The sequence below is a fragment of the Botryllus schlosseri genome, chromosome 5, assembly GCF_051294905.1.
Source record: "Botryllus schlosseri isolate E-star chromosome 5, Bs_hap1, whole genome shotgun sequence".
In the NCBI taxonomy this organism is placed as follows: domain Eukaryota; kingdom Metazoa; phylum Chordata; class Ascidiacea; order Stolidobranchia; family Styelidae; genus Botryllus; species Botryllus schlosseri.
Genome location: NC_137240.1, coordinates 15,923,913 through 15,996,001, shown reverse-complemented (window position 1 = coordinate 15,996,001; position 72,089 = coordinate 15,923,913). Strand labels below are relative to the sequence as shown.

The following is a 72,089-nucleotide window of genomic DNA, read 5'->3' as shown; positions in this document are numbered from 1 at the left end:
CGATGTCCGGGTTCGTGCTTTAGATTTTCCAGAATCAATCCGTCTAAAGTTGTAATCCCCCGACTTTGTTAACTGGTTGATACACGGATTACAATCTTCGGAAAATGTAGGAATGCATGCTACCCATCGTGCTAACGATTCCAGGTTACTTGTAAATAATTTTCTTGCTCACCCTATACAGATTATACGTACACGGATATGTAGCGGTAATCGGTTTGGTCAATACATATCGCCGCATTCAGTATGGAATTACAAACCCAATACAGATCAGTTCATAACCGGATCCGGATATTCAATGCAAAGCGATAAAGCAGAACCAATGACCAAATGTAATTAAACATGTAGATTCACAACCCTTGATTTTTTTTTCGTGAAAAATGACAATACATATCGAATATATTTTACGATTGTTCAACCCTACCAAGTATTCACGTAAATGTGGTTTATGACATTACATACAATGTGTCGGTGTACAAATGTTGGGTGTTTATCAGGGATATATAGAACTCCGGGATGGTTGACTTCTTTTTGGCCTATACATGAGTAGGGCTATATATCAAGCTGCAATCTACCTCGAAATCTTCACTTTTTTCGCAAGTTAGCGATGTAGGTGTTTATACAATCAGGTTCCTTCACCTTTTGCCGCCTTCCTGGTGAATAAGCAAGACATTCTAGAAAACATGTGTCTTCGCATACCTCATTCTTTATGCTATATAGACAAATAAGCAAACTCTTACAACGTTGAATATCATTAATTTCATTCAGTAAATAAATCATGAATACAGTTTACCCAGAGGTAATACATAGAAAGGTGGATAACGAAGAAAATCAGCATTTTCTAAACGTTCAATACATTGTTTTCCAAACTATTTCAGTGCGGATGAGATTTTTGAAAAGTATTTGGGAGAAGTAATATAAGTCAATCAGGGAGGAGTAAATATACTCCACTTTTTCAGCAATAGACATTCCTAAGCTTTATCGTCATTGGGTGTGTAGTACATCCCGAATCAAGCTTCTGGTGGGTTCGATACTAATTCACAAGTATTGGAAATTATGTGTAATGGTGATGCGTCCGGCTCCTCGATCTATAGGTCGTAGGTTCGATTCCCGGTCGGGTCATACAAAAGACTCGTAAACTGGGTATCCGCGTAGGCACTCAGCATTCCCGGATAGCATGGAGGAGAAAAAGAAACGGGGGGGGGGGGGGGGGGGGGGGTGCAGACGAGGTGACCTTACGGTCGTATAGCATCTCGATGGTGTAGGCGAAACAGAATATCATCTCTATCTCTCTTGAAGATTTTCGGATGTGATGATAGCTGATTCAATGGACTGAATAGATATTAAAAGCGTCGCTGCTGAGACACAAGATACAAATTTCCAGATGGTAACGCAAGTATAGTATAGCAGGATATCCACTGATGATGTGCTGTGGGGAACGTCGCATTTCGTTTCAGGAATCTGCAACAAAAATTAATAATTTAGTGATACAAATCAACCATAAGCCCAATCATCAAGAATAGCTTGATGTGGGATTCAACCCAGTGGTTCTCAACCGCCAAATATGTTATATTTTTCCAATTATAAATGCATGAAGCTGGACACTTGTCCATTAGAGAATGGAACATCAATTTTCAGATTGAATCGGATTTTTCTGCATGGTGTTGTATTATAGAGCTCATAGTCTACTTTGGTCTTGACGTACGTCACAATGCTGCAAGTTTACGGAACGAAATATCCTACACGTCTTTTAGCAGCAGTTATATGGGAAAGCTATAAGGCTATTACAAAAATATATTTAAATTTGGACAGTACAATTTAGCAATCTTTAGTAGAGGAATAGAGGGACTAGATAAATGATAAGCTGCTGGTATTTCTTTCAAAAGCAATCAAACAGTCAAACTGAAGTTGGTGGCAGAACCCTTGCAGAAACTTCATTAGCACCACATATAATATCAAAATACATTAAATGTTGTTTCCAATATTTAGTTTTAATTTGCATACATTAGTCCTATATGCAATTCAAGTTGCAAGGTGTGCAAGATCAAATAGGTCGAGAAGTGCCAACCGTTGATTTACCTGCCATAATATTCCAGCTATTGAGTATAATGTCAACAAAATCCACAGTTGATAAAATGGCAGGATGATCTTTACTGTAGCATAATACCTCAAGCCATAAGCAGTTGATTCGCTCAACACACACACAACAATATATTTAGATGGATTTCAATCCTTCATATGATATAGCTCACCAGAATCAGACAAACTTACCCATGCATGCTGAGGAGAGGTCCTGGCTGTGTTGCAAGGATTTGACAAAACCTTTTAAACTTTGATGTAGTGTCCAGAGTTTTTCCCACATCTTTTCCCAATTGCCACATCCTGACGATGCAGTTAACTTATCCATCACGAGGGAGTGGCCGACATCAAGTCGATTGATGTGATGAATAGTCCTGTTTTGTATCTTCAAAAGTTTCAGTGGCCAGCAAACGCTATATTTTGTGTCCGTCATTCTTTACAGTTCACTGCGACGGAGGTTTCTTTCCAGTATAGTGGCATTTGATTGCCAGTCATTAACAAACATATTTATTCATTAACAAACATATTTATGTGTCACTAGTAGCCTATCGGCACCGTATCTGTAAAAACAGATTGCATTTAAATGGTGCCTGGACTTTTATACAATTATGTAAACTTCTAACTACCATGTATTGTATTCTAACACTACCATGCTCCTAGGGTTTGTATTTTACGTAAAAGTCTAATAACCATCCTGACTGTCTGACTGAAATGCAACTTGCATACTGGTACTTAGAGGCTGCAATTTTCGGTCATTTCAAGCTATACAACTATGAACAGTTGGTTTGTGGTACAGAACTTGAAGATAGCTTTCAATACAACATCCATTGTAGTAAAATATTTATTCAACTCGAAGACTTTTCGGGTGCCTCTTTTCAAGAGTTAACGGCACACTAAAGGGATTTAAACAGAATGAAAAGCAAAACCAAAAAGGCGAAGTATGACGCAACAATCAGAAATTACATACCATGAAGTCCGCAATGTAACGATGGCAACAATAACAAACTTGAAGAGTACGATACTAGTAACATAGCATTTTGAAACCAAACAATAACAAACACGAATTAGAACGCACTAATGGGAAATTTGTAAGTTATACAGAAAATCTTTTTGCCTACATAAAATAGGCTTGGTCAATTGGATGATTGTTGATTCTAGGGCTTTCAAATGAAACAAGGATCTGCCTCGCGCAATGATTGTAAACATTTGGTCATTATAGTTTTGAGCACAAGAAGGGTTCTCACTTAAATGTTGGCCAATTGCCGAAGCGTATGCTTGGTAATCGTCGTAACAGTCGGTTTTGGCGGCTGATTTGCATTGTCGTGCGAACTCCGTACGGTCATTTGCGCAAGTTTTTGAGCGAATCAATTTGGGAATGTGTTGCGTTATCCGTTCAAACAATCTTTGTGATGTACGTCCCACATACCTACTATCACAGTATATCTAATATATCTATACAACTATATAACTGTCTTATGGCAAACCATGGGTAGGTATAGAATCGTTAGGCTCGTTCGATACTCCTTCCTTTCCTTTGTTCTGCATCATGTTAACTACAAATAGGAGCGCAGCATGGACAAACTCTAATCATCGATTAACCTATTACATAAAATCCTAACAGACAAAGTCACTCTAAACTGGCGGCAGCCACTGTACTGTACACTGTACAGTACAGCCTAGGACTTCAAGGCTTATTATGCAGTTCTATAGCATCAGATCAGTCATTAATGCATAACGTAATCAATATTAGAATCATCCTGAAATGTAATTCTCAACATTCTGCTACATCCTGATATACACTAACGCTTATCAATGTAGCAAAACATACTCGATAAGCAGAGATATTCCGAATACCAGCGATATATCGTACGGTACTGACATACCGGTAGCGCCATTCATAACCTGCAGCTGAAGCTACATACCGCTAACCAATAGTGCTAAAATTATCAACTACCTGATCATCACAAGTGTCCTCTAGCTTTATAAACAATTAAAAATATTGATATCATACGCATCTACCAGCAATCACAAACCAGAAAGGTAATTCCAAGTCTCCAAGTTACGCACAGACAAAGCGCTGTCAACCAACGATTCTATCTGAAGTGAGTGCGCGAAAATGACCCTACTTGTGTATGACCGTGATGACGCAATCGACGGAGTCAGCCATCCCGGAGTTCTATATATCCCTGGTGTTTATGCACACATCGGTATGACCTATAGACAACATCATCATACCCTCCAGGACTTCGTTATTGCATCGCGAGGTCAATAAAATCAATTTTGTATATTCAATCGGTGGCATAGACGACGGAAGGCTTGGAGATCCAATGTAAAATTCAGACAAACAAACGGGTATATTTGTCCATCTTGGTTATTCACTCAACTACCATTGGTGCTCTCGATACAGCGAACGGTACAGTATGCAACGCATATCATTAGAGTGATATATTCACAGGTAAAAATGGGGCCTGGCCACAATAATTGTATCGAGATTTAACCCAGATTACTATCCGTTCACTGATTTACTCGATGGTTTTAGCAACTTGTAACAACACAAGATAGACACGACTGGAATTACTAATATTCATAATGTTTATGATAAGTGTCGTTACCGATCGTTCACTAAGTCGATATGAATATTCGAAAAATCGGATATCACTACTCTCAACACCAGTGATTCGTTTAAGTTTGAAATCGATTTGGTAATGTAATCCAAGGTGTGCTTCTGCGGGATCTGCTAACCTTTACGAGAGGGTGCTGTCTCTTTGCTACATGAAACAATTATTATCAACCACACCTTGCGTGCATCGATTTATCGGCGTCGTGAGTATGCGATTACAGAAATGTATCGGAGTCGTTTTTGGTGTATATTTTATCACTGTCTGTTGTAACAATATACAAAAATATCAAATTGGCCGGTGTGGTGGTCAGTTTTCAAAACGAAAATGGTATTGTTACCCAGGGAAAAGATAGATTTCCAAGTGAAAACGGTATTGGTACTCAGGTAAATGATAGTTTTCCAAACGAAAAAGGTTTGTTACCCAGGGAGAAAATATATTTCCAAAAGAAAATGGATAGTTACTTTAGGTAAAAGTATTTTTCCAAGTAAAAATGGGTTGTTGTTGTTGTAGGAAAAAAATAAATTTGCAAACGAAAAGGGTTTTGTTACTCTAGGAAAGGATAGAAACCCAAAGTGAAAATGTATTGTTACTCTTGGTAAACGATAGATCTCCAAAGGAAAGTAATGTTTTTACTCAGGTAAACGACGACCCGCCGAGTGAAAATGGTTTGTTGCTTAGGGAAAAAATATATTTCCAAGTGAAAATGGTTTGTTGTTCGGGGAAAAAATATATTTCCAAGTGAAAATGGTTTGTTGCTCAAGGAAAAAATATATTTCCAAGCGAAAAAAGGTTTGTTACCCGGGGGAAAAATATATTTGCAAGTGAAAAAGGTTTGTTACCCAGGGAAAAATCGATTTCCAAAGGAAAGGGGGCTTGTTACTCTTGGAAACGATAGACCCTCAAGTGAAAATGTTTTGTTACTCTGATTAAACGATAAATCTCCTAAGAATAATGGTATTTTTACTCAGGTAACGGCCGACCTCCAGGTGAAAATGGAAATTTTACTTGGGTAGGTATCGTATGTTTAGTGTCGTTGGTGCTGTTAAACGTTGTCGCCGGTAGCCGTTGGGATACTATTACGAGTGTGAAAAGGATTTACACGTCCTGTGCAGAGTATCGCGACAGTGAACATATTTTTTGCGTGATGAAACAAGATCGCTGTTTAAATTTTAATGCATTTCGATTACCGAGTTGCTGTACAATAGAGATGACTCTACATTAGGAGGTGCTGTGTACTTCGATTAAAACCACAAGACAACATGTAAATCTATTCACACAACTCGATGATGTTGATATAGTGTTACTAAAATGAATTATTACCTATTTACACAACATAAAAATAACAATTCATGTCGTAGTAAGTAGGTTTCGTGAACTCGTGCTTGATGAAAACGAATGGTGACAAGTCTGTGTTTGTGTTTGAGTGAAAAATAATTATTTAGAGTAGTGACATTTTGTGACCAACGAATGCAAATCGATCATGATATTACAATAGACGCTTTCGTCAACATACCGACTTGGCACAGGAGAAACACTTTCACGTTTTTTTCAATAACTGGATTCTCGAGACTTGTTACTTGTACCATGTACCGTTGGTGACTATAACGGCCATTTTGTATGATAGTACGTTTAGCTGTTTTGTTGCTAGGGCAATCACTTGATGACTCAGCACTTTTCGTTAGCAAAGTAGATTGATTTGTGTGTAAGATGTAAGCACCGTAACTAGAAAACATATGTACTCTGTTGTTGGAGTAGCTGATTTATTGCTATGACATGGACATATCCTGAAGCCTTGGTTGGTTTGTTGTCTTACGAAAGAAGAGGCGACCTCGGTGTCGTAAATTGTGTTAACTAAACCCGGATGGATACCACAATTGTGTTGGACTTACACATGATATTCGCATATACTGTACACATACAAACTTTTGTGTAAACAACTCTGATGTTTCTGTTGATACTAGTTCTGTGTTGAACTATTTGATTATTAAGATAAATGAACAACCATTCAGACAATAAAGGTCTTGAGGTATCGAAACAGTTTGAAAGCGTCACCAATCATTGTACAGGTTCGTAGCATGGGAATATCGAGTATTTTCGTGTAACATGAATATATTTCATATGCCTTCGGTAAGAAATGAGTTGCGTGGGGTAATCATACACAACCTACAAAAGTTAAACTTGTAGCGTTTGATTGTCTACTTTTTATCAATGTCTTTGTGATGTTAAAAGACGGCTGAGTTTACATTTACATTAAGCGGAGAAACTCAAGAAATATGAGTATCAATATGAGTGGTATATTATTTTTCGCGATATGCAACCAATCTTCTAAGCATAACTTGTCAAAAATTTATCATGTCATAGAAACGCCGGTTGTTACGAATTCTAAAGAAATGTACTTCGATTATCACGATGATGGAAATTAAGATCAACGCAGTATTTCGGAGGTGGATGTGTATCGTTTGGTATGTTCACCAATCACTAAATGACAAAAATATCAAACTGCGCATACAACTCGGTTAGGTAAACGATACAGTTACAAGTCGGATGTGATCTCGATTTACAGATGACAGCTTGATGATGTAAAGCTCAACCACTCAAATGTGTTCATTGCCAAGTATTTGACACAAACAAAATATCGAATGGAGACCAACAAATTGGTTTCATTTCCGAGTGAGTGAAAATTGTTTTCTGATGGACATATATGATTTACATTTAGTAAAACGATCTACGCCGATTAAGGACGCTGTTTCATAGCCGATGAGTGAGTGGAATTTCTTAGGGTTTGATTTAGCGAGTTAATTACCGGCGATTCAATCACATACAAGTAAGTTCTTTTAGTGACTATGATTACATCTACTTTGACGAATGACAATGGGAAGATTTCTAATTTCTCTGATCGTCTGTGTGTTTTACAAATAATTGTAGTACGCCCAACTATAGGATACATTTAGCAAACGTCATGCAAATTGTTTTTGTGATGACAACGACTTTCAGTAGTCTGGTTAGATGATGACAACTATTTTAGGCGGTTCAAATCGGTATCACTACTTTGAACGACAATACAAACAGATTTCTGTAGATTTCAGTGTAGGACATATTTCGATTTTAATACGGCTATCAGTTTTATATATTACCCAAGTGTAGTAGAATAAGAGTCACGATCTACTATTACAAAATCTCGTATGTCAAACCAGTGTGTTAATAAGGATGTTTACAACATGATAACTTTCAATGTAACACTGGTGTTCGATCGTAAGAAATGAATTCTTAACTACGTTGGTCAGACATTCAAATATTATATACTCAAAACATATGTTAATCTCAAGTTGTGCGCACCGAGTAGTATTTACTTTAGGTTACAGAATAGTAACGACTTTTACAGTTGAATAAAAAAAATAAAAAAATACGAGTTGGTGGACTATGAATACAACCGAACTTGCTATGGATTTTGGATTGTGGTGATTACTCGCGTAGTCTTGTCTACTTTTCATAAGGATAGTGTTGAGTTGGTTGGGTAAGTTACAAACGGATTGACTTGACAAGGTTTTTGTATTTTACTCTTTTGTGTATGGCAAGATGTTAAAATGTTGAGATATCATAGTGACAGTATTTCTGAAACTATCTTTGTCAAACGGAAAGTCGGATCGCGAATATAGCTGTAATATTCCATTGCTTGTTTCAAATCAATATGCGTATAATTTCGAAATGTGACTGGGCGAAACTTGGTAGTTATGTTTGTCAATCTATTTCAATTCAGACTATGTCAAAGTCGAGATATTTCATTTTGGATTATCTGAATTTACCTTTAGTACACCCCGCGAATGGATTCCGACGCCGCACTATAACATTTTTGATAATAAGGACTCAAGGATTTTCAATCAATAATAGACCTACCTGATTTTTTGGTAATGCTAGAGTTGACAAATGATAAGTTGCGTGTTTTTGTTAAGAGTTTGATTTCAAGTTGATAAAGACAATAACTGTATAATACACATACTTGTGATTCTTGATTCTTGTAGAGTTATAGTTGGTGTTGATTCTATAGGTGTGAAAACAGCGACGCGGAATGTGCGAATAATTCGATCTGGCTGAAAGTCGGCGTCAGTAATATTCAGGTTACGGTCGATTCAAAAGATCGCATTAAAAGAATTTCTAAAAGGATCAGAGTTATACCGAATTAAAACATTAACATACGAATCAACTTGAGTTGTTTAGTGAGTTTCATTTCAAGTTGACAAATTGACACATTACTTGTATATTCGCATGATTCTTATCATACAACTAAAGTCAACCACGTTCCGAAGTGTCAAAACATATAGCGACCACCAGAAAGTGTCAAATTGTTGGTTCACGAATCACCGCCTGCGACGACTCTGTGACAAACTAGTTACGGAAATATTACCTTGTGAGCGATCGGTATGTCTGTAACACCAAATCATGAGCGATCGCTATGTCTGGAGCATTACCCTGTGAGCGGTCGTAGGATTTTAAAATTATTTCACACCTTTTGAATAAGCGTTCACTTCACAAAGGATTAGGGTTAGAGAAAAAATAAGTGACAATTTGTCGCTATTCATGTTACCGACACTGACGGTCTGTCATTCGTTACTTATTAAATCTTACGAGCAGTATCAAGTTCTGTGCCAAACTGCTTACGAATATTTCACCGCGTGAGCGATCGATATGCCTGTAACACCAAGTCGCGAAAGATGGTTATGTCCGAGACATTATCTTGTCAGCGATCGCGGGGTTTTGCAAACTATTTCACACCTATTTGAAGTGTTAGTTTGTGAACGCGGCTATTGTTGATATTCGTATCGCCGTCTACGCCGGCTCTCTAGTAAACTAATTACCAAATATTACCTTGCTAGTGATTCCTAGATTCACCAAACTATTTCACACCTTTTTGCTGAAAGTACGACATGTCAACGCAGCCTATACATGAAAGTACGAATCACCGCCGCATCCATAAGACGCAATAGCCGCATGCCACCTCCGCCATAAGAATAACGATATATTGAAGTCGTAATCACCGTAAACGTTGGGATTACCTCGAATCGGACATATATAATAATTTGAGGTATACACATTAACTAAGAGTCAATCACGTGACTATTTTCCATACCTGATACTTCTTCAACACCGGTCGAGAGATGCATATACCCGAAAGGGCGATTCATGACCGCACCCATAAGAACACATAGCGAATCACCAGAGATCTGCGACCACAAGACACAATAGCCGCTTGCCACCCCCACCATAAGACGCAATAGCCGTATGCCACCTCCGCCATAAGAGCCGCTTGCGACCGATCCGTATACTGAAAAGGGTTACCGTGCGACCACAAGACACAATAGCCGCTTGCCACCCCCGCCATAAGACAAAAGAGCCGCTTGCCACCCCGGGTTTCCCAGCCGCTTGCGACCCCCGCCGTAAGAAATAAGAGCCGCTCGCCACCCCCGCCATAAGACGCAATAGCCGCTCGCCACCGCGCCCATAAGAAATAAGAGCCGCTCGCCACCCCCGGTTTTCATGCCGCTCGCCACCCCGCCCATAAGAGCCCCTGCCACCGGTTGACCGATCTATACTACTACTAACGGTTCCTCGGAATCCCTGCCGCTGGAGGGGGTATTGTAGCTACTCTACAAGGCGCGCTCATCTAATTGTAGATTGTTTGATTGCCAATTTGTGAATGCTTCCGCAGTCCATTTTCAATGCAGACATGTTTCAGCGTTTCTCTTGTAGTTACTAGCATCGCTCGCAATAAACGGAGCCCTCGCTTCAGTATGGTATTGCAGAAGGGAGGGATATGCGGGTATGGAATATGTAAATTCTCCTTTCTATACCATACCATACCATACTGTATGCCCTGCCTGCAATCAGCGAAACAACTTGTCGGCTGAATTTGTATGTGGACTCTTCATGACTATATGCGAAGTTTAATACAAAGATAAAAAGCAAAAATAGCATTAATAGTAGAGATGGTGTGAACGAGAGGTTCACGTTCGCGTTCTGTTGTGAACCTCGGGAATTTAGAGGTTCGCGTTCACAACAGAACCTTGGTAGGTTCTACACTATGAACCTTATTCATATATTACAATTTTCACTTCATAATGACATCCTTGGTTCGAATTTATTGCATTTCAACTGCGGGCCACTCTATGAATGACGCCGGCAGCAAAACGAGCATGCTCCTTGACAATCTCAAAGATTTTACTTGCTTTGTTACAAAAGTTTGCTCGAAATATCCAACTTTCTGTTTGTGAATATTTAGTGACTCTCTGCTGTGAGCTTGACCCGCAATCACACAACATCACGAACGACATACATAACATGTAGAGAGCGAATGATGCTTATTCATTATTGATGTAACAAATCTAGCTAGCGTACGGGGTCAATCTTCACTTCATATGTTTACTGTGTCATTAAAACCAAACCCGTGCGATTAAGGTGTTGGCTATACAGCTGTATAACTTTTGGGGTATATAGCCTAATATCGGTAGCAAGTGTGAAAACCTGTTTTACACTCTGCCCAATATCAATGTAGCAATACTCATACACCGAATACATTGCATGCCCGGTCTGGTCAAGACCGTTTCAGGCGTAAGCTTATATTCCCTGGCGACTCCTCGTCGAAATTATTGGCAAAGCGACGGATGATATTGATTTTATGGGAGTATTATATCATTTGATTGCCTCAGTTGATACAATTAGCGACGTTTAAAACGCCAAAATGTACTTCAGCATTGTGGAATTATGTGGCCCGAGTCGTCGCTAGGTATCGTGTACATTAATATAGGCTATCACTTCATTGAAAGATAGGGTTGGAATTAGCAATATGACGTCACGTGACGTCACGAGGTTCACGTTCGCGTTCACGCAGAGCCTTTCAAAAAGGTTCGCGTTCACACGAACCTGAACCTTTCAGAGGCTCACACCATCCCTAAAAATAGGCACAACAGGAACACAACAACAAGAGTCGACCTCTCTCTCTTCGCCGTCGCATGTGATCTGCCGGCCAATTGTACACGGCCATCCGTCTAAACTCCAATCAACACGAAAGCAATCAATCAATCAATCTTACGCAAGTTACTCAGTGGACGAGGCAACACTAAACATGAGCTACACAAAGGCACAATGACGCCATAAAATATTTTTTCTCTTATCGTTAGAAGACACTGCAAAACTGTGTGGAACTGTAAATAGACTTTCTTCCTCTCATCATTCGGAATCAGAATTCATATTTATTGTGTTTCGCAGTGTATGGTACACATAAAAAGAAGCATTATATAATTATGTTATGGAATAGATATAGGTAGGCTACGTATCAACAAAAGAAAATACTCATCAAGGCTATAGGTGGGTATGCAATTTCCAATGCTAAAAGCATAGAAATATATTTGATTTGATAATAATGGGGTTCCCAGTACCAGCCATTGTTGGGATGACTCGAGACACGTTTTCTGAATGATTTGGCGTGACCTGACTTGACTCGACGTATGGAAAATATACAATGACTCGAGTCTCCTAGTCTTCGAGACTTCAAGTTATAAAATATTCTAAATCAGAAAGGGGAGTTTTGGTTTTTGTCAATCGCAAATTTGGGTTCCCTTACGTAATGCGAATATATATAAAAACCGTATGGAGTTTCTGTTGCTGGTGGTAATTGCGAAGAAACGAGATGTTGAACCGAGTAATACCTATAACAACGTTATTGGTTTTGCTTAGCGAGCCGTATCAGGGATGCTACAATTGCATTCCACTTCAAATTGCGATTTCGTTATGGTAAATTCCATCAGCAGCGATATCGCAGACGAAACAGCTTCGGCAATCGGCATGCCCGCAACTGCCGTCATAATGACCTTCATCGGCATTACAATGTCTTTTCAACCACGCGTAAATTTATTCAATAAGTATCATTTGTTTGGAGTTAGCTAAGGCTTCGGGTGTATTTGAATAAAAAAATATATAAAAAAATGGAAAACAAAATAAAAAAATCTGAATAGCTGTGTGTCACGCTCGTATGAAACATATCTGGGGCTATATATGCAAGATTTCAACCAGGATTTACGAAAACAAAATATGGGCGATAGTTTTTGAATGACAATGTAGGCTACTTTCACTGTTGCTTCGAAAGTCGGTCGTTGAATTCTGATTCACATTGTAGTAGCCTATATATGTGTGTTAAATTGACATGCTATCCGCGACCCCTTCGCGGCTCTCAGTTTGGAAACCCTGGTTTAGAATACATACACTTATAAATGCAATGCACCTGCACAATAAATCAAACGATACGAACTGAAAATATTTGGCAACATTAAGTTCACTCTAAATCGGAAAACTTGGGATCGCCTGACTTGACTCGTGACGAGATAATGCATGGTGGTACTTTCATAACTGGGACACCAATGGGTTGCGAGCTCGGGTGCAACCGAGGTCAACTCTAGAATTCCCACCACAGTGTTTGAGGTTTATCCGACATCCTCCTCCATCCGTTCCGCGTAAGCGGTGTATCATAAAGCACTGGAACGAAATTGGGCCGTGCCAAAAGTCGGCAGACCAGCTATCACGAAAAACAATATTTGCTTGGTGTAAAATGACCAATGTAGTTGAAACACCATGAATAGCGCATACTAAAAGAAGAAGAACAACAACAAAAACTTGACTTGAGTCGAGTCAGTACGAAAATTTGTGTCACTTGATTCGGGACTTCATTTGGAAAGATTTTAAATGACTTGGCCTCACCGAGTACAAATATACATAGTGACACTGGCAGCAAGACAAGGGAGATAAAATATCGTATTAGATCTGTTGCGTGTAACCTTTCAAAATACTCCATCAATTCCTCCTGAGACGTTAGTTCCCACGTTTCGTTACGCATTGCTTCGAGCATGGCAGACACGGCGTATCCGCGACAATTTCTTGTCCATAACAGGTAAGTCCCCGGATCTACGACGAGTAGCGTACGAATCTTGCGTCTCGCTTCTCCGATATCTTTGGTCTCCCAGACCAACTTCAAATTCAACGTCGCCGCTTTTCGTTTGGTCACCTCTTCTATGGCTGTCATCCCTTCGGATCCTACCGTGAGGGCTGCCAGTTGGGGGGAGTTGTTGAGCGTCCTTTTGCCCATAACGTATGCCGCGCTGCCGTCGTAAATCAACGCTATACCAACGTGGCGAAATGGTTCCGTGTTTTCCTGCGATATCGCGAGCCCGAATGTTTGTGCGTGATTCAATTCATCGTATACATCCTTTTCTAACTTCACGACGGGATTTTCCAATCGAACGATACCCCACAGTAGCAAGCCTGTGTAAAATCCGTACTGTATAACCTGAATAAAACCCATACTGTTGGTGTCTAAATCGCGAATCTTGTCCTGGTGATGTAGTGTAACCCATTTAAGAACGAGGGAAAACACCATTTTAGTAACCGCGCGGGCGGCGCATTTGTTTCACTTTCGATATCAATCACTTTTAGGAATTTTAATCATTTCGCTGAAGCAAGAGCGAAGCACTAAACAGTCGTATATTGTAGTTGCGTTTGGCTGACTGCGAGCGCAACTGGGTATTTCATGGTATTTCACTCGCATAACTGCAGATCTAGGAACTGTCGGAACAGTTATCAGTATTTATTACGTAATAGTGCATTACTCTGATCGATGATTCATTGGATTCCTACACAAAAAAGTTTAAAATCAGATATCCCGCTTGAGAGCCGGCGAGAAGTAGCCTAATGTGTAATGCAGACGTTTCGGTAATTTTCCAGATCAAGATTGAGCTCTCTAGAAATTCACTCCGAATCCGAACTGGCTCCAATACCAGATTCTTGAATTAAGCATATATATCCACTCCAATAAACTCAGGTAAATCACAATACCAGACAAAAACTGCACAATAATAAAATAAATCGCCGGCCATCCGACAGTCGACGAGCATTTCCACATTCAAAACGAAATACAAGCAATTACTACTAACTGAATACTAGTCCATCCTCAAGATTACCTGACCACGACCTGACCTATCGATCTCGTCTTCCATGACATGCCACCCCATTTCTTGTCGCTTGCTTTTTTCTATACTATCTTATTTACTTTTCATTCAGCGTGCATGCCTCCTCTTTACATCGCCTACGCCAAGGTGGGTGCCTGATTCCATAGACTACTCTAAGTCGCTTCGACACCTTCCTATCTTTTCATTGTATCGCGTTTTTGTGGTGTATTGAACTGATAAAAATTGCTAATAAACCAATGATGATTATGAAATAAAGTAAATCGGAATATGTTAGTTTAGTTGGAATAAAGGGAAACGTCGCTATTGACATATATCACAAGATATGCGAGAACGTGTGTTATATGCATCGACTTTGACATACCATTAAATGAAATGTAGGTTGACCACATTCAGGCTCAAGATTGTAATGACTCGAGTCCGATTTTTGATGACTCGACTTGACTTGAGTCATTTTTTCAAATTCGAAAAATGACTTAACTCGACTCGAGTAAATTTCTGTATTGACTCGACTTGTACTCGAGTCATTGTGCATGACTCGAACCAAGTCATATGACACGAGACTATAGGACGGTCATGACAGACATTTCATTGTTCTTTGGAGAATAGCAAAGTCACCACAATATTGGTATTTCGTCTATCAGTCCTGATACTAGAAAAATAGGGCCAGAAACTGTTAGCACTGAGGAAAATAACGATGCGAGCCAGCATTCTATAGCACCGGAGTAGAGTTAAAAAATTGGGTCAATACTGAACAGTGAACACAATAACTTGGACTAGAATTCGAGATACAACACTATGACTCGGAATCGACCCTCTAGTCACTGACTTGGACTCAGACTTGACTCTGTGGTGAATTGAAATGACTCGACTTGACTCGAGTCAAGACTATAAAAGTGAGATGACTTGTGACTTGGTTAAAACCATGGATGCTCATCACAAACGTCAATCCAGCTACGATAAAGAAAACAATGACAAGACCAGTTTTTCGAAGACAGTTTTGGCTTCTATAAGCACTTCTTTGATCATATACTATGATATAAAACTGTCAATTCCAATCATGAGACGATGCAAAAATTTTACTTTGAAATTGACTTATCGTTACGAGTGAACTGCATTTTAAGTATCGCGTATGCACCATTTTCGAAGTTCATTTGGTATCACCCAGGAATGTTTCCCACGACGATTTCAATTTGTAAATACCTCTTTGATCCCATATATAGGCCTACCACGATATCAAATCAAAGTCATACAACTCTTTAAGGGTGGTTCAGTTCACGTACATATTCGTCCAGCGAACCGTTGAGATTCAGATGTTCAGTTCTCCAACGAATCGGACAGGTCTGCCCTGTCAAAATGTTTATGATTTGTCAGTGTTTTTAGGTAATCTTAAAATCAATGATCAATATTCCTTGAATATTAAACTGTATCATGATAACAGCAAAGGAAGTTCAACACAAAACCAACCTTGAGAGGCAATAAATTATGCCTTTGAGTTAGTCGCTTGACTTATCACGCTATTTCAGTTGTTGATAATAAAATGGCCTGCTTCCGTCGCTGCTAGGGTCTTGGCTGATACATCCCTGTGCATGTGCACTGTGCAGTGACGGAGTTATCTATAGGGGGTAGAATAGTTCCTGGGCTTCGCAGATTAATGCAAATGCAGGGCCCTTGCGGAAACAAAAGGAAGCGGTGTCTATATTATAATTTTACTAACTAGTTGTTGTTGTTGTTGTTGGTAGAAAATCATATGATAATACATTATGTTGAAGTCGCATCATTATGAGCGACATTTTCGAATTGCTCCAAGCATACTCTGATTAACGACTACTATTTTGGCAATATCTTATAAAGATAGACGCGTGGATAGACAGATGAACGGAATATCAAATCAAAATCCTATCCAAACAAAATTCTGAACAATTGAATCCGTATTTCATTGTTAATTCCAATAAGCGTGACCAAAGTGGGAGATTTATCAATCTAAATCTAGGTTGTAAACCTGAGATCCATGGTCCCATTGGGGGTCGGCAGACTCGCTTAAAGAGGCCCATGAAAGGAAAATATTGGAACTACAACTGAAAAACTGCATTGTTCATATTTAAATGATATGTCCTATTTTGTTAGATGTTGAAACACTAATAATTGCACTCCAGCTAGTTATCAGGCCGTGACGAGGGCTAGACTAAAGTGGATGACCTTTATCTATCATCATCTCCCCACCTTTCGTGGTTAGGGGGTCCACACAATCACCTAAAACAAGGAATCCACGCTTAAAAAGGGTTCGGAACTCCTGATTAAAAAAGTAAATACGTAAGGATGTATTGATTGGAATTAGCGTTGTAACGTCATGTGAATTCGTACGTTCGAGTTCACGTTGTTGTTCACGGAGACCCAGTGATATAATTTCGTGTTCACACGAACCAGGACCTTTCAGGGGTTAGTTCCGTGCCTAAATTCTAGGCACGACTCCTCTTCACAAAATATTTTACCGAATGCATTGCGATTTACAGATTGGCTGCATGTGGTCAAAGAAATCGCAAAGAACTCGATTCAAATTCGAACACTTAAATCATTGTGACCAAATCTACCCAACATGTTGCAAAGGTGCGATAAGGTGAAGTTCATTCAGAGCTCATACGCATCTTGAAGTACAAAAGTCACTTTATAGATTCCTAGTCTGACCAGATCTGATTATGAAGTCAAAATGCTTGCCGAAATACTGTTTAGTTATATGACAAATTCCTGTCGTCCAAAGACTGCATAGTACTGTGATTGGTAACTCAATCCGATTTTAGGTGGGTTATTTGTTAATGACCATGCAAGCTATAGCTGAGATATTATATGGGTTAACATTACTATATCCGCCAACGCCACACGCTGACCCAATTTCATAATCATTTATATCCATGCACATTGCACATTGCACAATTCGCATTGCGCACCTACTTTTGGGGCATTCTGGATCATCGTACATATGCTTTTTAACTATGTACCAATTTTTAAATAAGTGACGTGTTACTTGTTTTGATAGCAATATTAACATTACTCAAAGGACGTTAAGGTCATAATACTCGTACCCCAGCGGCTTACTGTAAAATTCTGTACATAAAGGCGTATTAGATGATATGGCTCGCAGAGTAAAACAGGCTGTATAGGCGGACGGTGTACCATTATCACTATTCTCCGGTCAATAGCAACCAAAGCAAACTTTGTACATTTTGACTCGACTGATGTTATCGCCGGGGCATTGTTAAAAGAGTAGGCGGATCCACAGTACTTACCGACAACACTGCTGCCTTTTGTCGAGCTAGTCTTAGCCATATTTACAAAGGTCTTCTCTTGAGGCAGAAGGGTAAATCCTTGGTGATAAGAATCGTCATGAATCGAATGAAGAATAGCCACTCGGCTAATTCTGCCAGACATTGTTAGAGGTGATATTGAGGTGATGAAACGATGTTCGCAGGTGGATAACAGGTGAATAGCAACAGGGATTTCTCCAGGTACTAACGCAGTTATTGTTTCAAGAATATGGAATCGATGGTGTAGAGACCTTTCCAAATGATTTCTTGTTTCAAGGGTTATTGCAGGCCAATTTGCTATATTCTACTAGGTATCACGAAATCAGATACATTGGAATAGATACATATTGGAGACGTACATCATGGACAGGGAGAACCATCTATTTCCCGAAGACCCGTATTACTTACCAAGGTGAGCAATGAACATAAATCTGTTTCTATGTATCTCCGATTAATCACCGACAGTAAATCAATAATCGGGAAAAGTCTATTTGGAAAGCAACAACGCTATATTTACCATGGCGCGAGGAGTGCTTGGATGGGTTTATATATTCTCGCACGTCTTGACAGTTGCCAATAGAAATCAGCTACAATAATAATACGTCGAAAACATCGTTAATCCACGCCAAAGCTGTAAATCACAGTATTGTAGATATTGTAATATACCACGGAATATTTTCATAGTGCTTAAATAAAACATAGATTAAAAGGTTGGCTTTAATTCTGAGGTACATTAGACCATAACATTGTGAGACATATGGACGGGAAATGTATGTTTATTATAAAATGCGGACGACACTTTGTGCCCGCGTATTATATTATAGAGATTACCACCATGAAGGTTGTACTGGGTGTGTAGATCCCGACGCTACGGGAAAGATAAGGCACATTCGCACAAAATATGCGAACATGTTCACCCTGGGCCGCTTTAGTTTTGTATACTCATTTCGGAATTGTTTCTTTCCGCAAACAATAGAGATCATTTTACCGCCTTGTATCGTATGACCTCTTCGGTCATAATTATAGGACCCCTACTGAAAGGAGTTTTCACTGATTGGATACTGTAGCTAAAGAGAGATACCGATATATTTCCACACACACAACCGCATAAATAGTGCGATAACGACCATTAAATTAGAATGGAAATTATCGTTTCGGACTTGATTTTAGTGATCCAAGTAGCCGATGTATAGAAATATGGTAAACATGGATGGAATCCTGAACACAATGGCCACGAAAACCGGTTTTAATCTACTGAACAGATCTGTTCACTATACATATTTATCTGAACCTGATATTCGCGCAAGTGCCGATATTAAGACTTAAATCCCAATGAGCTGCATCAGCTACGACGGACTCAATTACGTTTACCTGATAACCTAATATATACTTGCAATTTACGCATTTGCGTTTGAGATTCGGGCGTTTGGGCGACACAAAATTAAATGAATGCTGATAAATGTTGCTATTAAGGCTGGGAGCAATCGAGAATACCTGAGTGGTTCGATCCCGATTCTAGTAGAGTGCTCGAGTACCACTCATTATGACGTCTTAACAGTAAGAGAGACTTGAAGTGTCCTAATGCGTACTTTTTACGCCACCATGCACAAAGTAACTCACACCGGTTACAATCACAACAGTAATATGTAGGGATGGTGTGAACGTGAGGTTCACGTTCGTGTTCTGTGTGTGAACCTCAGAAATTTAGAGGTTCACGTTCACAAACGAACCTTGGTAGGTTCTGCACTGTGAACCTTTTTCATATATTACAATTTTCACTTCATTATATCATCTTTGATTGAAATTTATTGCATTGAAACTGCGGTCCACTATATGCCTGGCGCTGGCAGCATAAAAAAGCAGCACTAAACGAGCATCCATATTGACAATCTCAAAAATTTTACTAGAGCTTTGTTACAAAAGTTTGGTTGAATATTTAGTGATTCTTTGCTGTGAGCTTGAACCGCAATCACACAACATCGAGAGCGAAATACACTACATGTAGGTAGTCAGGGAATGATGGTTATTCAACCAATCAATGAAATTGATATCGTTGTGTGATGTAAAATATGTGGCAGGAGTAGGGGTCAATCTTGACTTCATATGTTTATTGTATCATAAATACGAAATCCGTGCGATTGGGTTGTTGGCCACTGCTGTATAACCTGTTAGTGGGGTAATATCGGTAGCAAGTATAGAAACTCGTTTTACACTCTGCTCAATATCAACGTATAGCAATACTCAGACGCCGAATACATTGCCCGGTCTGGCCTAGACCGTTAAGGCGTAAGCTTATGATATTCCCTTGCAAGTCCTCGTCGAAATTGTTAGCAAAGCGACGGAAGATATTGATTTTATGGGAATATTTCATCATTTGATTTCTCAGTTGATACATTTGACGACGTTTAAAACGTCAATATGTACTTCAGCATTGCGGCATTATGTGGTCTGAGTCGTCGCTAGGTATCGTGTACATTAATATAGGCTATCACTTCACTGAAATGTAGGGTTGGAATTAGCAATATGACGTCATGTGACGTCACGAGGTTCACGTTCGCGTTCACACAGAACCTTTCAAAAAGGATCGCGTTCACACGAACCTGAACCTTTCAGAGGTTCACACCATCCCTAGTAATATGTCATTGCGATTTTATGCAATGCCGTGTGTGCTAATGTGCAGAAATCCCATTGCCGTGAACGTGGGCGGCATTTATATTCAATGACACTCTACGTCGTATTGAGGTTTCAAGGCTCTAGCGGTAACAAGAAACAATTTACGCAGAATATCAAGAATCGTATAATTTAGGTGTTCCAAAACATTGGCTCTCAACTCGTGCCGGACGATTTCCACCAATATAGAGTTCAAATTAAGTAAACGTCCCATTTCAATTTGTTTGTTTCATTATTTGTCTGTTTTATTAAACACTTTTGGCACTTATCGCCTATAATCAGGGTATTTGCGCCAAGATAATGAATTTTGTAGTGGTCCTTCATCTTTGCCTTTGGTACTCTTTTTGAACGACTTGCATTCACCATCCTTTCATCATCTATCTCTCTCGTTCACATGAGTCCTCGCAAGTGTCTTTTGCAGCCTATTCTCGAAGCTCGACTTTACTTGATCAACCTGGGCTTTTTCGCATGACACTGCATATGCAGTGAGGTCAGCGAAGAGGGGCCCTGATAAACCTCCAACACATAGAAACTTGGCAGAGTGTAAATTACGTAAACGGCGTTTGGTGAAACAAAATCTCTGTCATTCCCATTCTAATGGGCGAAAACGAGTCAAATACTCCGATTCTAATGTATAAAGTCCGCAGTGAAAACGGACGCGAATCGATGACATATGACATATGACATATCACATTGTTCCTTCAGGTAGCTTTGTGACGTTTAAAATTGATAACGTCGCGATAAAAAAGTTTAATTCATGATGGATGTCCATTGTCCACTGTCCGTCATGCTGCGACACGATGCAGCGAGCAATAATATCAGTTGATCTGCACATTTGATGAATGGCGATGCACAATTCTTTTCGAAATTCTGTTTGGTGTGTTACGTCGTGTACCAGATTTTCCGAAAGCAAGCAGACACTTTTTATACGCCTTTCTTGATCCATAAATTCAAACATTGCATTACAGTGGGCATTACGCATAGATAAAGATAGCTATATTGTGCGTTTCACAACAACGCGATTTCTTGATTCGATATCCGCTACCGGTATTGGTTCTAATATAGCCCAGCCGGTACTATACTCGAAACGAATGGATGTTCAAATAACTAAACACGCCGTTCATTTGTATGCTTAGATACTGCGGCTATTTGCCTCAATTCAAGTACAGAATCGGGAAGACCTACGGTCATCATTCATCAGATATCCTCACGGACACGAACGTGCGACGCTCTCCGCGCTATGTGTTGTCCAGCACGGAGCCGGTAATTCCGCAGAATCCGACCAGAGAAGTCGCCATTCTGCGGTCGAAAAGGGATAACTGGGGAAACGAAATATACACGGAACATATGCTACCCGGATATGCAGGTATTGTGCGGTGTGTAATAGGGCGGACAAAATACAAGCCATTTTTACTGGTAATCGGAGCTCTAGATTACGGGACACTTTTGACATTGCGACTTCGCCTATATACTGACATTATACCACTTCGTTTTCATCGCTGGTCCCTTTAAGTTACCGCTTTAGGCGTGTATTCGACGCAATAGGTGTTATCGCATTGATAGTATACCATTTCTTCGATCCCAACTTTGTCAGGATGATCCAATTCAATCTCAAACTGGTGATTCCAATTGTCATCAAAGGTATTCGACTCTCCATATCAGCCGAAGTATAAATGAATATATATTGATTAAATATACCGATTGAGCACATGAATTGAATTGATTTATATACAGTAAATTCACCGACATTCTAATTTTTTTGTCAGGTTACATTCCGAAGAACCAGCACTATTTTTCACGACCGTACGGGGACGTTTGCAAAAGTGCTCTCTCGCACCAAGAACTGGAGCAGAGTCACATGTCACAACAGAAAAGGGAGGATAGGAAATTATTCTCAGCCAAAACAGGGGTAAGTTTAATATTTTGTCTCAAGTTGCATTATACATTCCTTCCATCTTACTATCGATTAATTGCTGTTTTCGAATATCGTGTGCAGCATCACGAAGTCCACGAAGTACAGGCAAGTGCTCACTGCATAAACAATTACACACAGTGGTCCACATTACTATAATCGAATGTTACTGTTGCGTCGGCAAAACACGCTTCAATTACGTCTCAGTCTTCCCCTAACACGAGTTAGGAATTATTCTTCGATATTGGTTTTAAGACCAACGTAACGTTGATTGATACGCAAAGTTGCAAAGAGTGTATGTCTCTAGGCAGAAATATCTGAGTGCTGAGCCGACAGGCTTCGAATCCAGAGAAATCGACAGCCATTGTATTCCTGCTGCTGCCCTAAAGCGGGGTGACTGTTGGATTGCGCAAATCTTTTTCCTCTGCAGGCTTGCAAGTTTCGGAAGGGCAGGGACAAGTTTCCTGACTTTTTCGAATAGCTATATATCAATTGCTTTCTAAATTGTTAAATAATTCCCCCTCGCGCAAAATGGGGTGTTGTAGCGCAGTTCGCTGTCGCTGTTGCAATATTGACTGACTTACGTTCCGTCGTGTATCACTCGAGTGATGTATTTCACGATCCATTGCTTGCATAAAACTGTCTACTTCAATTTCAGCTATCAACCACTGCACGTTCGACAAATGCTAGAATACCATACCCGCCATCGGCAAATCCTCCGAAGTCTTCTTACTTTGAAAAGCCCGACAATCCCATGTGGTTCAAGTCAGGTACGAAAATCCTGGTCTACTTAGATACAAAGGAGCAGAGAAAGTTAACTTAAAGTAAAGAGACACGTAGACCCCGTGGTTTACACGTATAGTTGAGAGTTGAATGGGTGCATCATTGTAATATCATATCCAGAATAGGACCCTAATAAATTATTTGGATATTATCAAGATCTTCGGATTCTGAAATTAAATGGCCTGCTTCCAATCCCTCTGCATGAAGAGTAGGCTACATGATATTGATTATTTCCATGTAGTGAAATGGGTATTCTGACGTCTGCAGGATACACGGGATTCGTCCCACGTACAAGAGAACTTATCGCCCTCGGCTATCCTAAATCAACAAACGTAGGACTGAGAGTATTTAACGATAACCTGGAAGGAAACGAAGCCAGGCGAGGCGAAACGGTATCTGTAGAAAGACCACCCGACAGGCATGAGCCGAAAGCGGTCTTGTATCCACAGACCGCCGGAATGGTGCCGCACTACACTGGATATATCCCAGGTAGGCATAAACATTGGGAATGATTAAGACAGGACAACATAATATGATTATGATTTTGCCAGTAGCATGCCTGTGGTGTAACGTGTAATAGCTATGGTAATTATGGTTTTTCTATTTACAGCATCTCTATAACATGACATACCTCCAAATATACCGTGACGTAACATATACGTATAATGATATTTGATGATAGTGTTTATTCTTGCCTCCTACGTCCGACCATATAGCTCAAATTGTGAGGCAGACACGATCGTAGAGTCACTTAGTGTACACAATTCACGTACGTTTACTGGAAACGTGGTGGCAATAATGATAACCGAAAGAGGAAACTACTTGATCATTCGTTGAGCAATGTTTTTATCCGTTCAAAATCACCACAACATTGCGGCCAATTGTAAAGATGGGAGGGAGTCGCAGCAATAATTATAACCACAGATTGTTGACTGTCACCAGACTATGTTAGTGTCAGTAACGAAGTATTTCTATTTTTCTTGAGTAGGCCTACTTCAGTAGGTTTCTGTTATTTGTACTACTTACTCGGACTTCTTCTACTTCTACTTGAAAAATAATAGGTCTAGAATGCTTACATTTTACTTACTTGTAAATCTGTATTTGTACTTGCACTGGTTAGAAATCTACGACCTTACCTTTACGTCTACCCGAGTACAAGCGAGACCAACTTTGACCAGTACTTTGACTACTTTGGTGATCATTTCAACACTGACATGTTACTCTTTATCGCTCTAGGATACAAATACCGAATCGGTAAAACATACGGACGTCACACTTACAACACCCTGCGAATATACGGGAAGAATGACGCCGCCAATCGCAGTCAGATGATCAGTGCCTAACAGATTAATTTTATACCGCTCCTTACGTTTCTATATCGCAAGACATACAAATATATTCCTTTTGCTACGATAATGTAGGATATCTGTGTCAAGAATGAGCTGCCAAGAGATTTGCCTATCGATTTGGAATGGCGTCCTAGATTACACCTTTCAAGTATTCACAAGCAGAGCGGCTCGTGTTGAAGTCGCTAGTAGTAGATCTACGATAATTCCCTCAGCCTGCTCCCATCAAGATATCCACTGTTCACTGAACAGTGTTCAGTGCTCTGACAGTTAGACTCAAGAACGAAGTACGTCCAACTACGATATATTTTTGGCTATCCGATTTGGTGCCTATACTACAAGTACATACCTAGTAATGCGTTATCGATATCACATGGGCCTTTATAAACTCCCTCGTAGCTTCCACGGGTGACAAAGTATTTTTATCATATTCACATCAATATAATGAGCATTAAAGACAAGTTTTCCAAAATATATATGGTAGCTCTTGGAAAACCAATATAGTTGAAAACGCTTATTAGCAATGCAGCAATTGTTGTGATCAAAGAACTTTTGTCGAACACACAGCGTCTATAGTCAGGGGTCACTGGGTGGATTGGAAGCGATCATTACATCGTTGGGTCATTGGAACACGAGGTCGGGCAATACAATGCTCGCAGTGTACCCACATATTTTTCGGTAAGAATTCATGGTAAGATATTTTGTAATTCAATTCATGTTATCGATGTATAAGTATATATATAATAGTCTCAACAACAGCACAGTCATGCGTCATGAAGGTTTAAGATAATGATATAAATTTAATTCAGTTATAGTTTTCACACTGTAAATAATATAAAAAAGCGAATCAAAAAGTCTGCAGAGACTATATAATAGTTGCTCTGAAATATTTTCAATGCCACAAAATGCAGGTATTATTCAGGTTTTTGAAAGATGTCATAAACATAGTAAATGGAAATAACAGTGCTGAAATCATGTATCAAGAACGGAAAGCAATTAATATATGAAGCCATAAACGATGCAAACAATCCACTAAGCTCGGGTAACATACATGTGCGTTCTATATCAGTCGTGGCGTAGGGAAAAACGATAGAATTCATCCAAAATTTCCTCAATAGACTTGAAGCAATCGATGTTTTCGTTGTCACGCATGAGAGAACTTACTGTATTTCGCCTTGAAGACATATTCTTGCTGATTGAGGAGATTCCGTTAACGATACGACACAGCTGACAAAATCCTGTGTTTATTTCAGTGTACGCGATGTCCCTGTCCGGCATATTGTGCCACCTGGTATATTTAATAAATATAACAAATAACATTCGTATACCAATTACCAAGTGAATAATGATATTCTGAAAATGTATTTGCTCAACTGCTAGCGAAACCTACATATAGCCATGTAACTCCAATCGGATAGCCAACGCCCACGCTCCAATTCACGTATGACTCTTCTAATAATTATTTTAGGTACAAAAATCTTCATGAGTGGAATTTAATTTTGGCGATTTTGTATCTGTAATCATATGACCTTCACTGGACACTATCAGTATAATTGAACTGATTTTGACCGACGTAAATTTATATCCTTAAGAAGGGCAGTAACTCGGATAGGGAAAGGGGGATTTGATTAGCTATGCCATAATAGGAGCGGATTTAAATTAACTATTTTTGTGAAACTGAATAAGGGTCGAATGATCTGGATTCTCCCGGCAATTGGATGTTGGTTTGCGGCTGGAGGTATTATATCCAATCATTCGAAGCTAATATGTATTGTTAAATATCGTTTGATCGATTGGATGTAGACAAATGGTCATAATATGTTGCTTACATGTACGCACCTGAAATAGTCAAGGTATGCACTCTGATTCCTGTCCAAATGTATCAAGTACTTGATGACGCTGCGTAGCGATGTGAAGTTACCCATTTGAATGTATGAGTTCGGAGGTACTACTGCGTCGTAATCCGACTTTTGTGTTCCCCATACCAACGGCACAACTCCATTGCTCAGGGCATGGCTGAAAAAATGCTCATGTATACTGTCTTCACAATTATACGAATCGTCCATCGCCAAGTAAAACTTGTATTTGGCAAAATTCTGCTTCGATATGTTGTTGTCGTGACTACCGTCACCGAGGCATTGTCCGAATTTGTCGATCTTCCACCCAGCTTGCTGGAATCTTAGCACTGCCGCGTTGAGCACTCGGTCCGTACGTGGGAATTTACATTCGGAAAATGCGAAGGTAATCACGCCTTTTGATTTCTTCCCGACGAAAGTGCTGATATCATTGTTGTACTTGAAGCGCAACATATTTTTTATCGTGTTTGCTGATTCTCTGATTGTCCCGCGAGGTGAGTAAATGGTGGCATCTCTTCTAGGTCCCATCGTGGCGTTGAATAGCCATCTATCCTCGAATGTGAAGTATGGAATTGCGCCGCTTTTGATGCGGATTGGCGAAATGTCTGTTTTCCATACGTATATCTGATCGGGTCGCCTAAGAAATAATTGTCACAAATTACCTATGGATGTTCTATATCATGGGCGGCCAACCCGTGACCCGCTAGAAGGTTCTGAGTCGCCAGCGACGCAATGCTCAAAATTAGATATCATATCAAAAATTAAATTGCCCTCATTATTCATTGTGAACTTGCAAGACGGACCGAAAATTTGATTGACCCGATCGGGAACTTAGGGATGTTGATGACTTAAATATTAGTTCCGATTGATTGGCGTAGCCAGGAGCCATCCACATTCTTGGTAGATCTTCGTTTATGACCATGAAATCAATATTTCGTGGCAGATATATTTGACTATATTCGCATTTATGAGAGAACGTGTAGTACAACATGTGACATGGCGTCCGCACTCGCAGAAAGATCGTCGCAGTGTTGGGATGACTCGAGTCACCTTTTCCGTATGACTTGACTTGACTCGCGTCGCTTTGCTAAAATGACTTGACTTGGCTTGACTCGACGTTTATGAAATGTGGATTGACTCGTGACTCGGAGCAAAATTTACGATTCAATTTCGAGACATCAACGGTGTCGCTAAAAATGGCTGGTCTTAGATATATTCGGATTGTGCGCGATGCGCTGGTGTTACCTGTGAGAGTGAGCATGAGCAATCACTCAATGATTGTGCGTTTTACTGGGCCTCCATTGTTACATCACAAATAAATTGAGCGCAAACGAAGTGATCGGAGCTTACAGCTTACGTTGTCGTAAACTAGTAGTAAAGTAATCAAGTGGCAAAGTATCTATCTCTGATCCATAGACTGATCATTGTGGTCGGTACTCAGTTTAACCATAGTGTCCTATATGGTGTGGACACAAGCAAATCTCACGGCTCAATGAAACTGGTCTACGACGCACTTTCCATTTGGTCAAAGGCCACTTTACGGCCATTTTTGACCGGCTTGCCGAGGGCTAAATTCGATAAAACCGGTATCAATGGAAAGCTGCTGCTGTACTGATTACGTTTTGCCAGACAGAATTGTTGCGTCACAACGTCAAAACTCGATCACAATGCAAAATTCGAGGCAGATTTTGGGGGGGTTCCAGGACCGTGAGCAGAATAAAATTTATATTTTCGTAATCAGTACAGCAGCAGCTTTCCATTGATGCCCGTCTTATCGAATTTAGCGCTCGGCAAGCTGACTAAAAATGGCCGTAAAGTTGCCTTTGACCAAAAGGAAAGTGTGACGTATAGAACAATTTCACTGAGCCGTGAGATTTGCTTGTGTCCAGTCCACACCATATAGGACACTATGCTTTAACCAAACCTCTTGCATGATTTAAATCGAATTTTCATATGGTTTATAAGTTTATATTACCCACCAACATTCGGGGCAGACTCACATCGTACCTCATGGATGTGTAGGTGGGCTCATATCAATTAGTTTTCGAGGTTTCGTATTCTATTCTCTATTTTGGCTAATAATTATAGACTGACGCTATACTATTTCTTATACATAGTTTAGCAGTTCTAGGTATGCGACAGCGGTTCGACGCCGCTTTGCATGTTTATTCAACTCTTTATTCGTCCATAGGTTCGAAAGAAATGGCGACTTTCAAACAGCTATCAAAATGCAATGACGTAATTATGCTTCGTACTTCTAAAAATCTACTTGACTTGGATTGTGACTTGACTCGGGACTTGACTTGACTTGACTCGAGTCATCTCCAAAAAATCAATTTACTTGACTAGACTCAAATCAAAATGTGCAATGACTCGAGATGACTCGTGACTCGAAGAAAGTGACTTGATCCCAACACTGGATCGTCGGCGATGAAACCTTTCCACGAAGTGATAGACGTGTGTTTACTGAAACCCTCGATATTGATATGTCCAAGCGCCGATTTATCGTGTCCTGGCAAAATGAGCCCAGCGGTATACAGAGGCGACCCAGAATATATGTAACTAACAATATTATTGACCGAATTCATCCATAAACTTTGAAAAAAAATTCTCGTTCATGCGACACAATGGAAAAAAACAGTTCAGCATGGGACACCTCAGCATGCGTCACTTCAGCATGGGTTTTAATAACCGAAAAACTTTCCCTAACCCGAAACATAGCCCTGAAATTAACTCTTATATATATCCTAACACCAAGCTTAATCCTAACCCGACCCAACCATAAAACCATCCCTAACACACGCCTAACCCGTCATTTAACCCACATACCCATGTGTCGCGTGCCCAATTGCCGCATGCCCAATTGTCGAATACGGAAGTGTCGCATGCTATAATGTCGCATGCTCATATGTCCACGGACCCATGCGTCCACCGACTTTGCATAACATAATTGTTATCGATTTTGATGCGTAATAATATAAGTCGTCTTTTTACCGTTTCCTAATCCGATAAGTTCCTGTCGGACGACTGAAAAATGGGCATCAGCATTCAAGTCGGCCGCGCAATGGTTCACAAATTTCATGTGGCCCTTTGGCGGAAAAGGTTGGCCACCCCTGTTCTATATTTACGAGTATAGAACAATAACATAGGAAATATTGAAAACAAACGCTGAGATACGCAGCGTAACGGTAGAGTATAGATAAAAGTGGAATAATTACCGTAAATTTATATTCAGATTCAAGTATAGAACTAGCGAATTTTCCAGAAAAAGAATTTCCAGAATTTTCCTGAAAACTGCCTGTTCTAAGTAGTCTACTAAAGATATAGGGATTAGTCCTGTAAGTATAGCTTCAAAAAGTAGAATTGTTCGAAGCGTCAGGACTTTTGTTAGTCAATCGCTACAGGGATATGTAGAAATACGACTAGTTCTAGATATCGCTGGATCTCTAGTGACAGCTTACAAGAACAATCTTCGCGGCGAACGAAGAATAACAATTAGGCGCAATCATCAAAATTGTTCGGTTACCACGATGCCGAGGGTAATAAACCGCCCGGTTGGCAATTGAAAATTGCATCTACAAAAGTGATGCAAATTCATCCAAACGCTTCTTGGTATACTTAACCAAATATGAAATGAAATAACTAGTCTTGGTTGAAATTACTGAATAAGAGGAGGGTGTTCACGAAAAACTAAATCATATGAGGAAATGGCGCCAGCAGACGAATCCTACTCGAGAACCCCACAAGGAAGAATTACTTCGTTACTGACCACTGTAGAAACAGTAATACGGTGTTATATCCCTAGTCTAATCGAGTACTATATAGCCATCAGAATTGAAACGACATATTTAATTATTAGGCTTACTAATATTAACAGACGGTGTGACAACAAACAATGCTATTAGTTTCCAGTTCTCACGAGCATTATTATAATTAGGGTTGCATTTAAAATAAAAATCTACCCAGATTTGGGATGCTTGCTAAAAAATGCCATTGTCATTAAGATAAACTCTTGATGATGCCGTGGTAAACGGGCGAGACAACTTGAGACGGATATATGATATCTAATATCAAAACGAAGTCCATATAAAACGCTATGTTGTGTCCGCATTTAATCACCAAATTGACAGAATGCACGATATAGCTAGTTCACCCTGTACCCAATCGATCATACCTTTTCAACTGTGGCGGTATCCGATATTCTCTAACCGTTCTACGATCGAAGACAACGGCTGCCGTATTTTCGTCATAAATCTGCAACGCATGATGTCATTCACAAATTACGGTTATATGTGCCGAGTGGTATTGTAACTGGTCCAGTAGCCACATGGTTACCAGGGCCCCTGGATTCAGATGCTTGTTCAATTCAAACGATGGGCCATTATCTCCTGATCGAGTTTCATTTCGTAGCAGAGAAGAGGATGGGAAATGCGAATGAAGTGTCAACCCAGAGGCAAATATACGAGAATAACAACATTGCATTATAATAGGGTTGTCATACGTCCGGAATTTCACTGGAAAATCTGCGTCCGGGAGGAATTTCTAAAATATGCCTAAATGTCCGGAATTTTGAAGGCTTGAAGTAGGCTGAAAAATTCTTCGTAAATCAACAGAAACAATATTATTTTCAAGCAGATTTATGCTATTTGAAATTCTTCTTCGCGCTGCGCGCGAGTTAAAGCAACGTATATTGATATTAGTATGGGCACCAGGCACCACCCTCGCCAAAAAATGCAGTCAAAAATAAATATAAATAACCATCATTTACTGAAATAACTCAAATTATATAAGCAAACGGTCTATTCCTGGAGTTGGTTAAGGACGATTGGACGCTTCAGTCACAGACAGTGGTTCCAAATCTTGGGATCGTTTGCCTTTATCTTGGGATCGTCATGATGTTGGACGTAATAAGCTTCCTAGGCGGTGAGTAAGTTTGGGCAAGCTGAAATTTTTTAGTAATCAGCTCATTCAAGTTTTGAGCTGGGCCACGACACATTTTCAAGATGGAAATGAGGTCGCGACCATAAAAGGTTGGAAATCACCGGATGTGAAACCTGCTTGTACATTTTATAGTAGCCTAATATATGGAAGAATCAATATTATTGACAGAGTTCATTCATAAAGTTTAACAGCCAAATGCATAGTAAGTGCCCAGAAAGTTACATCGATTACCCTATGGTGGGCCCAAGATCAGTGTTTTTGGGGCGGAAGGGGGCAGAGAAAATGTTGTTTCCAATCAGTATAGCAGGGCTGCCAAACACAATCCCGACAGGCCTGACACGGCCCGTCAGACGATTTCATCCGGTCCGTGGATAAATCTATTGCGGACCCCAGCAAGTAGCAATCCCCATAGCTCACATTACAGAGGGCCCAATTCATGACCTATGTTCTTCTCCATTTCTGTATACAGTCGATTGGCAATGCTTTGCTAGTGTGACGTCATATTAACAGTCAGTGTGTTATACCTCATTTTAAATCCGCTAGTGAGCGCTAAAGAGTATCCGGAATTTGCTTCACAAAAATATGGTAACCGTACATTATAATTAGGCCTATGTAGATTCACCAATGATCAGTCGCGCTTACGTTAAAAAATATGTTTCGGTCGTTATAAATGATGTTCTTGGTGTGAAAAATGACACATACAATAAAACTATAACGAATTTGCTTCAAATCTGAAGATGCAAGCTAGCGCCCTGAATATGAAGGCTGTGTCGGTATCCATCATTGCAAATATTGCATTTCCCATTGCCTATGCCAACAAAGGTGCGGTTTGAAATTCAGCGTAATAGTGTCACTAATGAATGTACTCCCACTTTCAAGTATGTCGCGTCAGGTGATAAAGTCACATAACACTCAGTATGACCAAAGTACAATTAGGTTCGAGTCCGTCTAAAGCAGGAGTTGAGACTCCTAGCACCCTTTCCATGGCTCTTCAAATGATTTTATATTTCGCCATTGTAAAAGACAACCACATAATAGATTTTTAAAATGAAATTCTCGAGACTCGACCCATCGCTTGCGGTCGTTTAGAGAACAGTTTTCATGATAGTTGGTCCCAGAGCCGAAATTAATGTGGTAATATGTAACAGCAGTTTCAGCTTCTAGATAGGTGACTACTGATATTTGTTGCTCACTTGATTCGGAGCCATCAAAAATAATACGCTGTGGATGTAGCCTATTGTACCCTAGGAGTAGCTAAACTGTGGACTAACTGGCCACTTACCCTGAAAATGCAAATATTTATCTTCACCAAAATAGATTATGCATCACACAATAACATTACTATCGTATTGATGTAACAAGTTTGGCACAAGACATCCCATCACTACTTTTGTCATTTCTATGGTGTCAACGACTATAACCAAGCAGTTCGGAAAAATAGACGATCTCGAATGTTAGCATTTGATATATTATAATCTCACCTTTCCATAGTTGCCATATACAATGGTGCAAGATTGGCATTCGGGCTTCAATGACTTGGTGCTTCTCTGTGAATCAGCATTCGATAATTTCTTCGACTCCAACACCAAGATGATCTAAACACAGGCTAAAGTTTCTATCACGACTACATGAAGCCCATTTCTCGTGCACTGCCTACCTTTGAGCTATTCCCAACATTGTGATCTGCACCAATCTCGTCGGAAGTACTACTGTCTATCCCCCTTTTCGATTTAATGCTGCCACCGTCGACCTTATTCACAGTAGAAAAGATGACACTGCAATATTGCAATGTGACCCAGATTGTGACTATTGCATTTAACCAAGATGCAGTAAGCAACAGTATCGGGACCCAATCATAATAGCTCGATATTCTCATATTGTTGAAGGACAAAGAATATCTGCAGCATACCAAATACTCATTCTGATTACTGGGCATTCCATTAAAACCATAATTATCAAATTTGACTGCGTAACCCTTATGGGACGTACATGCGTACAAGGAGAGAACAGGTAAAAACAGACACTAATATGTATAGCCGCAGGGTATATTTAAACAGGCAATTACAATGAGAATATTACGAAACTATATCGAGATACCATAGAGGCCAAGACTTCGTATTTATCGTTGCTTTTTGAATTCACGGTTACAGCATTCTAGATGCGAATAAACCGAGAGTGGTCGCTGGTCACTGTTCAGTGTTCATTAACGATGGTATGCTTAATTTCAGATATATGGACGGTTTTTTAAGTGCAATCGCCGCACAATGCACAATTGCACATACACAGCTTCACACACATTGTGCATATTCAGGCGAATTGGTTTACGGGTGAGCTGTCACTTCTACACGTTATCATAACTACTACATCATCCACCGACGTAATTATATTCTAATCTTCACAAGTTACACCATATACGTACAATGCCAATACAGTAGAGTTACCATTACCATACGTCCTCTTTTAAGGGGCCTCTTTTTTGACTTTTGTGAAAGTGTGCTTGGAGGAGGCCCAAATGTCCTCTTTCTTGAGATTTTGTCCTCTTTTTTGAAAATATTGTTTGAATATAGGGTAAAACATGGCCTACTGTTTTAGTAGGCCATGGGTAAAATTGGAGCGAGATACAGCGAATCAGCACTGAAGTAACGCTCCGGCGGCTATTTCAGGAGCCGGGCCGGAAAGTTGACCTTTTTGTAGTCAACCGACCACGAAGTAGGAAATATTTAACATTTTTCAGGATTTTCCTCCGGTATTGCAAGTCTGAAAATTTTGAAAAAGCGTCATCTTTTGAGATTTCCAAAATATGGTAACCCTACAATACAGCAGTGGCGGCTCGTCCTATAGGGCAACTGGGGCATTGCTCCACCTAAAATTCTGTTCAATAACAATTTAACCATTTATTGACGCACAGCAATCAATACATACCGAGATCACAGCGAAACCCGCGTTCTTCTTCTGCTTTCGCTTGCAAATGCCCATACATAGCGAAGTCTCTGCGAAAATCGAATTCTCTTCTGTGTTTTCGCTTTGAGAATGCCTAGTCCGGGCTTGCCCCGGTAGCGCTCATAACAAGCTTTCACTATCTATTCTCTCAAAGCCGCGCACAATAAAGAAACGGTGATTTACTCTCTCCTATTCGTAAAATGGCCGAGCAACCGGGGCAAATATGCCTGTCGCCCCTAAGGTGTGATGTAACAATCGTATCTATATCTGAACTCGGTTACCGTAATATGCGTTGAGTTGACCTTTGCTGGTATAGGTCGATTTTGACTGTGTTTCGCACCTTGATAATTCTTGAAACTTGGTATGATATGTCGTGAAGGTAGTATTTAACACTGCTCCAAGTTTCAGGCTTGCTACTTAAAGATAAGGGTAGTAATTCCGTTTCCGAAGTTCAGTGTGTGCTGATCTATCATGTACAATTGTACATAGTACAGCAAACAGATTTTACTCAAAAGCCAGTATTGGTCTCCATTGATTTTGACGATGTTCTATACCGAGATCGGTCATGACATTTGGCACGGTAAGTGTTAGTATCGACCGCTGTAACAAGTTTTAAGTTTGTCACTGAACTATGTGGGTGGTAATTTCGTTTCCAAAGTCGACTAAGAGCTGACTCTTCATTTATCGCTAACAAATTTACGCAAAAGCCGTTATTGGTCTCTATTGATTTTAACGATGTTCCATACCTAGATCTGTCATGAGCTTTTGCACGGTATGTCTTGATTTTAGTATCGAACGCGGTGCCAAGTCTTAAAGTTGACACTCAATGATTGAGGCAGTTATTTCGTTTTCGAGGTCGAGTATGGTAGAGATGCGCGCTGATCTGATACTTAGCCTACCTACGTCATTGCGGATCTCACGCAAAAGCCGGTGTCGGTCTGTGCTAATCTATAGTCTGCGTTCCCATAACGAGATCGGTGATGATATTTCCAATGGTATATCTCGATGATCGCATGAAACAGCTAACCAAGATTCTCGGTTTGCATTCAAATATTCATATAATTTTATGTTCGCCAATGTCCATTTCACTGTGAAATTGTGGCCTTCAAACCATTTGCTTACAATCTTCTGTCAAATGCGATAGCTATTTCATTTTCGATGTCGGCTAACAGCTGATCATTCGATCAGCCTATTCCTCGATCTATTTTAGTCAAAGTTCGGTGTTCGTCTGTTTGTATTGATTTTGACAGTGTACCATACCGGAATGGGTTATGAGATTGCGTATGCTACTTCTCGATGATTTCTTGTAACAGTATACTAAGTTTACGGCTTTTATTCATGTATTTATTGATTAATATATTTTCCAACGGCGATTTCGCAGCAGACTTATAGACAGTAAGCCGTATGTGTTGTGTCACAGTCTCCAGTTTCAAAGCCAAAATGTCCTATGTTGTTCCGAGACCGAAGTCCCGAGGCTGCTGTCCTTAGTTCTTCAAAGACCATTCAAATTGATGTTCTGGATTCAATATGACAGGCCCAATCTAAGAGATAACAATTGCGTATGTGTCCGAAGTCGTTGACCTTTCCAGTTAGGCTTACGCAATCTCTCGAGTTCTAGTCATTGGAATTAGTCAGGTCAAGTCAAGCGCGAACATGAATCGTATTGAATCTTTGCTGCGTACGTAGTTTACGCAGTTGCCTTTAGAGCGAAAATGAGAGGTCTAGAAGTTGTCCACTGTCCAGTCTATTGATCCAATCGTACGCCGGGTGCCTCCGCTTTGGTTGCCTATTATCACCTGGTCGTAACCAAAGATGGCCACAGTCCGGTTCTGGAGCCGGAGCAGGATTTCAATGTTTTTTTACCTGGCCGGACTGGATCCGGATTTTGAATTTGGGGTGACGGTCGGATTTTAGCCGGATTTTTTTGCTGTGATATGATTAATTAGCATTGTTCTGGCAGGATTTTTTCGGATTCCGAACTGGACATTCACCAGCCGGATTTCTTTGGACTCTGAATTTCCAATTGCAAGCCGGATCCGGATAGATTCGGATCCCGAAATTTTGGAATCCGCCCATCTCTGGTCGTAACCACCAGCTCAGTGGTCGTAACACACCAGGATCGTGTACGAAACACTTTCGGACGGGCTTAGAAAAATTAGGGTCAATCGATTTGCGTAATCTCTAACTCTACCATGAAATCATAACGCATGCTACTAAGGATGACCTGATACTTGATTCGTGGCATAGGGCGATTCTTAGTTCACGTTCATTTTGTAAAATAATCCTTTGATTAAAAATAAATGAATGAAACATTTGTTACCACACTTCAAGTCACGGCTCACCGGCAAACCTCTCGCGGCACCTACGTTAAAATCACTGTTGTCGGGAAATTCATGTGACCATCATAAAGTTACTTTTTTACGTTGGAAAACGCCATTGTGACGTCATCTTGATAAAAGTCGCTCGCAGCCCTTGCCCCACCACCCGATATTGTCACGAGCCGCCACTGCAATACAGACAATGCCATCACAACCATGTCCGGGTGTGTGGTAATTCGATCTACCAGTCCCGACCCGTTGACATACTGACACAAAGTATTATGAGTTGGGTTGGCCAAAATCGACTACATGAGTGATTCGATTCTAAGCCGAGGATCAGGTTTAAGTCGAGTCAAGTATTCGAGTATCACTCATTACGACATCATCACAGCGTGAAAGATGTGGAAAGTTCGAATGTACCGCTTCTACTACCACAAAGAATATGCTGCCAGTCAGGTTTATGTAATGGGTGATGTATTATTCAAAAGTAGAAAACAACGACAACAACTGACACAGCACGTGCACACTCCGCCACAGCTCTCTCCGACACAACCAAAGACCGCCGCCATACACTACTTGGTGCAATAGTTCACATGATGCACATCACAATACCACATTTCCCCTGATCTAAAGATCATAATAAGCTTACAGTTACAATGGTGACCCAAAGATAGCAACATAACCAAGCAAGCATAGAACCTACCCAGCTATAAGGTGAGATGACACGCAATCATAAATCAAGACAGTAGTCTAGGCCAGGGGTGGGCAATTATTTTCCTCCGCGGGCCAAATGAGAAAAATAAATACGTTGACGGGCCGAGTGAAAAATTCTAGCTATATTCTCCAGCTTAGTTTTATTTCTAAATTACATGCTGCTCAGTGAATGTGATGATGAACGAGAGAATTGTGACGTATATAAAGTCGGACAATACACAAAGCAACAACCATAAGCTGGGGGTATATCCCGCGGAGCGCGAAAATTTCTTTTGTATGTATGTATAAGGGGTTTTATGGTGCTCGACTACTAAGGTCTTGTGCACCAGGCCTGGGATAGCTAATAGTTAAATCAGATACGTCTACTCAGTACAACGAATTCTATGACCGGATTAACCATACGCGGATCAGTCAACATACATTCCAAGTTGAAGCTCACACTGCTGCGTGCAGCTACATTTTTTAAATATTGTCTCTGGTGATAGTACCGAGGACATGTCAGTAGGAAATGTTTGACAGTTTCTGGTACGCTGCACGTTTCGCAGAGACCACTGTCATGACAACTCATGCGATGGAGGTGATAGTTCAATTTACAGTGTCCAGTTTGTAGTCGCAATATTATGGACGATTCCCTTCGCGACAGATTTCGTGGACGGGGAATGCATGAGAATGGTGCATGTAAACGTATGTACGTAGAGTCTTGCTCGATGCCGTTCAATTCCGACATCCACTTCTCAATACATATTCCATTAGTGTGTGACTTCATTTCGGCAAGTGACAGAATGATTTCGTTTTCGTCATTGGATCCAGGTGTGCTAGCGGCGAGTTTTGCGAGTTCATCCGCCCTTTCATTGCCACGTATTCCTGTGTGAGCGGGAATCCAAATGAACGTCACTTCTACTCCCTTTGCTGCCAGGTCTCTGCAAAGTAAGACGATAGTTTCAATTAAACTATTCGAATTGCCATTATTTTTGATGGACACCAATGCGCTTTGACTGTCGGAGAATATCGCTAACTGTTTGGACGACATACATGCGTTGCTCGCCCAATTTAAACTCAACATAATTGCATATAACTCCGAGGAAAATATAGATTGTTTGGCGTTAACGCGTGGCCCAATGAGAATATTGCAATTCTTCGACTCAAAATGCTGCACCACCGCGTGTATTTGTTTTCGAACCGTCGGTGTATACTGTATACTTTCGTATAAGTACGATAGCGCGTCGCAATGTAATGTTCACATTCCTGACGTATGTATTCAGGATGGTGTGCCCCGCAGGTGATACGCCTCAATTTCAGATCGACAGCAAGCTGTTCATTCACCCAAGGCGGTACTGTACTCGGTTTCCTAGACTGTACATTAATATTTTGGACGGAAGCGGATCTGGTTTTCATATGAAACGTAATAAACTGATGCGATTCGGAGTAGAATTCGTGCCAGGATTCTCGAGTTAGTGATATGCAGGGGTGGTTTGGAGTTGCCAGAATAATACTGCGATACTTATAGCACGCTTGAAGCTGTCTTATGTGAATTGGTGGTTCACCGCAGGAATGCTGCAAGGCGTAGACTGGCGTGCTCATCATAGCCCCACAGCAGATTCTCAGAGCTGCGTTCTGAATTTCCTGTATTGCTTGTATGATATTGAGTGGCGAAAATAAATAGGCTTCACAGCCATACTCAATGACGGATCTAATGAGTGCTCTATATACAGCTAGAAGGCAAGGTTTGCTCGCACCCCATGATGTCCCGCTTGATACCCTCAGAATGTGCATCCTTTGAATACATTTCCCCACGACCGCATCCTTGTGGAGTCGGTAGGATAGGCGCGAATCAAAGATGATTCCAAGGTATTTATGTTGTTTATTGATTGAAAGTGGTGTACCTCCTATCTGAAGGCGTACTTGTGGTAGGTTCCTACGCTTGAAGAATATGACTACAGCTGATTTTTGCACATTGACACGAAGTCCCCATTTCGTTGTCCACTTGAGCACTTCATCCAAGGATTTTTGGATATTTTTCGCCGATGCGGTAATGTTCAGTCCTGTTTCCCACAAACATGCGTCGTCCGCAAACAAATTCATTGTGCTGGTCACTGCTGTGGGGAGATCATTAATCATGACGCTAAATAAAGTCGGACTTAGCACATTACCCTGGGGAGTGCCATTTTCTAGAATGTGTGTATCGGATAGACTTTGTCCTACGCGTACTTGGAAAGTGCGATTGCTGATAAATGAATATGTCCATTTCAGGATGTTGCCGGATATTCCAAGCTTGTGAAGCTTATAGATCACCCATTCTCGCCATACCAAGTCATACGCTTTCTGGAAGTCAAGAAATACTGCTATTGTTGAGCGTTTGTTCCAAATTCCTTCGTATATTTCATCATGAAGAGTCATGATGCAGTCTGTTGTCGATATCCGAGCCCGGAAACCACTTTGCACAGGACTAATCAGATCTTTGCTCTCCAGAAACCAATTCAGGCGATTCGATATCATTCTCTCCATTACTTTGCACGTGGTGTTCTTTAACGATATGGGTCGATATGACGCTGGGTCGGACCTGCTTTTACCCTCTTTTAGCAATGGGATGATTATCGCGTGCCGCCAGTGATCTGGACAATGCCCATCATTTCAATATCTATTGAAGATTGACAACAGATGATTTCGACTGCGTTGGTCAAGATTTCTTATCATCTGATGGCAAATTTCATCGGGTCCTGGAGCTGTGCTTTTTCCTCGATTTAATGCTCTTTCCAGCTCATTCATGGTGAAAGGCTTATTGATATCGTCGTCTGTCGTATTTTCTGCTTGCATAATGGGCACAATGTATTCGTTTTTGAACTCTTGTCGTCTGACCCTGAACTGCAAATCTAGATTTTGGTCACTACTGACCGACGCAAATTGTCCAGCAAGCGCGTTTGCTTTATCGGCGTTGTCTGTTAAATTAAGGCCTTGGGACTTGATGCTATTTATGACGTTCAATGTGCGGGTCCCCATCATTGATCGTACTGTTCGCCAAACCTTTGTTAATTTAGAATTGCTATTCAGTGATAAGCAGAAATCTTCCCAGTGAGATTTTTTGGCAGCTTGAATTGTTTTTCTTGTTTCTGCACGCTGCTTCTTGAACGCGATCACTGAATCAATATGAAAGGATAGTTTCATTTTCAGAAACGCCGCTCGTTTGCGACGAACTGCTCTGGAGCAGGATTCGTTCCACCAAGGAACACAACTCTTACTGTGGGGTTTTGATACAGGAATGCATGCTCGTGCCGCTTGTATGATTGCTTGGACCGAATATTCAATAGTATTATCACCCTTTTGAAGTCCTGACATTAATTTGTGTTCAGCAATTCGCCTATACCTGTCCCAATCCGCTTTGCGGAATGACCATGAGCGAAAGGATTTTCTGGTATAGCGATTGGTATATTGATCGCGTTGAATATGACAAAGTGATCGCTTCCTAGTAAGTGGTCTGTGACCGTGGTTTCTATTTTGATACAATGCATAAGTTTAACAGAGATGTGGCACCAAAATCCGACGCGATGTTGATGCGAGTGCCTGCCGTGACGTTGGTAATCACAAAATCATTGCTGTCAATCACTTCGTAAAGGTTCCGCCCATATCTGTTTGTGCTGCTGCTACCCCATAATGGATGATTCGCATTAAAATCGCCTACAATAATTGATTTCGAAGACAGAGAGTTCATGCATTCTTCTAGAGTGGCCTTAGAAAGTGATCGATTTGGTGGAGCGTAAATGTTCATGATGTTGATTCCTTCAACCTTGATAAGCTGTGCTTCTATCGGGTCCAATCCGGTCAGTTCAATTTCCTCGTATTGTACCCTTTCCTTGATAAATAAGCAGACCCCACCCCCATATATGTCTCGGTCTTTTCGAATGAGCTTATATCCCCGGATTTTCGGCTTGTAACGGGACACCAAGTGTGACTCTTGTAATGCTATTATCTGCGGTTCTTCCGCTAATTCTTCTAAAAAATGTTTCAGCTCATTGATCTTTCTATATATGCCGCAGCAATTCCATTACATTATTGTGAAGAACGTCCTTTGTCCCTACCCGACTTTTTTATGAGCTCTTGTAGGCTACGTCTTTCGCGAGGAGTGGACCCCCACCCTCAGTCATATTCGTGGTATTCTCGAGTGTTGGCTCGCTCGTTTGTTGACTGTGATGCGATTCCATACACTCTGAATTATCCATCTTATTTCCTCCACTAAAGGTCAGATCGATCGCACCTCCAATATCGACTTCAGGAGTCGTCATCACGGCATTGAGTCGGTTAACTTGGTTGTCGTTACTCTGATTGAATGCGTGATTATTTGTCACCGAGATACCAAGATTTTCCCCCGCTGATTTTTCTATGATAGCTTCAATGTCGATTCGATTTTTTTCTATAAAGCTTGTTAGCGTGTTTTTCATGACTTCGGCAATGAAACTACAGAAACCGGAAATTGGGATAGTGATATGATCCCCTGTCATCTGCACTATTGAGCTTTGTTGCTGAGATACTCTTTGGCGATATTGGTTTTCATCTGGTAGGCCTGGTAGGGCGTTTTTATTCGACACTTTTGGAGAAATGTCCGCAATTCTATACGAGGTAGCGTTCGGTTTCGGCAATGGTGGGAATTCACTGAGAGGTGGCACTACTGGATCACTAGCTTCGTTTTGCAACGTATTCCGCGCAGTCCAATAGTCTACCTTGGTGTTCGCCATTATTTTCTGAATCCTAATTTCCTGTTGATACCTTGGGCAACCAGTGTATCGAGCAGAGTGAGAATTGCCGCAATTAACGCAGTGGAGAACACTACTGTCACGCTTGTCATGGGTGTGGCCTGCTAGCGGTATCCGCATTTAGAGCAACGCTGCGCGCTTCGACAATGCTTCGATTTATGACCGAAGCGATTGCAATTATAGCACCTAGTGGGCGGTTGATTGTATACGCGAGGCCTAAATCGTAAGAATCCTATCTTAACCACTGCTGGCAAGATTGTCGACGCGAAACACAAAAGCACTGATTTACCGGGTATAGTTTCTCCATCAGCGCGATAGGAGAATCTACGCGCGAACGTAACATGTTGGTTTGTCAACGAATGCAATATCTCCTCATCCGACATTTCTAGTGGCACGTTTGTAATAACTCCCTTCACTTCTACTGGTCTGGTATTGTATAATTCCGTTCGCACGTCTATCGGATTTGTGCTCGATCCGAGATCGGTGCATGACAGTAGGCTAACTTCAACACTTGGTCACTATTCGCACATTTGACACATATATCTCCAGAGGGAAGGACTTTCACATCCTTGTAATTACCGCCCAGAACTGCGTATAACGATTTATTTATAGTCAACGGATTGTATTGCCGAATGCGCTTTTTTACACCTTTTATAATCACTGACTCATCAATACCAAATCTTGTAGAATTCCCCGTCGCTACCTCCTTTGAGGAAGGCGCAGGAAGTTCTCAATCTGCGGAGCGCTTCTGCGCCCCGCCACTACCTGACATAACTTGACTGTTTTATATCACACCAATATGCGATACAACTATTGTATACAGAGCTACAGAACGCTTCAGCTGATATAAGCCTACTGCTACGCGACTGTCGACTACGCGGCTTGTCGTTAATTAGGCCAGTCAACTATACGAGATCACGATGAGACGTCCTATCTCGACGGCGCTCAACACACGAATGAAAATTTCTTTTAATAAACTTCGGCTTCGCACCACCCTTCTGATGCTTTCACGTCTCCCAGTTTGAGAACAACTGCACTGAAATGTTTATTTTCTTGGTCGCTGCCTTCTGAGCAGTGTGCAGCTTGAATAACCTTTATGTTGAGCGAAGCTTGCAGTTTTTCTGAACTTCGATCTCCCTTGACCGAGTGTTTTTTCGTGATTTTGTCATAAGACCGACTTTTGTTAAAATTCTTAATCTCGGCGACATGCTCGGCAAAAACTGAAAGGACGGGTTTACCCTTGACTCCAGTATAGTGTATTTATAGTGTTCTAAATTTTAAACCAAAATCTTCTTTGAATTTCAGTTTTCGGCTTTCTTTTTGGGTTATACCGTTAATCCTTTATGTGAGCTGATAGATATGATGATTGATATAGCAAGCACAAGCACTGATTGACTTGTTTCACGAATTAGAGATTTGGAAACAGATCACGTAAGAAATAGAAACTCATACCGATTAATGCGTAATTTGACAATGGTACGTTTGAACTAAACTATACGGAAAGAGCGATTTCTTGTGTAATCAATCGCTACTCATACTTTGCCACGTTGCCTTCATTTTGAATCTGGACTACGCATGTCAGGTACGTAGGCAGCGTTATCGTCCCATATTAATGAACGGGCTTCAAAGTAAACGAATTTCCCGTTCATTTGATACGGCCAATGCTAGTCATTCAAAAAGCCAGTTTTATGTTTTGAATTCCAAGCAAACTTTCGCGGGCCGCGCATCAGAATAGCTTCGCGGGCCGCACTTTGCCAGGTCTGATCCAGGCGGTACCCTATCTCAAATAAACCATTCAGCTTCTTGCTCGGCATCAGTGTTAGCTTGCAATTGAAGATGTATTTATTCAAAAGTAGAAAACAACGACAGAGATGAGCATTGAGCATGCATTAGGATTAGGATTTGAACTGGATTTGTGAAATTTTGTCGGATTTGGATTGGATTAGGATTAGAGATTTTTTCAGGATGGATTAGGATATGGATTTACCGATTTTCTGGAAGATTGATATATCGTGCAGCGTCAAACTTTATTCAGATTAGTTATTTATGTACTTATGGTACACTAGGTGCCAATGAACATGAGAGGTGCAGTCCTACGCCAAGTTATCTTAAATCAAGAGAATTGTTGATTGTGAAAGAAAAATTTCCAATTCCTCCCTTGCATAAACTAGCATTTTTACTGAATTTCAAGTCAAAATCGGATTAGGATTGGACATGGATTTCAATATACAAAAGTTTTGGATTAGGACATAGAAATTCCAAATCCGCTCATCTATGGCACACTACCCCGACACGACCAAAGTATAGATAACTAACCTACCTAGGTTAGTTATCTAATATCTATATAACCAAAGGCAGTCGCCATACACTACTTTGTGCAATGGTTCACATGATGCACATCGCAATAACACAGGTTACCATATTTTGGAATCAGTATAGTACACTTTTTTTATAAATCATAGAAGGTAGTTCAACGAAAGCAGCTGATTTTGAAACATTTACTGGCAATCTTGGTGTGTTGACCCAAAAAAAGGTCATCACTCTGATTTGACTCCCAATAGACCCGCTCAAACGCCTGCATTACATATTCCGCGTCATCGCCGATTTTCAGTTCATCGTCATCCCGTTTTGAACGCCAGCCAGTATTCATGCCCCGCACAACAACGTCATCGGTGGCACTGCTATTTGCACACGATCTCCCGCTCTCCTTCTGTTGTGATATTACGAATTCACCACTAAAAGCTACTTCCAAAGCCTAGACGAAGTAGCTTTTAATCACGAAAAACTCATTTATTCTCGCCATACACAATACACAGAGATAGGGAACAAGTAGTGCTATAAAAGGTAACAGAAAGTATCATTTCCACACGTGACAAAGGCATGTCGCGTCATAAAGGCCAACACGAGCAACCTCATATTACGCCGCACAGTGAGATTTCAGTCTCCAGGGCACCGCAATCCATTCACACCGCACGGTAAACGCTCGTAACGCGTCCTTGCCAGGCTGCATTTCAATTCCAGGCGTAGATTTCAATTTCGTCGCACAAACAAACACCACGGCGTTATCGCAGGTAGTCGTGGACGGAGGCGAAAGCGCACGCGCCGATGTTGCACTGGGCCATCTTCTTGACGCACTGCTGCGCGTGAGATATCGCCATCAGCAGCGGCGGGGTCTTGGGCAGGTTTTGAGACTCTGCAAGAGAAAGATCGCACAAGTCACAACAGCTCACTGAGTAGCTGCGGGAAGGCGGACATAAAATTGCGAGAAAAATAACGAATGATCTCTACACAGGGTTGTAATGACTCGATTCGAGTCACGATTTTCTGATGACTCGGCTTGACTCGAGTCCTTTTCTCAAAATACAGAAATGACTAGACTCGATTCGAGTCAATCTGTGTAATGACTCGACTTGGACTCGACTCATTGTGCATGACTTGAACCAAGTCATATGACTCGAGACTCAGATGGCCAAGACCGACATTTCATTGTCATTTCGCAGAACAGTAAAGTAACCAGCCTATTGGGATTTCGTATATTAGTACTGGTACTTGAAAATACGACCAGAAAAGAAAAGTGAGGAATATTGGTATATTATCAATGCGAACCATTTGATATCACCGAACAGAGTTATAAAAGTGAGTGTAACAGGACTTCAACTAGAAACTGAGCAGTCAACACAATGACTTGGACTTGGACTCGAGTCATAATACCATGACTCGGACTCGAACCTCTGCTTGATGACTTGGACTCGGACTTGACTCGGTGGTGAATTGAAAATGACTCGACTTGACTCGAGTCAAAACCACAAAAGTGAAATTGACTTGTGACTCGGAGCTTCGTGACTTGGTTACAACTCTGTCTCTACGAAAAATAAAAAGTAATCAAAAGCACTGTATAATTTTGAATATGAGACATGCAGACAAGCAGATGCGATCGAAAAGCGGTCTAACATTTCAGCAGGCTGATTAATAAGCACATGTGACCATATACATGAAAATAATCGTGGCATTGCCAACAAATAGGGTAAACTAAACATCATCACTGGGCGGCTACGCCTGGATACAATTGGAATTGTTTCAAATCAACTCATGAACTAGAAATTGTGCCGCAAATCATTGTCTGGAATTCAAGAAGAACAGCTCAAAGGCCGTGATAAGTGCAATCTAAATCTTATGGAGCTTTGTACCTCAATGGGTCTGTGAACATATTTTCGTTTTGACTGAGATAAAAAAAAGACGTAGCCTAACTGAGAGACGCTGCTTGGGAAATGAAGAAATGCGGGTATGCTTGTCAACAATTAAACATCGTTTTAGCAAGCTACACGTTTGTATAAACAAGCATAACCATCGCATTAACACGTGAATAGATTTTTACAGCACCTTTCTTGTAAGTGTGTCGCGAGCGTAATATAAATTTTCTAGTGTGCCACAAGCGAAAATTGTTTGAGAACCACTGGAGCAGAGGGTTGAGTTCAAGTCATTGTGTTCCCTGTTGAGTTTTGGGTACAATCCAATTCATCCCAATTTTTCAACTCTGCCCGAGTGATGTAGAATGGCTCACATTCATAATAACATAATTTTCCTCAGTCCTAACAGTTTCTGGCCCTATTTTCCAAGTATCAGCACTGATAGACGAAATACCGATCATGTGGCGACTTTGCTATTCTTGGAAGTTACAATGAAATGTCTGTCTTGGCCGTCCTAGTCTCGAATCATGCACCACGACTCGAGCACAAGTCGAGTGAATACACAAATTGATTCGAGTCGAGTCACTTGACGCACTTGAAAAAATTACTCGAGTCAAGTCAGGTCACAAAAAAATCGTGACTCGAGTCGGACTTGAGTCGAGTCATTCAAACCCAGCCAAATTGCCCCTGTATCACAGCAACTGGATATATTTTTGAAAATGACGCCAACTCGCCGTGTTGTTAGCCGTTATGAGGCAGTCGCAAAAATACATCTCGCAACTCAGAAAGTAGCTATCTCCGATGGAGTACCAAAAGTATGCGGCCCGTCGATCAAACCTACTGCCTGAGTATTTTCATATTCTAAATCCACTGGAAGTAATTTTCGCTTGTCTTGACAATATCTACTTCTACATGCAATAAAGTAGAAATTTATGGCATTACTCCAGCTTCTACTAGAGTAGTCGATAGCAGTTCAATAGTCTGCATGGAACCAGGTCAAAAAATAATTGGATCAAATTCACAGTAACTCGCATTGAAAATCTAACGATAAATACATAAATATTTCCAATAGCCGGCACACGTCCTGTGTAGTAGTACAGCCTGTAGCCGTGTACTCTCACCTAATATCGCGCTGTTCAACGCCGCGCTGACTGGCTCCCTCTGCACAGGGTCAAGCTGGTGACCGACTGGACTGTTCCAAGGATCGGAATACGCCAGCAAGCTGTAGGCATCCTGGGAAGAAATCAAATCACAAAGCTACAGATACAATCAAATAAGCGCTGGCACATCCGTACTTCAAGCAATCTCTTATTCTTTTTGTTCGGGCCGTCTTCATTCTTGATGTCGCTGCCCAGTTCAAGTAAATGCTTCCCAAATGCCAGTATGTTGAGAATAGCCGTTGGATTCCCTCCGCACAATTTTCTTTGGAACGCTGAAAAAATTCCGACATCAGTCATTTGAAGTTTGCCGGTGCATTCGGCACTCGGGAGGCCCCTAATCCAATCCTAACCTACCATTACCCTAACACGTAACCCTTATATTCTAATTATTACGTTCACACCATATCTCATATTCAGTGAAACAATCATTTTCTAGCTTATTATTACAATATTTATTCATCGATTTCAGAATAATAAAAATAGTAGCTTCTACATTTCTAATGTTAAATTCGTAAAGAGCTGAATTTACTGGTACCCTACGACTGTACTTGAAGCGTTGCGGAGGATCAGATGCAGATTCCATGACAAACGTCAAATACCTTGATCTGCTCGGTTTTTACATCGATTTAGAAATCTGAGGATTAATTGAGTATTCAATTCTGAGTAGAACGGATTTTCTTTCACTAAAATCGGACAACTGGTATAGGAATTATTGAGTTTCAAAAAATAACATTCCATGCACACAGGACTGCAAAGCTGCACAGCACAGCTTTTAAACTATGTCTATTTGTAATCAAGTCCAGGAACACTTTGATTTGTGAGCTAGGAGGTCTATGTGTCTTTTAGGGTTGTTCAGATTTGAAAAACTGTCAGGAAACTTCGATACTTGTGATTTAAATGATGGTTTAGGTCACAAAACACTTTTATGAACAATTTTGATGATCTTAATCGTGATCTTCTATCCCCGAATAGCCCCCAAAGATCCACGGGGCAATTCTCCTTACTACTTGATCTGTAGTGTTGACCATGTCACCAGTTTATAGCTTTTGTGACGTCAGCAGTTGAAAACGGCCGCGTAGAGATGAGATATTGCAATAAAATATATTCTATTTCTTGAATTGTACCTAAACGCAGTCCTATAAAGGCCATATGCATCTCCGTTTTGCTCTGCAAAACCTCTCTATCATGTTCATGGGAATCATGTATTGGTTGCACGGTTGACATCAGCTTGTTTTGGATCGTATTTTGAAGAAGCGAAAACATTTTTTATCGCAATATCTCATCTCTACGCGGCCATTTTCAACTGATAATATCACAAAAGCTGTTAACCGGTGACATGGTCGACACTACAGATCCAGTAGTAAGGAGAATTGTCCCGTGGATCTTTGGGGGCTTTTCTGGGATAGAAGATCGAGAGGAAGATACCAAAATCGCTCATAAAAGTGTTTTTATGTACTAAACCAGTGGTTCCCAACCTTTTTTGACCCATCGCCCCCTTTTCAAGCTCAACACCGATCATCGCCCCCCAAATTTTGTGTATCGAAAATTGGGCATACAAACTGTAATCACCGGCGGGATGACTAAAAAAAAAAGGTCAACTTCCGCCACTTTTCTAACTAAATTTCCGTGGGTTGACTAAAAAAAAAAAAAAAAAGGTCAGCTGTTTTGACGCGTCATCGCCCCCCTATCGCCCCCTTTGTCCATTTTCGCCCCCCTAGACCGCCAAATCGCCCACGTTGAGAACCACTGTACTAAACCATCATTTGGATCACAAGCATCGAAGTTTCCTGACAATTTTTCAAATCTGAACAACCCTAGTGTCTATAAACCTTGCATATTGAATGAATTGGTGAGTTTCGCAAACTGCATTAACTTAACAGCCGATTAACCGAATTGTCCTAAACGTTTATTCTTATATTTATGTGTCTTGCGTATAATCTCAAAATAGTACATTGTGCCAAACTAAGAGTTTGCCTCGATTAGTCGGATTCTCATGTCTGTGACATCATATCATATTCAGTGATACGACTGTTAATATACAAGGGACTTTTGAATTCACTGCTAGTGGCCGACAATTAGGCCTGACAAGTTTCAGCTGCAGATATTTGGGTTCATTTCAATATCAGTAATGCACACATAATTCAATTGTACATTGAATTTTGTTGGACTCGGAACTGGACATTGCGTGTATTCACAGACGAATCCCAGAGGTTGTGGTGACAGATGGAAATTTTTTGCATTCTGATAGAGAATTACCAGAACTCGAAGATTTCGACTGAACTAGAATAAAAAAATTAGCCTGCCGGAAAGATGTTTCACGTGGGTTCCATCAAATCCCAAATCAATAATTCGATTACAGACTAACATGATTTGTCAAACACAAATGAAATACTGACGGCCGTCTTCCGTATCCATCGCATCTGCGGCACCCGCTGCAGCGTCACCAGAGCCACTTCCATTTGCAATCCGTGCCGGTCCTGGACAGGGCGGTGATGTCGAAAGATTGTTTGTCGCCGTGTCGTTTGCGTTTTGCTCGTCAGTGTCAGTGTCCATCTCACTGTCGCTGCAAACGCTGTTGAACAAATACACCGGGTTATCGGTGAATTTGGTACTTGGTGAAATTTGGATTGGATGACAAGTGCCAAATTTGCTGGCAATCGAATAAGAAGGTTAAAAAATAAATTTGTTTGACTCGAGGGGTCGCATACTTTTAGCAATTAATAGGAGGGACGCCACGTTTTCGGAACTGAGTACAACTAAGTATTTATATATAACCGGAGTGGGGTTGCTGTTTCGTCCGTTTATAACGATGCAAGCCTATCCCGCAAGTAATTCTACCGTATAAAATCTGCAAAAAGCAAGCAGCCTCATCTCAAAAACTATCAAGTAGGTGTGTACGTAGTTGCGCATATTCTGAGTAAATAGAAGTACTTCGTTACTGACCACCGGTGTGTAAGCCTACACCTAAAATAAGGCACCAAATGCACGTGATAAGTCACTTAATCTCGCTACGTGCATTTCTTACCTGCTGGTGTTGCTATGCGAAGGCTTATCGGGATCCACGTTCGCCGAAGACCCCGAAACGTTCGATTCTGCGTCGTCCACAGTAGACAGGTAAGTGGAGCTATGCGCGATATGCGGATGGCGGGCAGAGGCCTGAAGAACCGGCGAATAACCGTTGCGACTCGAAGCAGGGCTGTCCGACGGCACCTGAGAGAGGAGCAAACGTCTGGAATTTATATATGATCATTGATAATGTTTGTCAATATAGCAGAGAATAAAGCCGAAAAACAATGCTACATATATAATATGCTCAGCACGAATTTCAAAAGAACGTATCGCTGCATCTAGCACAACCGACCATGACTGTTCAAACAGTATTTTATCGAAAACCGTACAGTCGTGGAGTATGTCCACATTCAAATCAAAATACAAGGAAACTCCACTGAATGAACACGGGCCTGTGCTCTAGGTTACCTGATCACGTTCTGCCATATCTATTTCCCCTACTAACACATTCCACTTCATTTTAATCGCTTGCACTTTTTATGATATCTTCTGATACTTAAATTCAGATTAAACGACTTTTTTTACGTGTCGTAGGACAAGTTCGGTATCTGCTGCAAGTCGTTTCGACTGTGTACTATCTTTTTCCTGTATCTCAATCTGGCAGGGTTTTGAAATAATGGAAGTAGTAATAGAACCCAACTGGTCGACAAGACCATAGAAGTGCTACACAAGGGAGTAGGTAATAGATCCATATTGCGGCAGCACTTGCGACCAGGGGTGTGGAGTCTGTTCCTTTTACCACAGGCTCTGACTCCAAACGTTTTCAATATACTGACTCCGACTCCGGAATTTTAAATTCACCGACTCCGACTCCTAATGTCTTCTTCACAGAACTCTGACATTCCTGTAAAATCCACTCGGAAAATTATACTTCTATTACATTTTTAGACATGCAGTACTCATAGAAATTATGAAAACTGTGTACCCAGATAAAGAAACTGAGTTTGCGATGGTTTGAATGCGCAAAAACTTCATAACTTCTTTGACTGTAACGGCATTTTTGGTAACATTTGGTTTATCAGTAAATGTAGTCCGAGTCAGATCATTTTTACAAACTACAACAAGAGAAAATTTAACGAAACCCCGACTCCGACTGCTATGGCTGACTCTTGCCCTGAAACAACGCGACAACCGACTCGATCAGCATAGCCGCTACAGATGCTATCAGAGTAAAAACGGGTAGCACTAATCATGCCAAAGTACGACCTGCGATTTTTTACAGCCTGCAAAAACTACTCGAGTGTATGCTCGGTACGGGAGGTGTCAATCGTACACGAGTACTTTGAAAAGAATTACGTAACACTCCACGGCAGCCTTGCATAGTATATAGCCACTGGAGACACTACAATCACTGCGTCACTTGGTAAAAAGACCGGAGGCTAATGAAGGGCCCCCTTCAGCTTTGCTGTTACGCCGGCAAACAATCAGAAACAGAACAATGAAACAACTGACTCATACCCGAGCAGGACTCGCCGCAGATATCCCGGAAGAAGACTCTCCATCGCCGAAGCTATACCTCGACAGGTTTTTCACTTCGCTTTCCGTTCCGTTAATCATTTCGATAAACTGCCGTACCTGAATAGAGCGGTTGAATTATTGCCCTATGTTGCATGCTGTTTCAAGACAGCGAAAGTAGATGCGGCCCGCTTTCGCAGTGATTGGGGGGAGATAGAGTCTGAGCAGCAGAGATGAATGTGAATCATTATTTTAAATATATACCAAATTTGGATTTACGATAATTTCAAAGCTAGATTGTGATGTGGACATGAAATGTTCAACAATTGTCAGTTTTCATACCATTTTTGAATAAAATTCAAGCCATTACAGGATTGGACGTCGGATTTGGATATGGGACAAATCATTTCCGGTACCGAGCAGGAGTAAATTATCACCTCCCATCAAGAAAACCACTGGCGCACAATGGCCCTTCAACATACTTTTCCTAAGAAATATCACATCGCCACACTTATTGCCACACGGGATGGCGAGACATATAGCAACTACAAATATGAAACAACTCGCCTTCAACATGAATAACAAATTTTTATTCTTGATCAACAAATCAGGAAAAAGCTGCTGTGTGGTTTCGATCGCCTCGGCAAGATGTCCGGCAAGTACTAATTTCTGAATTTCTGAAATATAAGATTCATTAGAAGCAATCCATATAAAAACCATCTAGGCAGTAGGTGTACTCTGTCTGTTCCGTATCGACGTCAGATCTTCGTTGTACTCTCCCCAATTCAAATCGACCCTTTTGCCAAAAGCTTCTGCAGTTGCAGCGTAACCGTGGTGTATAAGATAAGTGGACACAAGTCTAATGAAAAAAAAATAAGTAAATCAGTAGGCCTACTGAAATAATATACAACATACAGCTTGTAGGACACAAAATAGTGATTGAAGGACTCAAAAAACTACCATCAATGACATCAGCATGTTGATGTACGGACAGATGTACTGATAACGATTATGTTATAGGCCATAATGTGAGGCTTGAATGAACTCCATTATCATTCAAGTATAGTCAATAATTTTACAATTGTCTTCTTTTGTGCCAATTTTCAACAATTACTACTACGACCAATTAATCATGTAATCGATAGGCTACTTCAACCCGTTGAGATTTTGTGATTTCGTTCTCCACATTCTCATCAAACCACAGAAAACAAATCGATGCCGATATACAAGCTGAATATAATCATAATATTATATCGGTATTGGGTCAAACTTGGAAGACCGGAAGATAGCGCATTGTGTATCGGCAATCACACTGAGGCTGATTGTGAGCAGTCATTAACGGATACTGAGATTCAAATACAAGTGATTATTTTGAACCACCATGATACTTTATTCACGTAACTGTCTTGGTCTGTGCAAGTCTTACATGCAAAAATATAGTAATTGGTTAATTCAAATACTGGTACCTTAGCCAAGTGTCATCCAACACAAGACATTGTGTAGTGCACATTAAACCATTTTGGATGAAATCTGTGTCTTACACATGGCCGCGTAGGAGTTGGGCTGTCATGAGTGGTGTAGCCTACTACTGTGTGCAAATTCACGCCAACACTCTTGTACTCTCAGGTAAAATTTAAAAGTCACCATCACCATCTAAAAATATTTACATGAACACTTTTACCAAATTCGAATTTCCCTGTAGAGCAGTGGCACAGTCAAAACAATAATAACTCACCACCCTGCCATTGATGTGTGAGCGGGCACTGACCTGTGAAGCGCCAGCTGAAACTGTCCGCTGTCATTCGTCACGTCAAAGTTCTCAATCGTGAGTCTGGTCTTCACCCTCCACTGATCGATGTAATCTTCGATATCAAATACAAACGGTTGCTGTCCGAAGTTGGCTAACACCTCCTCTCGGGGTGTCTGCAGCCCCACCATGGGATATAGAGGGATATTCTGCAACACAAAGCGAGCCCCATTGATACATAGTTACAAAGTGGACATTGTGATATTGGCACAACTTCCAATATACAATTCACACTCGCACTGCAACCACCAGCACTAATAACCATATTCACACTACAGGCTATAATAGCATGGCTAGTATTACTTTGGATGAACAAAGCGATGGGAGCAAGGAATGACCAGACTCTATCCCCTTTTTTCATAAGCTTTCCAACTGTCGAGATAAAGTCGATCGATAGATCTCTGAATATATCTGACCATAGAAAGCGCTGTAACTTCTTGCATAGGCCCAGTATCGCAGCTCAAGTCTATACTATAAGGATATTTATAGATTCAAAACTTGCTGAAAAATGCAGGGAAATCAGTCTCAAACCGAGGTGGGTGTTTGATTGAAAGGCTACTTCAATTCGTTTCGACTCCTGGGCTATCTTTTATTGCAGTGAAATAATGAAATTATTGATGGATTAAGCTGAACTTACACCACTAATAACCCGTTAGTAATCGGAGTGATATTTAGCTACATTATTATGAAAACATGCAGCTCAATTGACAGCAATTCTTATTTCAGGGGATGACAGCATTGAAAAACGAAACCCTTTTAGTGTGAGAATGAGATTCATTTCGTTGGTGGATTAGGAAAATAAAGACAGGTTTTACTTTCTCTCCCTCTTATCATCACCAATTATTATCAAAATCCAGGCACGAGTAAATAGTTAATTACGGTCAAGTTTAATTAAACTTATAAAATCGGTGATTACGATGATAAAAAAATAGCTGTCATATTTGTAATTCTCCCAGCTGTAAGCAATTTCACTAGATTGCAGACTCTATTTTTTTATTTGGTAGAAACAAAAAGAAGACAAGGTATACGAACCGGTAAATTTCTGAACGCAACCCCAATGTTAACGCCATTTTTCGTATAAAAACAAGAGCTGTCCACGAGATTTACGCAGCATCCCACTACGTCTCCAGTGGTGAAAGTAGGTCCATACGGAACTCCGGTCCCGGAAGAGCAAAACGAATGTCCGTCATCACCATGATATCCGTAAGACTGCTTATCCCACCCTATGAAAGGTATATGAAATGATTGTCATAAGTTACTATGTAATTCGCCACTGCTTTCTACCTGGTAATCTGTTCAAACTAACATTCTTTGCCGAAAGTCCTATGCCCATGTACCTTGAGAAAAACCAGACGATAAATTATATGCAATATAGATAGACACATGTTTTCCCTCATGATGTCAATGTATGACGCCACCGCAAGCAGCAGCAGCACTTTTAATCAAGTGCAAAATTAATTACAACTATATATACACAGAACGAGAGACATGAAAGATATTCCAGGGCAAGCGCAGGATGCCGAATAATGCTACTACAAAGCTATATACATTTCAGAATTATAGTACACGATCCACAAAGGGGGTTCCGATTATTTCAGTAGAATAAGACAATTTAACTCAAAATTGCACTCCAGTTCTCCCACTTTACTTCCAGAAGGTGAGGCAGACAGGCAGTGTACACAAATATTCACACTAGTTGAGTAGGTCTCCCATAACGGACTATGTTCTGATAAGTTCAACGTAGTTATGACGACATTTTGCATACTCAGTCAAGCACCAGGCATACGAAGAAATTACCAATAGACCAATTTCCAAACAACATCTCGAAACATAATCAACTTGCAAGAAATGAACATATCATAGAACTTTCAAAATACCTCATGGTCGTCATGGTAAAGATAGATAAAGATAGATAAGTGTTGCAACGTTGCATGGTTAATACTCTCATATTTGATAGCCCTATATTGGAATTGGCACACTCCCACTATGATCGGAAACTTCTGTTTTGCAGAATTCATTATGATATTGAGCACTGTCACTTGTTTCAGCATTCACAGATGCTAACAATGAATGTAGAAGTTGATAAACATTAGTGTCTTCAATTAAGTCTACCAATTAGTTGTGTGTGATATGAAGAATTCTAGTGTTAGATAACCGAATTTTCACTGACAAGATAGTATAATGGTGAAGCATCCGGCATCTTGATCAGTTGGTCGTTGGTTCAATCCCTGGCAGGGTCAGACCAAAAACCTGATTAGTTACACTGGTATCCATTACTTCTACGCTTGGCGCTCAGGATTACCGGGATAGCATGGAGAGGTTGTGCAAGACTTAAAAAGACTTACAAGGCTATATGCAACTTCCTTGTCCCGCGGCATATGGTCATCATGCACTCATGGTATGCATATGCAAAGATCGTGAGTATGTAGGCCTATATCACGAGTCGGTGCATATGCCGCAAAAACATAAAAGGAGAAAAATACATAACGTTCTTTCCTTTCACTGTGATAATTATGGCTAGAAGTTACATCGGAATTACAAACGACCATTGTCACAGTAAGCTGAAAACAACCAAAACATACTGTCGCAGTGCGCACAATGGGCAATGGGGCATTCTTGAAGTAGAGCGTAAAGATATGGCAGATATGGTGGGCATTGATATCCCCAAAATCCACCTAACTCAGCGTTTTAGACTCTGTGTAGTCTTAATCACAGTTGCATGATCTGTGTCACATAGGTACTACCGCCAATTTATGTTCAAACTTCAATTCAACAACACAACGAGATACTACTAATTTTCAGACGAGATCCATTGCAATTTCAAGTCTACCCGCAACTTTGAAATTTACATGAAATGAAGGCGAACAAGTATGGTTGATTATACCAATATACATTCTTACCCATCTCTCCCTTTGCTGATTATTTTGGTTTCAAAATAATATATTCCACATCCAGCAGGAATCGGGTGATCAGACCGCACTGATGCTGCATCTCTGTGCGTTTTACCCAGACCTTAAAACAATACATTCAGTATTTTTTAAATCGTAGACACGAATTTAAGCAACACATTACCTTTATATTGCGCTTTAAGATCATTATGAGACAACGCTAGAAAGTTGTACTTGTCGCTCGAGCTCCATTTACTCGGAAGCAGGCATTCTTCCTCGACCATGGTTGGATAGAGGAGTCTAACTCTTTTCCTGAACTCGGAATCATTTCTCATGGACATGATTACATATGCACACTGAAATTGATCTGGGAAAAATTTTGACACGCAAATATTTTAGGCCTTGTTTATCATCTCAGTATAATCATTTCAAGTAACCGCAGCGGAACATCAATTGTTCCTTCACATGCATTGTGCAGTGTGCACTGCACTGAAAAAACTTAAAGTCCTGTTCTGGATTAATATTATGTATTAGAACTGCCTGTCCTTTGTACTTTACCTGGTCATACCCCTAGTGTAGAATGTACCAATGACGTTGTGCGAAACTTCAAAAATTTCGTCGAGTCCCTGTCTTACCCTGACTATAATTATGGCTGACTGGCCTGAGTGGCTGAGTAGCTCAGTGGCCGAGGCTGATTGCTTCTACAGGGTTGGTTCGATTATGTTCACAATAAGAGCAATTCTGTTCACAATAAGAGCAGTCTCATGTTCACAATAAGAGCAGTCGTTGTATTCACAATTACATCAGTCGCAGCACCACCATATCCCCCTGACACGATGTCCGAGTGGCAACATAGTCCGAACACAACCCAGACATGATGTCCGAACACCCCCAGACACGATGTCCTAGTGTCAACGCAGTTCGAACACACTCCTGACATGATGCCCGAACACCCCTAGACACGATGTCCGAATGTCAACGCAGTCCGAACACATCCCAGACACGATGTCCGAACGCCCCCCCCCAGACACACCCCAGACACGAGGTCCGAACACCCCCCAGACATCCTCCATACACGATGTCCGAACTCACCACGCCCCAGACATGATGTCTGAGTGTCAACGCAGTCCGAACACACCCCAGACACGATGTCCGAGAGTACACGCAGTCCGAACACACCCCAGACACGATGTCCTAACGCCCCTTCCCCAGACACACCCCAGACATGATGACCGAATACCCCCCAGACATCGTCCAGACACGATGTCCGAACTCGCCACGCCCCAGACATGATGTCCGAGTGTCAACGCAGTCCGAAGACACCCCAAACATGATTTTATGAACACACCCTAGACTTGATATTTGAACACAGGCTGGGACATGATGTCCGAACATGATTTCCGATTGGCAACGCAGTGTGGACACACCTCAGTCATGATATCCAAACACCCCCAGACATGATGTCCAGAGTGTCAATGCAGTCCGAAGATACCCCAGACATGATAATACAATAAGATCAGCCATGTTCACAATAAGAGCAGTCTCATGTTCACAATAAGAGCAGTCATGTTCACAATAAGAGCAGTCTCATGTTCACAATAAGAGCAGTCATGTTCACAATAAGAACAGTCTCATGTTCACAATAAGAGCAGTCGTTGTATTCACAATAATATCAGTCGCAGCACCACCATATCCCCCGGACACGATGTCCGAGTGGCAACATAGTCCGAACACCACCCAGGCATGATGTCCGAACACCCCCAGACACGATGTCCAAGTGTCAACGCAGTCCGAACACACTCCTGACACGATGCCCGAACACCCCCAAACACGATGTACGTACGTAAAGTACGTGCGTACAGGTACAGCGACCCAGTCGAGACCGATAGATTGATGACTCGAAGTTGACTCAAAAAAATTAGCTTTGAGTCACGAGTCAATTTACATTTTGAGACACAGAGTCAAGTTAAGTCGTGTCTGGGGGGGGGGGGGGGGTTCGGACATCGTGTCTGGGGTGTGATCGGACTGCGTTGACACTCGGACATCATGTCTGGGGCGTGGTGAGTTCGGACATCGTGTATGGATGAGGATGTCTGGGGGGTGTTCGGACATCATGTCTGGAGTGTGTCTGGGGGGGGGGGGGCGTTCGGACATCGTGTCTGGGGTGTGTTCGGACGGCGTTGACACTCGGACATCGTGTCTGGGGTTGTTCGGGCATCATGTCAGGAGTGTGTTCGAACTGCGTTGACACTAGGACATCGTGTCTGGGGGTGTTCGGACATCATGTCTGGGTTGTGTTCGGACTATGTTGCCACTCGGACATCGTGTCAGGGGGATATGGTGGTGCTGCGACTGATGTTATTGTGAATAATACAACGACTGCTCTTATTGTGAACATGAGACTGCTCTTATTGTGAACATGACTGCTCTTATTGTGAACATGAGACTGCTCTTATTGTGAACAGAATTGCTCTTATTGTGAACATAATCGAACCAACCCTCCTCGATTGCTTAGCTAGCCCTCGAATTGAAAATCACAACTACTATAATAACAACAGCATGGATCCAATGAATCACCTTTTTTGAGATATCATGATTTCGACAGGCAATTTGGCGTACAGAACTTCAGAAAAACGAGGAACATTAGCTTCATATTAAATAGCTGGTTGGTGGTACGAACTTCGTATTATTATTTTATTGGCTATAAGCTTTTCGACTGACTCTCATCAGTAGCGAACGTCAGATATCATAATTAGAGCCAGATTGATATTGGATTTTTGGGGCAATAGGCCTACGTAGATAACTAACGTCCGTAGGTAGACTATTTTACCGACAAGCTAGTGTAATGGTGAAGCGTCCGGCTTCTTGATCGGGAAGTCGTGGGTTTGATCACCAGTCGGGTAAAGCCACTTCTCAACCGGGGGTCCGCGAAGCATTTTCAGGGGGGGCGCGGAACCTCTGAATTAAAAAAATGAATAGTACCCTTTACGCTTATCTACAGCCCAAAATTATCTGCAAAACCTCCAAATAATGAACTATTTTCTGGGAGTATTTATTCAACTCAAAAATTTCTTCGCGCTGAACCCAATTTCATTTGAACGGTCTTTGTGATCATACTATAGGTGCCATTAAAAGTTGTGATGAAAATGGACAGCGGGTACGAGTGCTTAACAGTTTGAGATACACGCTGAGGGACAATTAAGCGATGAAAATGAAGTGACAAATGTCAGACGTCGGTATAGGTTAGCTCGATATGTTTGATCAGGACCCGGTAATCTCGAGCGCGGTTTGGTATTTGAGCATTGCCTAAACGTTGCGACCTTGCTCTTCTTTATTCCGATGAGGATTACCACTGATACTATAGATATGGTATCAGGGATATCTAGAACAGTTCTAGATATCCCTTTATGGTATACACAGGACCGTATCAGAACTTATGGTCACCCCCCCCCTCCCAGACCCCCTCAGGCTATACGCTCTTTGCCTCTACTTACCAGCTAAATTGGGTGTGCTGTTTAGTGAGTTGGCTGAGGGGTTCGCAGACCGACAGGACAGGAACCTTCAGCACCAGTCATTTAGGCGCGTATGGACATTTAAACATTGAATATATATAGAAGTTTCCGTGGTTAGCACAAAGGCAGTCCTTTTCGGCCAAGGTCTTGTCGCTGCTGATCGTTCTGGCACACTTCTCGGAGTCGCATTTTACATGGCCTATATAACTGGGGTGGGCAAACTGCGGCTCTTTCAGACTTTGATTGCGGCTCTTTATTGATTGCACACGCGTTTCGCCATTCTGCTAGATATGTTTAACCAGGGTTGTAACCAAGTCACAAAGCTCCGAGTCACAAGTCATTCTCACTTTTATGGTTTCGACTCGAGTCAAGTCGAGTCATTTTCTATTCACCACCGAGTCAAGTCCGAGTCCAAGTCATCGAGCAGAGGTTCGAGTCCGAGTCATGGTATTATGACTCGAGTCCGAGTCCAAGTCATTGTGTATAAACTGTTCAGTTTCCAGTTAAAGTCTTGTTAAACCCACTCTTATAACTCTGTTTGGTGATATCGAATGGTTCACATTTATAATATACTAATTTCCCTCACTTTTAAAAGTTTCTGGTCGCATTTTCAGGTACCGCCAGTACCTATAGACGTAATCCCAATAGGGTGGTTACTTTACTGTTCTTCGAAATTACAATGAAATGTCCGTCTTGGCTGTTTGAATCTTGAATCATATGACTTGGTTCGAGTCATGCACAATGACTTGAGTCCAAGTCGAGTCAATACACAGATTGACTCAAGTCGAGTCGAGTCATTTCTGTATTTTGAGAAAATGACTCGAGTCATTGCAAACCTGATTTAGACTAGAGGATTCCAGCAAGCCCATTTCGTATACGTCGACTATGTTGGGTGCAATCCGTGGGCTCATACTCGGTTTTTCGGACGTATTGAAACAAACATGCATAATTAGACAACGTTTGAAAAAAATAATGTTTTAAACATGTTTTAAACGAACTGTTTTAAAGCACAGTCTGTTTAAAATGCAACGCTACATGGAACGTCGTGCGGTGATCGATATAACCGGTGAGTAGCCCTACCGGCTGAATCTGGCTCCGGGATATATTGTATCTGGCTATATGGTCAACGCTTCAAAGAAAGCAGAATAAAAGTAATCGTGAATAATCGTTATTATACTTTTCCACGTAATCGTTGTGATGAGCTTTATTACATATGCTTTATAGTATCTAAGGCTTTTAACTGAAAAGAGCACTATAATACGCTACACAATTAGGCCAACAACTAAGGTACCAAATGAGAACAAATTAGGGGCGACACAATATACAGCGAGGCACGGATCGGTAATCAAGGGACGATTGATTAACTAAATTTAAAAGACGAGACAATAGGACACAAGAATTCATCACATTCGTAACCGTAAATCGATTACTGCAGGAGATTGCTGTAATATTCATATTCGTAATCGATCATTTCAGAACAAATGGTAATAGCGGTTTACTATAATGTAGGGTTACCATATTTTTGTGAAGCAAATTCCGGACACTGTTTAGCGCCCACTAGCGGATTTCAAAATGAGGTGTAGCACATTATCCGTCAATATGACGTCACACTAGCCACGCATTGCCCATCGACTGTATAATACACAAGAATGGAGTGTAACATAGGTCATGAATTGTGCCATATGTAATGTGATCTCTGGTGATTGCTGCTTGCTAGGGTCTACAATAGATTTCTCCACGCGCCGGATGAAATCGTCTGGTGGGCTGTGTCTGGCCTGTGGGGATTGTGTTTGACAGCCCTGCTATACTGTTTGGTCAGTGTGGCTATATCTGGTTATGTGTTTAATCAGGTCCTAAACAACATTTTTCTGTCCCATCCGCCCAAAAAGTACTGATCTAGGGCCCACCATAGGGTAGTCGATTTAACTAGTTGTGCACTTAGTATATGCATTTGGTTGTTAAATTTTATGTATGAATTCTGTCAATAATATTGATTATTCCATGTGTTAAGCTACTGTAAAATGCACCAGCCGGTTTCGCCGGTGTTTTCCAACTATTTATGGTCGCGGCCTCATTTCCAACTTGAAAATGTTCCGTGGCAATAAAGCTCAAAACTTGATAAGCTGATTACTAAAAAAAATTCAGCTTGCATAAACTTACTCGCGGCCTAGGAAGCTGATTACGTCCAACATCATCGCGATCCCCAGATGTAGGCAACGACCCAACGATTTGGAACCACTGTCTGTGACTGAAGCATCCAATAGGCCTTAACCAACTCTAGGAATACACCGTTAGCTTATGATTGCAATTACAATCAAACTTATTTCAGTAAATGATGGTTTTTTCTATTTATTTTGATAGCATTTTTCGGTGAGGGTGCTGCCTGGTGCCCATACTAATATCATTATACGTTGTATTAACTCGCGCGCGGCGCGAAGGAGGATTTTAAATAGCATAAATCAGCTTGAAAATTGTATCGTTTATGTTGATTTATGAAAAACTTTTGAGCCTGCTTCAAGCCTTCAAAATTCCGGACATTTAGGCGTATTGTAGAAATTCCTCCTGGACGCAGATTTTTGAGTGAAATTCCGGACATGTCCGGGAAATTCCGGACGTATGGCAACCCTACTATAATGGTGCAGTAATCGCCATGCGTCTTATAGCGCGTTCACGCTATTGACCAATTCTGGACAGTGGAAGACTCATTGACGCTATATATGGGTAGCAAAGTAACAAATATGCATTGCAGTACCATTGTTACTCAAATATATTTATTACTGTCGCTTGATACTGCACCGGTTGTAGGAAAATGACGAATGTGTCTCTACTAAGCCCTCGGCGTGTATACTGTATATGTCCCAACTAAGACCCAATAAAAGGCATGAATCGTATGTGCATTGGCGGCATGTCTTATTACTACGGATGTATCGCTTCACGTCCGCGACGTGAAAGCTTATCTGTAAGTATACAATAATGAATCAATTATTATCGGGGCTAGTTGAATAAATGGACGGGTACAGCCGTACACAATGATGGCTACGCGGTAAAATGTTTCCGCACACTCGTAAAGTACAAGGCCACTTATACTTTCAAGTTAAACATGATTTCATCGCCGAAACAGGGTACCACCTCAGTTTGTTTCCACTAAGGCATTGTTTTTTTTTCATCTAGGCTAATCATTAATAGGGCTGGGCACAATGATTCCAATACTCGAATCTGAATCGAGTGTTAAATTTAATGATTCGAGTCGAGTAGTAAAATACGATTTTTCGAGTACTGAAATTACACGCTCCTCGCAACTGAAAGTTAATTTACTAACGAGAATCACAGTTTCGATACAATTTTATACTGAGGAAGCCTTGAAACCTTGATTGGCCGTGTCCCAGCATACGAGACATAGTACAAAGCTACGAACGTTACTGGCAATAACACATTTCCGAAGTCATGATCAAGACCGTAACTGCCGCACCCCAAAACCCCCAATTTGGGGGGGGGGCGAGCTCGAAGGGGGCCAATAATTATTTCGTGAATTAGCATAAATTATAGACTATTTTTTGAAAATTCATACAACTTTTCCAAAAGTTTTTCGCGCTACGCGCTATTTCAAGTTGCCAAATGTCTTGAATTTTGAGTACTCTTCCCCCAAGAAAAAATACGCAAGACAAATACCATCCCGCAGGGAAAAATGATCTGCCAGTGAAGAAATACCGATTTGAAATCGTGTGCGTCTTTTACTTTAGTAGCCTGCGTTTGGGCGATTCTATATATTTTGATATAGCAGACAGGAGGTCACTAAATAACATCATGTTACGGAGTCATATCAAAGGCCCCTACACTGTCCAAGACACCTCACCCAACTCTACCGGTAAATCTGATTACGTGAGCAGAGAGGACGTGAAATTGATAGCAATAGATATGCAATTCCCTATCTTTTTGCCCGATTTTATCATGATTTATCGAAAATTTTCGCGCCTCGCGCTGCCTCGCTGCACAGTACGGCTAATTTCCTGGCAAAAGCGAACAACGTGATTGGGTGTAGGTTTATCACCCTAGGGTAGTCCAAGACCCAAGTTTTTTTTTTTGGGGGGGGGACCTGACGAAGTGCTGTTTTCTTCCTGCCAACGGGTATACGCCCGAAGGTGTTTAATTATTATTGAGGGGTCCTACCTTTTCAAATACACCTCCCCTGTAAATCTGATTACGTGAGCAGTGAGAGGATAAAAATTGATAGCAATATATATGCAATTCCTGATCATATTGGCCGTTTCAATCATGAATTATAGAAATTTTTCGCGCTTCGCGCATCTAGGCGAGAAAAGCTGACACAGTCAAAGGCGCCCAATGTAGATGACAGGTATCACGGTAAACAGCGGATAGCGTGAGGGGGGTCTGGGGGGCGAAGCCCTCCAGAGGTTCGGTTCATCATCATGTGGGGGGCCCAAGACCAACGTGTTTTTTTTGGGGGGGGGGGGCTGACGAAGTGCTGTTACGGCCCTGGTCATGATCATTCGACAACATTGCCAAGAAGGGCAATGAAATCGGTATGGTCAAAAAAAATCCCGAAATATCTTTGATGTGATGGATAACAGGCATTATGTTCCTTGTGTTGGCATAAAAGGTACATATTTGAACTTTGACATCGTACATTCTGTTGTGACGTCATAATGAGTAATACTCGAATACTCGACTTGATTCGAAACATAATACGTGATTCAGAATCGAATCACTCAGGTACTCGATCTTGCGCAGCCCTACTTATTAATTGATTATGACATTTTAACCATGGTGTCCACGAAGGAGTTACGTTTAGTGACTATTCTTTTAGCACATTCAATTTTCTGAAGGCCAACTGAGCAGAAACGTACACAGTCAAAATCTTGTTTGATATTGAGGATGAAGAATATACGATTTTATGAGAGGTCATGCAATATTATCCTGGTGGATTGATCGTAATTCAGAACCATGATACTGTACATTTTGGCTCAGCACATAATATTTGTTACCACTACCAGCCTCAAAAAAATATTGGTAGCATGAGTCTAAAGGAGTTGCTGTTATCGTAAAATAGTAGCCTTCAGTTGTTGCTTCGTTTTTCATGATGATTTGGCATATGTTCATTTACACCAGGCCAATATTCCTCCAGGTTAGCACTTAGCGGCCACCGGAAACGCAAGAGTGTGGCAGCACCTGCACGCACGCAGTTTGGATGACAAGCTCGGGCCATTCTGAGTGGTATGCAATGGATATTGAACATCAGTCGAATCCGTTATCCTATCAGCATCGCTATGCATCGAATTCAGTATGTTTACTACCACGGTGCTAAAGTGCATAAGTACAACGCGTCCACGTCGTCCGACTATCAATTGACGTGGAGGATAATCCCTCTATAAAATATGCCAGACCAACAGTGTTAATTGAACAGAATGCCGCCGGCTATACGGCAGTCCCCCAGAATGTCCACATTCAAATCGAAACAAAGGCAATTTTACTGAAGGAATAATAGTCAGCCCTCAAGTTTACCGGACCACGAGCTGACAAATCGATCTCGCCTTCCGTCACATGCCATTTCGTTTTGTCGCTTGTCCTTCAGTGCGCATGCCTCCACTCTACATCGCCTAGGCCAAGAGGAGTGTCTGATATCAAAGACTATACCGCAGGTCGTTTCGACACCATCCTATCTTTTGATTGTGTCGCAGTCTTCTGATGTCTTGAAATGATGAAATAGTTAATAAATTTATACTGATACTGATACGAACGGAGTTCAAGACCATAAGAAGTCAAATGAAGCTCAGGATGTTTTCACAGCTGAAACCAATCACTTTATGCCCGCGAGCAGGTTCATCGTAACGAGGAACGGGGGAATACGACCTTTTTGCGATTAGTGGTCAAGTTACACCATAATTCTTACGAGATCTCGCGTGAGTTTGTAAATGACGGAAAGCACGAGTCCTATTTCGTGTCGAGCAATTCGCGACAGTGCTATCTTTGCACTTCCTGGCACTGATGGAATCAATTGGCTGTATGATATGGTCGCTTAACTGATGTTTCAGTAACACACACGGCATCTTGTACAATGTACTGTAACTGCTAACTATATACTAACAAATGATAAAAAATTTGGCGATTCTATATTTACATATATGCTCTTTAACCTCAGTGATTACAAGAGACTATTATTGTATCTTGCAACACCACACTTTCCGTATCACCGGAGTTATTGTGAAACTTTGTACAATGGCGATCTCGACATTTCTGCGGCCTAGCCGGCAATGGAAAGCGTATTCTTGTGGCTGGCTGTCAGATCATGGCCAGTTCCCGATTTTCGCACAACTGTTTTATCACTTACTGTGACTGCTTAAGTAGAACTTCTCCCTTTTGTACTACGTACAGAATTAATTCCGATGTAGGCCCATTCATTTTATCGCTATTCTCGTGGTATTTTGGGTGAACATGAAATAATCGACCTTAGTCAACATTCTCGTTCTCACCTAGTGTCATGACTAACGGACAATGTGCCCGCATGACTGAACACTTGGGATCGTGAGCACAACTATTCAGCGAGAAAGTGATTAGACGTTGCAGGAATGAAGGAAATAAATCGAACGTTGTTGTCACAGCGTGGAAAAGCAAAGATTCCAATGTCCACGTCCAATCAGCTACTGGTACCATGTATTTCGATGCGGACGTCAGTATTCTACATGGTCCAGTAATTCATTGTTGGGATGACTTGTGTAAACTTTTTCCAAGGACTTGACTCGAGAGTCATTTCGCAAAAAATCACTTGGCTTATCTTGAATAAGGCAGAGGTTTTCAGAAACGGAGTAATTCAACTTTTTCGAAGTACTCAAGTAGTTTTCCACTACTTCTGATACTTAAGTAAATCTTTTTTTCGCTGCTACTTCTACTTCTACTTCGTAATATTTTGTGAACTACCTACCTACTTTTCGCTATTTTCAGTTTGTCACGTAGAAGTAGTTTAATCCCTCAATAAGAAACATGGCCTGAGGAATTTCAGGGCTGTTTTCACGTAGTACCAACATTTAATTTTCATAAAAGTCATGTAATACCCAGAATTTTCGTTGCGCTTCACGCACAGTATTGAGTGACAAATTAGTTTTAACGAAAGTATCGCTGACTATAATTTATTTACCGGGTTGCGTGGTTCCTTTTATACCTCATTGTCGCCTATATCAAACATTTCATCACAATAAGTATGACCCCCAAAACGTCTGAAACTACGTTTCGCAATCTAGCAATTACCTATTATACCTAGCAGCCCATGACGTGTCCTAATTTGGAAAAGTGGTCTTTGACTTTTTTTTAACGTTAGACATGTTTTAGCAGACCACCGTTGAAACTTTCTGGACAAAACACATGAAATATCTTTTCCGCTTTTTAGAAGTAGTATTTGTATTTTTCTTCCAATTACAGTATCATACGTTGTGTTCTAATTATAGTTTCAGTTCCTTTGTCTGGAGAACATACACGTGAAAGTGTAAAAGCATGTGCAGTAATGCCTTATACACTATATGGCACTTTTACGATCTGCCATATTTTTAATTAACGTATACTAATCACGCAAAGTGTTAAAGCCGTATGCGACACAACTTTTCCGTATTGCTCTTCGACTGAACTAGTGGCCTTATATTATGGGGGAGGACGCCATGCCATGATATTCTCTAAAACGGGGTGTTCGAGTAAACAAAGGATTAGTATCGCATTTCCATATCAATACTATCATTTACATACAAGATGTGAACGACTGCTTATTCTGTCAAAAATTGACACGTCCTGGGATGCACCAATATGAATCAAGATCCCTGCTCCTTCCGCATAGCTTCATTTCCTGCTTTTAACAGTCCATGCGAACGAATTACGATCGTTTTCACAGCTACTTCCTTACTTGAGTAGATTTGAAGTCAGTCAATTCTACTTCTATTTCAAGTAGTTTTAGGTTGCTTCAGGTTGCTTCTACTCGTACTTGAGTAGATTTTTCCGTCGCTACTTCTACTTCTTCGTGAGAATCTTTCTTGACTACTTTGACCACCTCTGAAATTGTAACACAGCAAAATTACCTCAACCTCAAAGCCCACCAGGCTGAAGCAAACCTTTGGTGTCTTGTTGAGTGCTGACACGGAAAATTACAGTGGTGTGTGCGCAGCAGCTAAGCAGGTTGCAAGCGTGTTCGGATCAACTTATCGTTGTGAGTCACCCTTTCGGAAATGAAACTTCAATCATCCAAAACAAACACATAACACGAGTCGTTAATGCACTTGCACATCTGGAACAGTCACTCAGAGTTGCATTATCAAGTTAAATACCAGAGTGCAGCGCACTAGTTGATAGCATGCAATGCCATGGCTGCTATAGAAACAGATAACATGATGTCCAGTCTAAAGTGTGACATGATTCATTTTAAAATTTGAGTTGACTGTTGCTGTATAATTTATACAAACATGGTGCGAAGTAATTCATGATCTCTTAACAAATCTTAGTGGTGAGCTAGTTGAAAGGAGATGTTCTGATTTAAAAGATTCTCTCAGAAGTCTCACCGCAATTTTATTCCTGCCCAGTGCTATGAATATCAAAGCGAATATTCAGTCTGGTACGGCTGAGCGGCGGGAGTAGACTAAATGGTAGCCCGTCCCTTGAATCAGTACCCAAGAAGTAGCTCTTGGTTGCAAAAAGGTTGGTGACCCCTGCTCTACACCCTCCGCATAGCTGAATGTGCAGCTGCTGTTGACATTCCATGCGAACGAATTACAACCGTTTACACAACTGCTTACTTGAATTAGTAGATCTAAAGTCAAGAAATTCTACTTTTACCTCAAGTCATTTTAGGTTGACTTTACAAGTACTACTTCTACTCGTACTTGAGTAGCTTTTTTTCGTCGTTACTTCTACTTGAGCTTTCTTGACTACTTTGACCACCTCAGGAATAGGTGCTTCAGAAATGTGGATTATAACTTGTGACTCGATTCTCGAAGCGAAATTTCCGAGTCAAATTTTAAGTCATCAGCTATAAATCACTATTTAACTGTACAAAAGTGTACACTGTACAGTGTACATTGTATAATGTACTTACATGTACAACTGTATGTACAATGTACATAGCTCATACACGCCGCTGTATAGCCTGCGAAAGCAACCATCGTCAATTCATCATACAACGATTTGATGTCACAGATAAATTGACCGCAAACGACGTGATTAGAGCTTATGTTGTCGTGGACTATAGTAGTAGTAATCTTTCTATAAGAATACATTTATGTGCCAGTGCTCACCTTAACCAGCCGCTTGTATTATTATGAATTAAGATATGGTTTATGCGTTTAGGTTACCAGTCAACAGTTGGAGCCTGCTTAAATTGTATCTTCTAGGTGTGTAAGTGCATTGCAATTTTCCGATCTTTCGTAGACAATCTTATATTTTGACTGACAGACGGCGCAGAGCAGTGGTTCTCAACCTTTTTGACCTCGCGGCAAATTTTGAAAATGAAAAATAGTTCGCGGCACACTAGCACAGTGGTTTTCAAATTTTTGGCATATAGCAACTGCAAACTACCAGAATACATAGCAGCACCCACAGATGTACAGAGATGGTTTCTGACGACGTCTTTCTACTCAAGTAGACTTTGCTCTGCTTCATAGGCCAAATTACGGTATCTTGTATATATCTGCGGACATGTCACAAATACGTCTACGAATGGTATCATTTAACATGGGATCGCTTTCAATTCTCCCACATGCAGCTTTGGTCCCAGACATTTTTTACAGTTCTAGTGCAAGCCGGAATAATAAATTTTTCCGCTTCCGTGTGAGGTTTTGAAATTTTAACTGTTTCCTGCGCTATCACATAACTGGCCTGCTGCGATAAAGTTGAAACTCCAAACGTTTTGGTAAACGACTTACATTGGTGTTTTCGCTCATCCAAAAATCTTAGATCGGCGATATGTCAGATAAGTGTCTATGCTTTTTGAAGCGCGTTTTCAATTCACTTGGTACCATAGCTTCATTTGTCAATTTCGCAAATAAGGAAGCCCAGGTCACACTAAGTGAGGCCTATATTTAGATAACTGTAGCAATATAATGGCGCTCTTTCTTTTCTAACATATCTCCCTGGGTTGTAATGACCCGAGTCATGACTCGACTCGAGTCCGACTCGAGTCACGATTTTCTGATGACTCGACTTGACACGAGTCATTTTCTCAAAATACAGAAGTGACTCGAGTCGACCCGAGTCAATCTGTAGATTGACTCGACTTGGACTCGAGTCATTGCGCATGACTCGAACCAAGTCATATGACTCGAGACTCAGACTGCCGAGTCCGACATTTCATTGTAATTTCGAAGAATAGTAACGCAACCACCGTACTAGTACTTCGTCTATTAGTACTAGTACTTGGAAATGCGACCAGAAACTGCTAAAAGTGAGGGAACTGAGTATCTTATGATGCAAACCATTTGATATCACCAAAAAGAGTTACAAAAGTGGGTTTAGCAACACTTTAACTGGACACTGGGCAGTCAACACAATGACTTGGACTCGGACTCGAGTCATAATACTATGACTCGGACTCGAACCTCTGCTCGATGACTTCGACTCGGACTTGAAAATGACTCGACTTGACTCGAGTCAAAACCATAGAAGTGAGATTGACTTGTGACTCGGAGCCTTGTGACTTGGTTACAACCCTGATACCTCCACTGCCAAAAGCTCCTTTTACTGTAATGTTCATCACCGCGTGACTTCCTTTCTTCGAAATAAACTTTTTCATTTTAATATTTTTAAAAGTAAACTTTGCTGCTTAAACCGTCCCTCATATAGCTTAAGCCTTGGTAGAATAATGTCGTCGTATTCATCGGGCCAGAATATCATACCTTCTTGATTACAACAAGCAGGGCAGAGGGCATATTAAGACGAAAGTAAAGGGGGGCACTTTGATTTAGTAACCAACGACGTCACAGAAACTTCGGGTTGCTCTTAGATAGGCTTCTCTTTCATGAGATTTGTATGGAAATAAACTCTGCCCATTACTGCATTGCCGAGGTAATTAATCATCGCATGGAACAGTCCAAGCTCGATCGGCGCTAATGAATACCTAGAGGCGTAGGCCAATACATGGATGCCAAACGCGTTTCCACGCAGATAGTGTAGCACGAGTAAAGATAGCCTTATCTTAAAAGCTCTATTGGCAGACACACGCAGTTTAATTATAGTTTCAACAAACCGGGATAATAACCTCAGCGGCGGGTTCCCTTGTAAGCTGATATAATTTGATCAACCTTACTACTCAATTCAATTTAAATTCGTCGCCGGTAACATAACGTCGCTCTCCCAGCCTACATTTTACCGACAGTACCGGCACGCTACATAACAACCGCAATGTGGATGGCTATGTATGTAATTCGAATTTGTAAACGTGAACATCACCCCCAAAGGATTTCATTTCTCGCTGGTGATTAGAAAGACGACGAGGATTTGAAGACATCATTGTCACGCAGGAGCCGCCATGTCTGCTCCTTTCTGTTATCAACCAACGTATTGGGCATCACTGAATTGAGCCTTCAAGGCACGCGATATTTCGGGTAAAGCGAATTCGTGAGGGATGTAGATTGTGGGCATGGCAGCAATTTTGATTTGTCAAATGTCCGAACTTCACATCGAGCCCGATCTAGATTATTGATGGTTTGCTATAGACTAGAATTATTTTGCGCATAATTTCAAAATTTAGAAGAAATCTTTCGCAGCCCCCTTGCGAGACGTAAATGGTCCACTGT

The 72,089-nt window shown here is 41.0% G+C and overlaps 3 protein-coding genes across 3 annotated transcripts in view; 1 reads left to right on the top strand and 2 right to left on the bottom strand.

The window, feature by feature from the left end:
- The first annotated feature begins 18,247 nt into the window (after nt 1-18,247).
- Nucleotides 18,248-24,787, top strand: LOC145439217 (ciliary microtubule inner protein 2B-like). The gene is made up of 6 exons (XM_080316715.1): nt 18,248-18,418; nt 21,813-22,042; nt 22,443-22,585; nt 23,247-23,358; nt 23,639-23,860; nt 24,608-24,787. The coding sequence occupies exons 1-6, from the start codon at nt 18,369-18,371 to the stop codon at nt 24,712-24,714; spliced, it is 864 nt and encodes a 287-aa protein (XP_080172841.1). The 5' UTR covers nt 18,248-18,368; the 3' UTR covers nt 24,715-24,787.
- Nucleotides 24,788-25,005: 218 nt separating this feature from the next.
- On the bottom strand, nt 25,006-33,537 carry LOC145439216 (4-galactosyl-N-acetylglucosaminide 3-alpha-L-fucosyltransferase FUT6-like). Its single transcript, XM_080316713.1, has 5 exons — nt 33,172-33,537; nt 32,996-33,109; nt 30,748-30,827; nt 26,557-27,210; nt 25,006-26,005 (listed from the first exon to the last, which is right to left on the bottom strand). The coding sequence occupies exons 1-5, from the start codon at nt 33,448-33,450 to the stop codon at nt 25,783-25,785; spliced, it is 1,350 nt and encodes a 449-aa protein (XP_080172839.1). The 5' UTR covers nt 33,451-33,537; the 3' UTR covers nt 25,006-25,782.
- Nucleotides 33,538-45,000: 11,463 nt separating this feature from the next.
- Nucleotides 45,001-72,089, bottom strand: part of LOC145439206 (ran-binding protein 9-like) — a 333,125-nt gene continuing 306,036 nt past the window's right edge. Inside the window, exons 2-14 of the mRNA XM_080316701.1 lie at nt 56,982-57,164; nt 56,810-56,921; nt 55,194-55,246; nt 54,942-55,132; nt 53,871-54,058; nt 52,840-52,961; nt 52,670-52,779; nt 52,106-52,222; nt 50,604-50,788; nt 49,975-50,150; nt 47,714-47,850; nt 47,540-47,651; nt 45,001-45,424 (exon numbers count right to left, since the gene is read on the bottom strand). Of these exons, the coding sequence (XP_080172827.1) occupies nt 45,294-45,424; nt 47,540-47,651; nt 47,714-47,850; nt 49,975-50,150; nt 50,604-50,788; nt 52,106-52,222; nt 52,670-52,779; nt 52,840-52,961; nt 53,871-54,058; nt 54,942-55,132; nt 55,194-55,246; nt 56,810-56,921; nt 56,982-57,138 (1,791 nt within the window). The 5' untranslated portion in view covers nt 57,139-57,164 and the 3' untranslated portion in view covers nt 45,001-45,293. The remainder of the gene's footprint in view (nt 45,425-47,539; nt 47,652-47,713; nt 47,851-49,974; nt 50,151-50,603; nt 50,789-52,105; nt 52,223-52,669; nt 52,780-52,839; nt 52,962-53,870; nt 54,059-54,941; nt 55,133-55,193; nt 55,247-56,809; nt 56,922-56,981; nt 57,165-72,089) is intronic.

Excerpts from the sequence above, each read along its gene's own strand:
- LOC145439216 (XM_080316713.1), bottom strand. The coding sequence starts at position 33,450 with ATGCCCAGTAATCAGAATGAGTATTTGGTATGCTGCAGATATTCTTTG. Across the intron at positions 33,110-33,171 it reads ATGTTGGGAATAGCTCAAAG|ATCATCTTGGTGTTGGAGTC; the intron begins GTAGGCAGTGCA and ends GCCTGTGTTTAG. Across the intron at positions 27,211-30,747 it reads ATACCGCCACAGTTGAAAAG|GCGACCCGATCAGATATACG; the intron begins GTATGATCGATT and ends ATTATTTCTTAG.
- LOC145439217 (XM_080316715.1), top strand. The coding sequence starts at position 18,369 with ATGGACAGGGAGAACCATCTATTTCCCGAAGACCCGTATTACTTACCA. Across the intron at positions 18,419-21,812 it reads GACCCGTATTACTTACCAAG|ATACTGCGGCTATTTGCCTC; the intron begins GTGAGCAATGAA and ends TTGTATGCTTAG. Across the intron at positions 22,586-23,246 it reads TATTCTCAGCCAAAACAGGG|CTATCAACCACTGCACGTTC; the intron begins GTAAGTTTAATA and ends CTTCAATTTCAG.